Genomic DNA, 72,089 nt, shown 5'->3' with positions numbered 1-72,089 from the left:
ATTAATAGATAAAAATGTAACAAAAAATATTGATAGATAAAAAAGATAGGAGAAAAATAGAGAGAGAAAGAAGAATAAATAAATGAGAGAGAGAGAGACAAAAATAGAGAAAATATGAGATAAAGAAGACATGAGAAGAGAGAGAGAGAAAGAAAGAAAGAAAGAAAAGGGAGAAAAAGATAAAGAAAAAAAAAGAGATAGGATAGCGAAGAAAGATATAGGAGAAACAAAGTGAAAAAAAAAAAAGCGAGCAAGAAAGTAAAAATAGAGAAGAAAAAAGGTGAGAAAAGAATAAATGATAAGAAATTAACAAGAAAAAAAAAATTCATGCAAAATCTCAAAGGTTTGGTGAAATTGTTGGATGAATGAATTATATGTAAATTCTACTAAAAAGTCTCAAAAAAACCCATCCTTTAAAATAATAATCCATTGAATTTTCTATGATTTTGAATACCAACATGTTAAAAAATCTGAATTGAATACTACAAGAATTTTATGTACTCATAACAAACCCTAATTTTCTTAATTGAATATCACATTTTGATGTACTCTTAAAAAAATTCAATTGTCTTAATTGAATACCATGTGACTTGTTGGAGAAAAAGATACACTCTAGAAGGGGGATTGAATAGTGTATATTAAAAACTCGCGCTTTTGAAGTGTAGTGAAGTAGTAGAAGATTTGACAGACAAAGTACTGGAAAGTAATTAGATGAAGGAGCACAGATCTTTTATACTAGTTCGTTTCAAACATAGAGACTACGTTCATTTCTCAATCAAACCAGATTGAGTTTCACTATCTTTTTCAAGATACAAGTATTCGTTCAACAAGTCACTTCTGGCTCAAACCTAAGTAGTCTTTGACTTGCCTCTTTCAAGCAACTACCTAAGTATTCTTTCAACAAGCCTCTCCGGGCTTAACACCAGGTATTCTTTTTATTTATACTGTTGCACACCCCAAATGTTGTTTGAAGACCGATCATTTTATAGTAGCTTTAGAGAAGATGGTCGTTGAGAAATCTTCTCAGCATGCTTCATCTGTTCTTTTCTTCGAGATTAGAGAAAAAGAGAGTAAATTAGTCGTTACTGCAAGTATTTAATGCTTTGCATGAAGATGTCCATCTCTTATCTGATCTTGGCAACTACTTATCATCATTTTATTTAGATGAGGCATAAAGTAATGGCTAAATTCATAGCAGTGCGGTGTGTTCAGAGTTCTTATCTATTTTTCTGTGATTTTTGGGATCTTTCTCTTTCTTTTTAACACAAGGATTTAACTTTCCATTTTTGGCAGTTTTTAATTTCTTTGAGAAAGTTTTCCCATTCAATTTGTTAAGGAATAAAATATTCAATACTCTTAAAAGATAATTTGAATTCATAACGAGAAATAAATGTATATTAATTCAGGTTGTGTGCTTCATCTAATGTACTTTGTCTTATAGACGAAATATGATGTTCACTTCGTCTAAAATAATTTTCCTAAACAAATATTTTTTGTTATCATTAAAACATTATAGTCTCTTGAGGGATTTAAGAACATCTTTTGATTTTACAATCTCCCCCTTTTTGATGATAACAAAAAACTTTATAAAAACTTTCTCTTGTTAATCCTTTAAGAAAAGCATTTTATCAGATAGAGATCTTTTAAAGCGAAAGCATCTGAAGAGATCACATATTAAGATGTTGGAGCAATTAGTAAGAAATTTTTAGAAAGAGACGAATGTTATTCAAATGATTCAAAATCAGATCAACATAAAAAATGTACTTAGTTTGTTTCTGTTTAATGACAAACTTAAGCATATTAATCAGACTACGAGTAATCTATATGCAATGCATAAGGGACTCCCCCTGAAAACATGTATGTAGAAGAATTATGTAATAACCATATATAATTGTTCAAAACAAAAAAAAAATGTTTAGAAAGAATCAAAGTAATAAAAGCAAAGCAAATAAAACAAAGTAACAAAGTCAAAGTAATTAAACAATTCAAAGAAAATGTTGAAGTTTAAGCCCCCTATTTGTCTCTCCTTGTTATTTCTCCCCCTTGTCTCTCCTTCCTCTTTAATTCTCCCCCTTTTTGGCATCATCAAAGGGTAAGGAGTCATGCATCTGGAGATGGTCTTTATTGGTGCATCTGAAGGTGGTCCAACAACATGTTGAATTTGCATTCAAATTCCTTTTATCGGTTAAGGACCAATGTAGTACATTGAGAAGACCACGTAGAAGATGATCCCATTTGTCATTGGTTGATCCCTGATGCTGGGTGTTGAGGGAGGGACTAGCCTGATTAGATGATCTCGGAGAGAGGTGGAGAAGTCACATAATATGTGGGTTGAGGAGGAGGCAAACGAAACTTCTTCCTGTAAAGAAAAATGGTTCCCCCAGGCAGAAAAACATGAAATGTGAAATTATAATAGGAATAATAGTGATATAATCTACGCTTTATAGAGAGAGGGTTTTGTAGTGAAGGCTCTGTTCTATAGGGACAAAGGTAAGCCATGAAGCTTTTGCCTCTCGGTGGGATGTAATCTGGCTTAGTGCCCCAAGGATAGATGGAGCGAGAAGTATGATGCTTGACATAGTTTTCAAACCTCCAGTTAGCATAGTATTGAGGCATCTTATCTTTGCCCTTGTAGACTGAATGTAGAGCAGGCTTGGGGACAAAATCTGCAACATAAAATTTGGTCCAAGGCTGCAACATCTAGGGTTTGTAAGGCTCTCCAAGCATGGAAGGAGGGTTCATAGAGTTTCCTTCCATACTTAGCTCCAAAGTAGCACATGAGGTAATTAGATTCTGCATTTCCATCTATTTCTGTTGTATTATCCTCATCATTTGAGCATCCAACCCAGGAAGGTTATTCAAATTATTCTCCCTACGAGCTTCTTGAATAATACAGAAAGGGTTGATTGTAAGATTGGGATTCTCTATGATCCGCATGTGTTCATATTACTCGAAATTTAAAAATTTTAAGCACCACAAAGAATCCTAAATTGAAAGTTTCCAATCTCCTTCTTCATTTGAGGACCTTTCCTCCTTGTAGACACCTAATTTCATCCGAGGTATCCAAAACAAAACAAGAAGACTTTAAAGGCCCAATATGACACTTGAACAAACCAGAACAACATTAGAGGGCCTAGAAGCACAAAAGTGATAGACCATGGGCCAATGGCCCAATCATTAGAGCTATGGCTAGAAGCATACAAGAAAAGTTGGACATCTTGAAGACCATGGGCTTTCTAAGCCCAAGGTACTCTTCACTTGGACTACTCTATCATGAAGAGAAGGCTTAGTTCTACTTGTGTATAGTTTGTACATAGTTCTCTTGTATAGGCTTATTTTTGCCTTTGTATTTGTGAGGCAATTTATTTCATTTTATTAGTCATTGTATAATGTTTCTAGGGTAGGTTATTTGGGAACTTAGACTCCATTTAACCTAACCTTGAAGTACACTCATTTTCTATTTTTTCAGTAGTAGAAGTGGGGTGGCATTTAGCAATGCTTGAGGGTGTGACTAGTAATTGGGCCAGAATTAGGCCTAGGAAAAATTTTACATATTGGACTCATTTTGCTCCTAATTTTTCATAGATTTGATTTAGCTAGGTCTCATCATTTTTGGATGAACCTAACTAAACCAAATCAAACATTTTTTAAATAATCAAAGTGAGCAAAATGAACCTTTGGTCGCCCACATTGTCTAGTCTCGTTTCTTTGGCCGAATTGCTCTTCTCTTCTCAAAGCTTTGAGAAGCTTGTGCTACAAGCTTCTCCTTAACTAGCTTCCCAAGCAAGCTAAGTGAGAAGCTTGCTTTACAAGCTTCTTAACTAGCTTGGACGGTCAAGCCAACCAAACCATGGTTCTTAGTGAACCATGGTTAAGGTTAGCTTGCTTCCTAAGCTACCCCCGTCTATATATTTGTAATTCTAACTCTTGCTCTCACTTTTGACATATATGAGAATAAGAATTCAAAAATTATCTCTCAATTAAGAGTCCAAAACCGTGGAGAATCTCCTTCTCTTAGAAGCTTCACAAAGGAACTTCTCCTTTGTGCTTGGTTCCTCAAGTTTCTCTCCTTCAAGAGAAACCGAACCACCATTGTTGCTTCTTCAAGCTTTTTGAAGCTTGAAACTCCTTCATTCCTTCATTGCATGAAAAACCTCAAGAAAAGAAGGGACTTGGACGGTTCAACTTGAAGAAACATCAATCTCCTTCAAGTAGTTCCATCAGCCTTGGTGCTCTTGAGGTTATGTGTTCTAACTTTTCTTAGTGAATCCGTGTTGTTCCTTCCTTGTTCTATGTCAAATTTTTGTTTGCTGAATGGATCTAGTTCTTGTTTACATTTTGATGGATCCTATATGTCACATGAGAATTAATTGATTCATGTTTTGCTTGGTCCTAATTCTTTGAATCAATTTCAGTTTGGTGCTTTTAGGTTCCATTGTGCTTGTGCGTTTTTGATTTTGCTTGAGTCTTCTCCATTCCATAACATGAGTCCGTGATTGGACAACATATTATTGCATGTGTTTTTGCTTTTGAATCAATTGTTTTTTCTAGAAGTCATGTGTAGTCCTTTACTTGTTGTTGAATCCTAGACTAGCTTGTTTAACCTTTATTTTTGAGTTGTTTGAGTCAAACATGTGGAGCGGTTTTTGTTTGATAATCTGAACCTACTTATATGTGCTTTTGATTTACATATTTGAGTTCATAATTTTCTATTAGTTCTATCAAATTTCCTAGAGTTAGGTTTCCTTTATGTCACATTAAAAAGTTTGTCAAAAAATGTTTTTGTTAAAAACTTTCCTAGTAGGTTTTCCTTGAGAGTTTGTTTTGTGGCTGAAACTTATATCAATTTTTAAAACATTTAAACAGAGACAAAATAGAGGTATAAGTGTTCTAAAATCATTAGAAAAACAAAAGAAAAGAGTGCTAAAAAGTTTGACCTAAAATAGTACAAAATTGTGAAGCACTAGTAGAACATTTCACTTGAATACCTATTGTTTTGTGATAAATTTTTGGCAGCAGTTTTCTTTCATTAATTCCGAGATATATACATGTATAAAAGGCATTAAACTACTGTACAAAATAAAAATAAAAGGTGTAAAAAAAGTTACAAAAAAATTCATAAAGAAAGAGTACAAGAAAAAGCCAAGGAGTACAAATTTTGTGTGAAATTGCTCTCGGATTTTGGTTTGCTTGCCTTGTAAATTTTCTGTCCAGCCACATATTGATTGTTTGAGTCTTATTTTATTTTTTAATCTTAGCTTTTAATTTTTTAATCCACTCTAGAGCCATTGATAGGAGATTCCTTTGAGTGCTTGCTTCATTGGTGCCTTAATTGTTGTTTGTCTTTCGATGGAACTCTTTCTAGTCTTGTCTCTTTAATTCTACCACTTGGTGTATCTTTTTCCTAATTGTGCTTTTTTAGTTTTTCCTATATAACTCCAGAAAATTAAGGTGTGTTGAGTGCCTCTTTGAAGGTGTGGAAAGCCAAGTACAAGGGTAACATCTTGAAGTGTTTGTGGAAGCCTAGGAGATTGCTATTCTCTTTGGTGGAAAGCTCTTGGTGGGAGACAAACACCTAGGAATAACCAACATCAAGGTTATTCCTAAGAGAGGAGAGATACACTTGGAGAGGTTGCTGCATTTGGGAGAAGCTTGGAGAAGGACACAACAACAATTTTTTAGAAAATTTGTGAAAACTAGTAACAAATTTAGTGACGAAAATTTTGCTTTCAAAAATTTCTATTTCTAAATTCGTCTCTAAATTTGTCACTAATTTAGTGGCTAATTTTGTTTTTCTTAAAATTAGGTGCAACCACTAATTTCATTTAGTGTGAATTTGCATTTCATTTTGTGTGAATTTACATTTTATTTAGTGTAAATTTGCATTTCATTTGGTGTAAATTTGTATTTCATTTCTTGTAAATTTCATTTTCTTTCAATTTTTGTATAAGGCCTTTCTAGGAGTGTCTTGGAGTGCCTTTGGTGTATCTCCATCTCTCCTTAGTGTTTTCAACTAGGGTAACACGTTTAGAGCTTGTGAGAGTGGTCCTTGGAAGTCCTTGGTACTTTCCATGCTCTCACATAGGTTTACTTGCTTTAAACGCCTAGTTTATGTTTTCTAGTCTTTAAGTTTTCATGCAATTTCTGTTTTAAGCAATTTATGTTTTCAGAAATTTAAGTTTTCAAAAATTTATGTTTTCATGCCATTTATTTTTTCAAGCAATTTATGATTTCAAGTCTTGATTAATTGTACACAATAGGCACTTGTTTGTTATATTTTTGAAAAAGATCTTTGTGAAAATTACTTTGTGCAAGACAAAAGTACAAAGGGGTTTAGAGATTTTTACTTGAAGAGGCTTGGTTATTAAGTGGCTCTTTAGTAGCTCACCTCCCTCGATAGTTCAATTTGTACTCTTAGACCTCCAAGTGTCAAGTCTAGCACTTTAAAAATAATATTTTCTTTAAAAACTATTTTTGTGTGAAAAACCTTTTTGTCTAAAAATGTCTCAAGATTCTGACCCTAGTGAAAGTGAGAGCTCTCCAAAAAGTCTTTCTTACTTAACTAAAGAGCTCAAATCACTTAAACTATGGAGAAAGCAAGAGGTCATTCAAGAGGAAAAAGACAAAATTGAAAGAGAAGGCCAACTTGCTTATCTAGAGGAAGAATTGAGAATTCTTAGGCAAGAAGAAGAAAAACTCAAAGAAGAAATGAGAAAACAAAAGAGAAGGAGTAGGAGCTCACACTCTCAATATTCTTCTCCCAATGAGAGTCTAAACATGGGAGATCACTATCAACCTCATCCTAGGAGAATCATTAAGCCTAGAGAAGTCAAAGTTGACCTCCCACAATGTTTTGGAAAGGATGATGTGGAATCATATCTAGATTGGGAGATGAAAGTTGAGCAACTCTTTGCTTGCCACAAGGTGAATGAAGAGAGGAAAGTCCTTCTAGCTACCCTTAGCTTCCAAGGACATGCCATGTATTGGTGGATGACCTTAGAGAGAGAAAGGCACCTCCATAATGACCCTCCTATCCAATATCGGAATGATCTTAAGAGTGACATGAAGAGGAAGCATATTCCCACCTACTATGGAAGGAAGCTTATGAATAAGCTCCAACAAAGAGATATGTCTGTAGAACAGTACATGCAACAAATGGAGCTTTACATGATGAGGGCTTGTATCAGGGAAGAGGAAGCTACTACTATAGCTAGATTCTTGAGTGGTCTTAACTTAGAGATAATAGACCAAGTGGAGCTACTACCCTACAGGGACCTAAATGACTTGGTCCAACTTTGTGTAAGGGTACAACAACAGAAAATGAGAAAATCCTCTTTTAAAAGAGAAAGCTCCCACTCTTCATCCCTAAGAAAATATCACAAGAGGGAGTGAAAATCTATTGAAAGGAAGAAAACTTTTGAACCCTCCAAGGATCTAGTTAGAGAAAAAAGCAAAGAAAAAGGGAAGGACACTCCACACACTAGTTCTAGGACTAGTGATATTAAATGCTTTAAGTGTTTAGGGAGAGGCCACATTGCCTCCCAATGTCCCACAAAGAAAGTTATGATCATGAGGGGACATGAAACTTATAGTAGTAAAGAAGAGACTACTACTTCCTCTAGTGATAGTGAGGAAGAAGCAAGTGAGAATGAAGAAAATGTGGAGGTTACTTTTCCTTATGAAGGGGAGCTCTTAATGATTAGGAGACACCTCAACAACCAACCAAGTGGTACTATATCACAAAGGGAGAACATTTTTCATACAAGATGCAATGTTTCAAATAATGCATGTTCTCTCATTGTTGATAGTGGATCATGGTGCAACTATTGTAGCACTAGGTTGGTTGAGAAGTTGGGCTTAACTACTAGTCCACATCCTAAACCTTATCAACTTCATTGGCTCAATGAGGATGGTAACCTAGTAGTTGATCAACAAGTGAAGGTCAAGCTTTCCATTGGGAAGTATGAAGATGAGGTGCTATGTGATATAGTACCAATGGAAGCTTGTCATATCTTGCTAGGACGGCCATGGCAATATGATAAGAAAACCATGCACAATGACCTTACTAATGAGATATCCTTTACACATAAGGAAAATAAATTTGTGTTTCATCCTCTTTCTCCTCAACAGGTGGCTGAGGATCAAGCACAAATGAAACTCAAAAGAGAAGGTGAAAGAAAATTTCAAAAAAAAAAGAAGAAAAAAGACAAAAAAAAAGTCCATGAAAAGTACGGACAAAGAGAATTATAGAGAGAAAGGAGTCCCCTTTCTAGAAGTTGTTAATCAAGAGAAAAACATTTCAAAACAAACTCTCTTGATTAAACAACTCTCTTTTATCCTTTTATGTACAGGGACTCTAACTTGCACTGCCACATCTAGTGGACATGAAACTCTACCAAAGGGGGTAAAAATTATTTTAAAGGAATTTGATGATCTATTTCCTCCTGAGGGTCTAATGGGCCTTCTTTCTTTAAGAGAGATAGAACATCAAATTGATCTGGTGCCTGGGGCTAGCCTACCCAATAGACTAGCCTATAGGACCAACCCCCAAGAGACTAAAGAAATAGAGTCTCAAGTCCAAGATTTGTTGGAGAAGGGCTGGGTTCGAAAGAGCTTAAGTCCTTGTGTTGTATCTGTGTTGTTGGTCCCTAAAAAGGATGGGAAATGGAGAATGTGCTGCGATAGTAGGGCCATCAACAACATAACTGTAAAATATAGACATCTTATCCCTAGGCTTGATGACATGTTAGATGAGCTTCATGGAGCCATCATATTTTCTAAATTTGATCTTAAAATTGGTTACAATCAAATTAGAATTAAAGAAGGTGATGAATGGAAAACCGCTTTCAAGACTAAGTTTGGACTATATGAATGGCTAGTGATGCCCTTTGGGCTCACCAATGCCCCTAGTACATTCATGCGCCTCATGAATCATGTCCTAAGAGATTGTATAGGAAAATTTGTTGTAGTTTATTTTGATGACATTCTTATATATAGTAGGTGCCTAAGTGATCACGTAGAACACTTAAGGCAAGTTTTTAATATTCTTAGGAAAAATCATCTCTTTGGAAATCTAGAAAAATGTACCTTTTGTGTAGATAGTGTTGTTTTCTTAGGCTTTATTATTAGTAAAAAAAGGGTTCATGTGGACCCCGAGAAAATCAAGGCCATCCAAGAATGGCCCACTCCTAAGAGTGTTGGTGATATTAGGAGCTTCCATGGATTGAAAAGCTTTTATAGGAGATTTTTTCCTAATTTCTCCACACTCGCCTCCCCATTAAATGAATTGGTAAAGAAAAATGTTAAGTTTCTATGGGGAGAGAAACAAGAAAGAGCCTTCCTAGCTTTAAAGGATAAGCTCACCCATGCACCACTTCTAGCTCTTCCGGATTTTTCAAGAACTTTTGAGCTAGAATGTGATGCCTCTAAGGTTGGCATAAGGGCAGTTTTGTTACAGGATGGGCACCCAATTGCTTATTTTAGTGAAAAACTTAAAGGTGCCTCCCTTAACTATCCTACCTATGACAAAGAGCTCTATGCTTTAGTTAGGGCCCTTCAAACTTGGGAATACTACCTTATTCCTAAAGAGTTTGTCATTCATAGTGACCATGAGTCACTAAAATATTTGAGGGGTCAAGGGAAACTCAATATGAGGCATGCTAAATGGGTAGAGTTCTTGAAACAATTCCCATATGTGATCAAATACAAGAAAGGGAAAAACAATATTGTGGTTGATGCCCTTTCTAGGAGACATACTTTGCTAGTCTCCCTTGGATCTCAAATATTGGGATTTGATCACATTAAGGAGTTGTATTCCAATGGCTCTGAGTTTAATGAATCATATACCCATTGTTTAGTTAAGCCTCAAGGAGGTTTCTATGTTTCTTAGGGGTACTTGTACAAAGAAGGAAGAATATTTGTACAAAGAAGGAAGAATATGTATACCCCAAGGTTCCATTAGAAAACTCCTTGTCAAAGAAAGTCATGAGGGTGGTCTCATGGGGCACTTTGGAGTTGAAAAGACTCTAAGCTTTCTAAAAGAAAAATTCTTTTGGCCCCACATGAGAAGGGATGTTGAGAGGTTTTGCTCTAGATGTATAGCTTGCTTGCAAGCAAAGTCTAAAGTAATGCCTCATGGCTTCTACACAACTTTGCCAGTTGCTAACTCTCATTGGGTGGATATAAGTATGGACTTTATACTGGGCTTGCCCATAACCCAAAGAGGCATGGATTCTATCTTTGTGGTAGTGGAAAGATTTAGTAAAATGGCCCATTTTATACCATGCCACAAGATAGATGATGCAAGCAACATAGCAAGACTCTTCTTCAAGGAAGTGGTTAGACTTCATGGTCTACCCAAGACAATTGTGTCAGATTTCCTTAGCCATTTTTGAAAAACTCTCTGGAGTAGGCTAGGAACTAAGCTACTTTTCTCAACTACTTGTCATCCGCAAACTAATGGGCAAACAGAAGTAGTTAATAGATCCCTATCTACCATGTTAAGGGCAGTCCTTATAGGTAATCATAAGTACTTTTGAGGTTGTTTATGGTTTTAACCCTCTCACTCCTTTGGACCTAATACCCCTACCAGATTCTTCTCATTATTTTCATAAAGAAGGGGTATCTAGGGCTGATTTTGTTAAAAAGTTACATGAGAAGGTTAAAATTCATATTCAACAACAAAATGAGAGAACTGCTTTAGAAAGAAGCAAAGGTAAGAAAGACCTCATTTTTTAGGAAGGAGATTGGGTTTGGCATCATTTGAGAAAGGAAAGGTTTCCTTCTCAATGAAAGTCTAAACTGAATCCAATAGGAGATGTTCCTTTTCAGGTCCTTCAAAGAATCAATGATAATGTTTACAGGTTAGATCTGCCTAGTGATTATGGAGTAAGTAACACTTTTAATGTTAGTGATCTTATTCCTTTTGCAGGTTATGATGAGGAGGTCGAACCTACAGATTTGAGGACAAATCCTTCTCAAAAGGGAAGGGATGATAGACCATGGGCCAAGGGCCCAATCACTAGAGCTATGGCCAAGAGCATACAAGAAGAGTTGGATATCTTTAAGACTAGTGGGCTTTCTAAGCCCAAAGTACTCTTCACTTGTACTACTCTATCATGAAGAGAAGGCTTAGTTCTACTTGTGTATAGTTTGTACATAGTTCTCTTGTATAGGCTTATTTTTTCCTTTGTATTTGTGAGACAATTTATTTCATTTTCTTAGTCATTGTATAATGTTTTTAGGGTAGGTTATTTGGGAAATTAGACTTCATTTAACCTAACCTTGAAGTACACTCATTTTCTATTTTTTCAGTAGTAGAAGTGGGGTGGCATTTAGCAATGCTTGAGGGTGTGACTAGTAATTGGGTCAGAATTGGACCTAGGAAAAATTTACATATTGAACTCATTTTGCTCCTAATTTTTCATAGATTTGATTTAGCTAAGTCTCATCATTTTTGGATGAACCTAACTAAACCAAATCAAACATTTTTGAAATAATCAAAGTGAGCAAAATGAACCTTTGGACGCCCACCTTGCCTAGTCTGCTTTCTTTGGCCGAATTGCTCTTCTCTTCTCAAAGCTTTGAGAAGCTTGTGCTACAAGCTTCTCCTTAGCTTGCTTCCCAAGCAAGCTAAGTGAGAAGCTTGCTCTACAAGCTTCTTAACTAGCTTGGACGGTCAAGCCAACCAAACCATGGTTCCTAGTGAGCCATGGTTAAGGTTAGCTTGCTCCCTAAGCTACCTCCTTCTATATATTTGTAATTCTAACTTTTGCTCTCACTTTTGACATATATAAGAATTCAGAAATTATCTCTCAATCAAGAGTCCAAAACCGTGGAGAATCTCCTTCTCCTAGAATTTTCACAAAGGAACTTCTCCTTTGTGCTTGGTTCCTCAAGTTTCTCTCCTTTAAGATAAACTGAACCACCATTGTTGCTTCTTCAAGCTTTTTGAAGCTTGAAACTCCTTCATTCCTTCATTGCGTGAAGAACCTCAAGAGAAGAAGGGACTTGGACGGTTCAACTTGAAGAAACATCAATCTCCTTTAAGTAGTTCCATCAAAAAGACTGAAATAGGAGCTTAGAATGAGCCGTTTCCAAATTGGAACGAGTCGTTCCAAATCATCAAAAAAGCCTAAAAACCTAGGTTAGAACGGGCCATTCCAAAATCCAAAAATGAGTCGTTCTGACCCAGGTTGTTATGAGTAAAATAAGAATCTGGAACGGGTCATTCTGATTTTAGAACGAACCGTTCCAAATTCAAATTTTGGCCATAACAGACTAATATGGAACGACTCGTTTTGGTGACCAGAATGGTCGTTCCAGTCAAATCTGACACTTATAAGTAGTTGTCTCGTACACAATGCAAGGGGACAAAAATTGGATAAAAAATTCTTTCCTATCCTATACTAGATAGTTAAGATATTCTTTCTCTCTCTCTCTCCCTTTTGTATTTCTTGAGTATTATGAGGATACTTGTAGAGCACAAGGTTGCCAAAAAGTGCCTGGATCCCACATTTAAAAGAAAAACTCTATAAAAGCTTGCTTTGGAGGTATTTTTAGCAATTCCCCTCTATCTCTTTCATTTAAATCATTTTATATACATGACTTTGCCATATATAAGCCATAATCATGTACACATTTCATTTTCAAATGTGTGGGGTCTAAACCCTTTCTTTTTATATAAGTAATCATAGTAACATGTAAATAATTAATAAAAGGGGATTTAAATATTGAAACTATTATTCTTTATTACGCTAATTTCATCACATGGTACCGATATAAGGCATTATAGGGTGTTTAAAACATTTCCTACACGTAATTTACCCCTGAACCCAATTCTCGCTATGAGAGCCATTTTGGTAATTTTAAAATCTTTTCTTTTTTCGATGTTTGAGTAAAATATCGGTGACGACTCCTTCGAACTCTTTTCTAAAACCATTGATTAGGGATTAATTTGGTTTTCGAGCATTCCCTAACTAATGAGATTTTCAAAATGAAAGTCCAAACCATCTATGGGCTAGATCAATTTTTTTTTGGATTCTAACATTCCTTAAGATGTTTTAATGCCCTTCTGTCCTCCGAGTATATGCTTTCAATGCCAACTTGTTCAGATAGAGGAGCAGACTAATCAAAATATTTAGGTTTTCTTTCATCTACCTCCACCATTGAGAAGTTAACATTGATGGAGACTGCATTTATCACAACCTTTGTGAAAATGTCTTGTGTGGGCTTGATACGAACAAGTTCCACAAGGTTAGGAAAAAGTTGACCAGTTTGCACAAAAGCAGATGGAACATCAATATTCGTGGCCTCAACTTTAGCTTCATGGGTCGATGAGGCTTGGTCAAATGGGTGAGGCCTATTATTATAGATTAGGGCATTTATAATGTCTTGGGTGATGATAGATTACCAATTGCCATAATAGATTTCTCCTTCTTCTTTGCATCCGGAGATGGTGGCGATGATTAAAGGATTGATTATAATAGTTAGGTTCTCCATGGTTTCAGTGATGGCATTTGGTTCTTGGGACATTGATGCCCATAAATTAGCATTAGGGGCATGAAACCAGTCGCACTTCATTTCAGCGAAGGCGATCCATCCAACATTGTCTAGATAATGCTTCACCAGAAAACCTTCATCATGCATTTTCTTCACATCAATGGTCTTCCCAAGGAGGAAGAAAGATTTTGGGTATGCTTCCATGGGTACTTTCTTTTCGGATGAAGTCAGCTTTGGTGCCATTTGGGGTTCTAAAAGAGCTTTAGGGTTTCTAAAGATTTGGGAGGTTGTGGAAGATGAATAGTAGTGGGTTGAGAGAATTTGAAAAAGTAAGTATAAAACTAAAAAAAGGTAGTTTTGAAAACTTAGGATCGTAGAAGAGAGGGACTGGGCATCATAACAATCGTGGTAAGTATGTAGGCTAATGTATTACAACATGACGTGTAACTGTCACTTCATGTCTCCACATGTTACTTTTTCCTTCCTTCAAGGCATTTATGATTGATAGCATTTAATGCTCTTTAATGTATATGTTACCTTTCTCAGACTCACAATGAAATGTTAATCATAATAAATAGATTAATGAAATACAGATGAATCTATTAACATATGTAATGTAAACTATAGACGATACCATGACAGACAAAGTGATTGCTCATCAATTAAAATTAAGTTGTCAGATCCTGCATAGTCTGATTCATCTTTTGATGATCTTTTCATATGGATGTAGGCATATATTTGTAATTTCTCATTCTGATCTTCTCAAGAAGTTCCTCTGTGTGTGCCTTTACCTTTTTGCTTGATCTGATTTACCAATACCTTTTGTTTCATTCAAGAGACACAAACCCTTTCACGTGATTGAGGTTTAGGAACATAGACCTTTCTTCCATCATGTGTCGTGAGTAGCCACTATCCAGGTATTAACTTGAATCCTTCCTTTTTTCTACTAAGAAGATTTGTAATGGGAATAATTTTTTATTTTGGTACCCAAATTTTCTTAGGTCCTTTTAAGTTAGTCCCACTAGCCTTAGATTGTCCCTTTTGTCTGCTGGGAGTTTTTGCTCCCTTTTTATTAGCATAGAAGGTAGACTTGGGCTTTTTTGAAAAGGTTTTTGAGTTAGACTCGAAGTTAATACCACTTTTGTCAGATGGTAGCCTTTTATGTTTTAGAAGCATATTCAATTTAGAAGATCCATCTACAAACTTCATTAAGTCCTTCCTGAATTGAATATTTTCATTTTTCAAGACTTCTATTTCAGGAGGAACAAAACTAACAATCTTGTTTTCGAGACTTAATATTTCTTCAACATCATCTGACATTTTTCTTTTGAGTTTAAGATTTTCCTTCTCTAAAGCTTTATATTTTTCTTTAAGCTTCTTATACTCAAGAGAAATCATGTTAAAGTTGGCTAAAAGAGTCTCAAAAGACATCTCATCACTATTAGAATCAAATGAATATGAATTGGAGTTAGAGTTTACCTCTATGTCGGTTGCATCTGACTCAACGTTTACCATAAGACATATGTTAGCTAATTCTCCATTTGAACTAATGCTTTCAAGATCTTCCTAGGTGGGCATCGAACTTCTTTTGGTCTTCTTTTTGTTTGACCACTTTTTCTTGAGAGAGGGACATTTTGACTTTACGTGTTTGAGTTTGTTGCATTCATAACAAGTAACATCCTTACTCTCAAGGGGATCCAGGCTTCTTGGATCTCTTTTTCTTTATGTGGAAGGTCCTCAACCTTCCTTTCTTTTTTAACATGTTCTTGAACTTCTTGAACATGAGAGAAATTCCATCGTCTGTTGAGTCTTTAGAACATTCATCTGAACCTAATTTAAACTCAACTTTTAGCTCTTTTCCTTTTTCTCTCTTTTTGCTAGAACCACCACCCTTTAAAGCAATGGTGTCATTTTCTTTAGGGTGTTCTTTATTTTTTAGATGAATCTCATGAACTCAAATAGCTCCAAGAAGTTTGTCAAGAGTGAGAACTTTAAGATCTCGTGCTTCAGCAATGGTTGTGCCTTTTGGCTCCCAAATCTTGGGTAGGTTGTCCAGGATCTTCAAGTTGTTTTGGGCTTTTGAAAACTCAGTTCCTAGGGACTTTAACCCATTTAGAATTATTTGGAATCTTCCAAACATTTCATCAATGGTTTTGTTCTCCTTCATAGAGAACAACTCATAATGCCTCTAAAGAGTGGTAGCTCATTTGAGTTTGACATCCTCAGTGCCCTCATGAGTTACCTTGATGGCATCCCGCATTTTCTTTGTAGTAGAGCGGTTGCAGAACTTATTGTACTCAGTTCTGAATAGGGAACAAGCAAGTATATATCTTGCTTTAGTATTTTGCTGCAAGGTATTGTAATCTTCTTGAGATTACTGGCTCTCAGGCTTCATGATTGTTATATCTCCTCGCGTGATGATTTTTCAAAGTTGGTACTAGGTGGACTTGATGAACATCTCCATCCTATCCTTCTAGTAGGGGTAGTCTTCTCCATTAAAGGTTGGAGGCCTTGTGTGAGAGGCTCCTTATGGCAAATATTGTCCTTCACTACTTTCTATTCTGGATCTTTTCCTTTAACACTATTAGATGTTCAACCTCGTTAAAGGTTGAGCTCTAATACCAATTGTTGGAGAAAAAAGATACACACTAGAAGGGGGTTGAATAATATATATAAAAAACTCGCGCTTTTGAAGTGTAGTGAAGTAGTAGAAACTTTGACAAACAAAGTATTAGAAAGTAATTAGACAAAAGAACATAAATCTTTTATACTGGTTCGTCTCAAACACAAAGACTAGGTCCAGTTCTTAATCAAACCAGATTGAGTTCCACTATATTTTTCAAGATGTAAATATTCTTTCAACAAGCCACTTCTAACTCAAACCTAAGTAGTATTTGACTTGCCTCTTCAAGCAACTACCTAAGTATTCTTTCAGCAAGTCTCTCTAGGCTTAACACTAGGTATTCTTTTCAACCAAGCCACTTTAGGCCCAAACACTAAATATTCTTTCAACAAGCCTCTCTAAGCTCAACCCTTACAAATAAATTTGAAAAGAGTTACAAATATAGCTTCGTCTCTTCTAGACGTGATGCTGTGAAATTTAAGTGCAAATAGTCTACAAAGAATTATGTACATGATCTACAAAAATTGAATAGCTTCTTTGTAATATGCATATTTCTCAATAAGTATTGATCTTTTTATTTATGTTGTTGCACACCCTAGTCGTTGTTTGAAGATTGATCCTTTTATAGTAGTTTCAGAGAAGATGATTGTTGAGCAATCTTCTTAGCATGCTTCGTCTATTCTTCTCTTCGAGATCAGAGAGAGAGAGAGTAAATTAGCCGTTGCTGCAAGCATTTAATGCTTTGCATGAAAATGTCCATCTCTTATCTGATCTTGTTAGCTACTTATCATCGTTTCGTTTAGGTGAGGCAAAAAGTAGTAGCTAAATTCAGAGCAGTGCGGCGTGTTTAGAGTTCCTGTCTATTTTTTCATGATTTATGAGATCTTTCTCTTTCTTTTTGACACAAGGATTTGACTTTCCATATTTGACAATTTTTGATGTCTTCGAGAAAATTTTTCCATTCAATTTTTTAAGGAATAAAGTATTCAATACTCTTAAAAGATAATATGAATTCATAACAAGAAATAAATATAGTATTAATTTAGATTGTGTGTTTCGTTTGCTGTATTTTGTCTTACAGATGAAATATGATGTTTGTTTCGTTTGAAATAATTTTCCTAAAAAAATATTATTTGTTATCATTGAAACATTATAGTCTCTTGAGAGATTCAAGAACGTTTTTTGATTTTACATGACTATTTATATTAAAAAAAGTCTTAATTGAATGTTACAAAATTTTTTTATAATAAAAAAATCTTTTGAAACAATCCAACACACATCCCTTGGTGAAAAATAAAAAAAATAACAATTTACAAAAGAGTAATTATAAGTGTAAAACTACATATATATTATATATATATATATATATATATATATATATATTAAAAAGTGTATAAAAATATTAACTTACAACTAAAGTTAACAATGATTGATTGTTTATGAGTTATAATTTTTTTGGACCTTAAATAATTCATGGCTTATAATAAAGATTTAAGATTGCTTTTAGATTTAATAACGAGTATATAGATCAATGGTTACAAATTTAACTTAATTAATGAACTCAAATTTGTATTTTAAACATATAATTATATTAAATATTAAAAATAGAACTTTGTGGTATATAATAATTTTATTTGATTCATTGTCTCTGAAAATATTTATAAACATTGTAGTTAGATTTTTTGCTTAAATACCTTGAGAGATAAGTTATGTCTTACGAGTTTAAAGAGGTAAGGAAAAAAACCAAAAACTTTGGGAAGCCGAATTTTACGTGAAGGTGAAGCCAAGCAGAGCGATCCTTCACGTGCTTTGCCTTATCTAAAAAAAACCAAACTCTTAAGACAGAGCAATAAGTAAGTGAGAGACTGAGAGCGAAGTTTGAACAAACAAGAGGCACAAAATATTATGTGAGCCAGAAAAGCCCAACAACACACTGTCTCACTCTCACGCACCTCAAAACGACGCCGTCCCACTCTGCCAAACCAAAACCGCCTTCTCCCTCCATTCATTATCGCAGCCCAAAACCAAACCAAAAAGGCACAGCCAGAAATGATAAAAACCATAAAGCTCCTCGTATTTATTTGCATTAAATTATTCATATTCCATTCCGCATCACTTTTTCATTTCAAATTCGAAATCTGAGGAGAGAAGAAGCCAAAGTGTGATTGGAAAATAGTTATGGCGGAGCAAAAGAACCGGTGGAGCTGGGACGTCGCCGGCTTCGACCCGTGGAAGTCGTCGCCGCCGTCTTCGTCGCCCTCGCCGCCGGTTGAGCACGGCGATCGGAGACCTAGTGCGCCGTTGGTGCGGAGGTACTCCATTTCGGCCTCGTCGGTTATTCCACAACCTAAGCACTCTGTGTCCTCCAAGCTTCAGCGGTTGAAGGACAAAGTCAAGGTAATGCGTTTTCGTCGCCATTTCTAACCTTTTTATAGCTTATTTTTCTTCTTCGCAACGGCGTCGTTTTAGCTCACTTCTTTTTCGTCTGAATCCGGAAAGTGTTTCCGGTGGTTTCTTCATCGCTGGCGTTCGCAATGAGGACGTTTCAGCTCTTGTTTCCGCTGTTGCGTGTTGCGTTGTCGTTTATATGAGTGGTTTCAGCGCGTGAATTCGAGAGAAAGGGTACGTGTACGGTTGTGAACTGTGAAGTAGGCTATTGTTGGTTCGCGAGATCAGTTTGGAGGCTTTGTAGAATCTCAACCTACTATGCTGACGTTGTATCGGAAGCTGAATAGGGTTTCTTTCAGAGTTGTGTGTTATAGGATGTTCTCAGTTACATGAGAGCTTTGATTTGAATGAATGATGGTTGTGTTCTCCATGGTCCTCTTGTGAACTTTAATTAATTACTGGGAGGGTTATTCCTGTTTGTATTGTTTATAGTACTTGGTGATTCTGTGATGAAGACGACAAAATGGGGTGCTCTAGCGGTGTCAATCTTTTGAATTCTGGCTTAAGATGCTTTTGAGTAAGTTTTTTAGAATAGTATGATAAGAGCAAGGAGAATTCGGCTTAGGAAGAAATTTGGATGGAACCAGGAGTTAAGTTGGAGATTCTAAAAACGTGGTGGCACATTTTTATAATATGAATTGTTGTTGTATGAAAACATAGTACTGATTGTACCCATTTGAAAAGTAGTCCTAGATTGGTCTAATTTTGTTTGTTTCTCATATATGTTATCTAACAAGTATAAGCTAAGTGATTAGATTCATATGTTATCAAATGATTCTACTATTCTAGTATATAGAGTTGCATATTGAAAATCTCTTTCTGTCATGGATTGTGATGATAAAGGGATTTAGCTAGTTTGGTGTTATGTTCAAACTGTTAGAGATCCTACATGCACTAGTGATATGACCTAAATATTGCATATAAGTAAGGAACAACTCTCAACTTACAAGTTGGTTTTGTAGGATTGAGTTAAATTCAAAATTTCAAATCCACATTTTAAGACTACATGCTACCATTTATCAAGAGAAAATAAGATGGCTAGAAGATGTGCATGTATGGAATGGAATGTCTTCTATACTATTTAAAATTTTAAAGTACTTGCTCATTCTTATTGGCCTGTCTTCTGGATGGTTTGAGTTATTATTTTTTATGTGGTATCCTTTGCAATTGTTTTGGATCATGTTATTTTCAGTTTAGTCACATGTTAACAATCACATAAGATATTTTGCACAGCTTGCTAGAGAAGACTATTTGCAATTAAGACAAGAAGCAAGTGAACTTCAAGAATATTCAAATGCAAAACTTGATCGAGTTACAAGATATCTTGGTGTTCTTGCAGAGAAAACCCGCAAGCTAGGTAAGAAACTAATTTACCTTGACTCTTGGTGCTCATGCTGAAATGAGCTGAAGGTTTTGGAATATTGATATTTGTCCTATAAATTCTTTTGGTTGAATGAAATACATAATTTCACTGACAACATAAGACTCATACTTTAACCTCATGTTGGGTTGGGAAATGAGAGTCACGTTTTTCACAGTTACAAGGTCTGATATATGCTACCACAATAACATAGGCACTGTTAGCATTTAGTTTCTTGAACCTAAGCAAAATTTTTTCTATTATTTTTGTTTCTGGTACCCAAAAATTTTAGGGGAAAGGGAGGTTTCCCTGTTTAAACTATGGTACACTATTATTTTTTGTGTGGAGTTATTGTACTGTTGGTTCTGTCACTAAATTTTGAAATTTGTGGTCTACCTGTGAATTTCAGATCAAATTGCCCTTGAAACTGAAGCAAGAATATCTCCAGTGATCAATGAGAAAAGAAGATTATTCAACGAATTATTAACATCTAAAGGTAGTTTCTATGTGTAGGTTTTCCTATAGTACCATGCAGTTTCTTCATATCCACTCTTTTTTGGTGTCCCAAACACACTCTTTACTGAAGCTAACTGAATACATAACCTTCCTATTATTTCAGCATACTCATACATAAGCTTTTCTGAGTTGGAAACATCTTTCCAATAATTAATATTATTTGCAGGAAACATACGAGTATTCTGTCGAACAAGGCCATTATTTGAAGATGAAGGTCCTTCAGTTGTTGAATTTCCAGATGACCATACCATTCGTGTAAATACTGGTGATGAATCCTTATCTAATGCCAAGAAAGATTTTGAATTTGACCGAGTTTATGGACCTCATGTTGGTCAAGGTAAAATGGTTTTATCCTTTATACTGTCTATCCTAAGTTCAAACAGTCTTTGATATGTACTATGTTGATTATTTGTCATGTCTTTGATTTTCTGTTTGCAGCTGAGTTATTCACTGATGCTCAACCACTAGTGCAGTCAGCTTTGGATGGATATAATGTTTCCATATTTGCATATGGGCAAACTCACTCTGGGAAGACATACACTATGGTTGTTCTTTCTTTCTTTTGCTGTGTGTGACTATGTGCACAAGTCACTTCCTCTTTCAAATAGAATACAATAAAATAAAAAAGGAGTTGGAACCTGGAAGAGAGTCTCAAATTCAGTATTACTTAACAATTGAAAATGAAGTGGCTGCCCTATGGATGAACTATGTTTACACGTTCTTTTTTCTCTTAAGTCAATAATGATTGGCCTAAACAATTGTATTTTTTTTTATGTTTATTCATTACTCCCAGGAAGGATCAAGCTATGATCGAGGTTTATATGCCCGTTGTTTTGAGGAGTTGTTTGATTTAGCCAATTTGGATACAACCTCTACTTCTCAATATAAATTCTGCGTCACAGTTTGTGAGCTATATAATGAACAGGTCTCTGTTTTCACTCACATACACCCTTCCTGTTGTGTTTCTAGTGTCCATCCCAATTTTCTATTCAGTGTTCACTAAGGTTAGTAAAATTTTCTTATTTCCTTTTATGTGTTTTCAGACAAGGGATCTACTTTTGGAGTCGGGGAAAAGTGCACCTAAACTCTGCTTGGGATCACCTGAATGCTTTGTAGAATTGGTGCAGGAAAAAGTTGATAACCCTCTTGAGTTTTCTGCTGTTTTAAAGACTGCATTGCAGACTCGAGAAAATGATTTATTAAAGAATAATGTATCTCATTTGTACGGCCTAAATTCTTTGCCTACATTATATGGAGTTATGTTAAAAGTGGTTTAATTTATGTCATTTTTAGTTGCATGATAAGCTTCTTTTGATTGCGTACTTTTACCAATGTAGCTGTTGAGATCAATACACAAATGTAAGATTGCTCTGTGGGATGTAATATACCACGATATATATAATTGTGTGTTTGTGACATTTTAAGTTACATGATAGACTGCTTTTGATAGCATATATTGTTCCAATGTTGCTGTTCTGATCAATATGGAAGATTGCTTTGTGGGATTTATATATCTTGGAAGCATATCAAGTTAGAGATGACTGCACAAGAGGAGCAAATCTTAACCATTAAATTCATATGGATGGTTAAGATCAAAACTAATTAATACAATCTTGACCAACCATGTATGGTTATATGACTAAGATTTACTCTTATGCTCTCACTAGAAATGTCCACACACACACATATATAAACCCTAAACTCTTAGAATAAGTAGATCCTTCCCCTATATATATATATATATGTATATAAGGGAAGGATTTACTTATTTTAAGAGTAAATTTTAGTAGAGTTATTCCATTCAAGACCTGATGGTCTATATTGAATTTTAATGATCCAATTGTTACATTAAAAGATCTTAATAAATAGATCAAGCAAACAAATTTTTTACAAAATTTGAAAATTATTTGTTACTTTAATACATTAATTCAAATTAATGGATATTCATAAAAATATTATATATTAATTTGAATCTATATAATGAAGTATCACAAATTTCAAACTTTGCAAAAATTTGTAGACTTGATCTATCCATAAACAAATTTTAATGGTTGGATCGTTGAAATTCAATGCAAACTGTGTGTTATTAAATGAAGTATCTCTACTAAGAGTTACTCTTGGAGTAAATGGATCCTTTTTCATATATATTTGGCCATTTTCTTCTTTAATATGACCCGTAAATAACAACAGGAAGCAGAAAATATTAGGGTCTATTTGGTTTGAGAAGACATTGTCTATTTTTGCTTTTGTTTTCATAAATAATTACAAAAATGCCATGTTTTCACTTTGTTTTATGCTTTTAAAGTTTCATACTAGAAACAGTGTAAATAATTTGTTCTGTTAGCTGTAATGCTGTATCACTATGATATTCTATTATCAGAAAGAAGATTGTTCTTTCATTTTTTTTTAAGTTTATTTTTGCAGCTGTTACTGTTTTGATATTTCTGTGGGTGTGTTGCCAGATTTTGTGACTGCTGTAGGCTAATTCAGCTCTTTGGATTTCATGTCTTTCTGTGTCAGGATTGTCACGATACACATATTTTATAACAATTTGATCACTGGTGAGAACTCATATAGTAAACTCTATCTGGTTGACTTAGCTGGAAGTGAAGGTTTGATAACAGAAGACGATAGTGGTGAGCGTGTCACAGATTTGCTCCATGTTATGAAGTCACTTTCTGCGTATGTGATTTCAATGCCTTATTTTTCTCTTCATTATCAAATTTATCCATATTTACTTAATTGTTGCCAGGTGTTTGCCCATCCATGTCTTTATGTATCAATCCACTTCAAGTATTTTCTGTTGTCCTTGATTTGGTGATTTATCAGTTTTCATTACTTGTTGCAAATGTTACTAAGGTAGCCAACCATATTGTTAATTTTGTTTCTGCTTGGGGAAATAATGTTTAGATACTTAGTCTACTTGTAATAGATGTGGGTTTGCATTTCATTTATGTTTGGGTTATATACTTATATGTTAATGTTACTTAATTCCCTTATCAACAGTAAACCGGATATTACAGCTTCAATACAGCATATTATGATAGGCCCAAGAATGAAACCCAAAAGCAAACCCTACAAGTCTATTATAGGAGGAAGAATAAAAGAGTGAATTAGTAGTTAGGAATCTGTTATGAATGTATTTTAAAAAAATAAGGTGTAAAGGGTCAGTTACGGTTGCTGATTTTGGTTACTATAAATAACTCTCTAATTGGAGAGTTAAGGGGGAATTTTATGTTTTAGGCGACTGGGAGTTCCAGTGTAAAAGGAGAGGGCTCCTTTGAGTACATTGTGTACATTCGATACAGGTTTACTGATTCTAACTAATACAGAGACACTATTTTCTTCTTTTTCTGTTCTGTATTTCTTGGTGTTCCTTTCTATCAAAGAAAGGATCCTAACAAATTGGTCCGACCTACCGGATCCATTCAAGAACGAGATGGAAAATCGAGTGGGGAATTTGGAGAAGTTGACCAGCGAACAAGGAATGAAATTAGCGGAGTTGAAACGAGGCATCAGTTACATCAAAGATAACATGCCAGACATGAAACAAATTAAGGAACTAATTCTTGAGTGTATGAATAAGAAGAAAGATCCAATTTCTGAGGAAGGGGAGAATGATTCAGTCAACAATGGGAATATGTCTGAAGTGAAGGAGGGAGGAGAGTCATCGGAAGGAGAGAATGGTGGAATGCGTCATTCTTGGATGAAAAAAGTGGAATTACCCACTTTTGAAGGATGTGACCCGCTGGGATGGATAGCTAGGGCAGAAATTTTTTTTGAAGCACAACAAGTCAAACCTACAGAGAAACTGCGTCTAGCATTCATAAGTATGGAAGGGAATGCTGTTCACTAGTTCCAATTTTGGCGACAGAAGTCCAAGAATCCTTCTTGGGAAGAGTTCTCGATAGCTTTGTTAAGAAGGTTTGGTGGAAACGGTCGTAGCACGGTGTATGAAAGGCTGGCAGCACTAAGACAGACTTCGAGCGTGGAAGACTATGTGCAAGAATTCAAACTGTTGGTGGCACAAGCAGTTTCAACACCAGAGGATCAATTGCTGGGTTATTTCCTAGCAGGACTACGAAAAGATATCTCGTGCCATGGAGGTGGCATGTGATGTGGAAGAGGCAATGAAAGAAGCGCGAACATACAGGGGTTCTTTTAACTGTCAAAATGCAAGTTCGCGATACCAAACAAGAGGGGGAATTGTGTCGTGAGTGGGCATTGGAGGAGTGAGTAATTCTCAAACGTCTAATGGAATGGGTCGCTAGGCAAAAGTGTAAATTCGTGGTCAAGAAATGGAGGAACAAGGAACCTATCTTATCCTGAATATGTGAAAAGGAGAGAGGAGGGCAGGTGTTTTCGTTGTGGACTAGCATATGGACCAGGGCACCGCTGTTCGGAGAAGAATTTGCGGGTATTAATTTTGGCTGAGGAAGAACAAATTGGAGCTGAACACGAGGAGGCGATAGAGGAAGAAGGAGGAGAAGAGCTAGAAGCGGTGTGCCAATGGATGGACCTGTCCATGTGTTCAGCTGGAGGATGGACCCAACCTCAAACCATGAAACTTCAAGGAACCATTCAGGGCAAGGAAGTGCTGATCTTAATTGATAGTGGAGCCAGTCACAATTTTATTTCCAGCCAATTGGTACAGAAATTGGGATTGGAGGTGGAATCAACCGAACCATACCAAGTGAGGCTGGGAGATGGGAAAAGAAAAAAGACCCAGGGGCGTTGCAAAAACTTGAAGGTACACATGGGAAATTATGAATTATCTGAAGAATTTTTTCTGTTTGACTTAGGAGGCATGAACGTGATTTTGGGAGTGACTTGGTTGGCTACTTTGGGGGAGGTAAAAGTGAATTGGAAGACTTTGAGCATGGATTTTGTAGATCAAGGATAGAACGTTCAGATACAAGGGGATCCAAGCTTAGCTAAATTAGTTATCTCTATGAAGTCCTTGATTAAACTGTCACAAGGTGAAGTAGCAGGAATGTTAATGTTGTGGGTTGTGGAAAAAGAGGAGAGAAAGAATGAGTATCTGCCTGTGTCAATGGGAGATCAACTGCAAAAATTGTTAGAAGAATTTGGTCATATTTTTGCTAAACCGGTAGGGTTACCACCTCATAGAGAAATTGATCACAAAATTCCAATCAAGGCTGGGATCTTATAAGTGTTAGACCCTATCGATACCCTCACATACAGAAAAACGAAATTGAGAAGCAAGTGGCTGAGATGTTATCTACAGGGGTTATTAGACCGAGCAACAGTCCATATTCAAGTCCGGTGATTTTGGTAAAAAAGAAAGATGGTAGCTGGAGGTTCTGTGTGGATTACCGGGCTTTGAACAAGGCTACAATTCCGGATAAGTTTCCTATTCCCATGATTTAAGAACTTCTCGATGAGTTGAATGGGGCTGCATATTTTTCTAAGATTGATTTGAAGGTTGGCTACCACCAGATAAGAATGTACAAGGCAGATATTCCGAAAACAGCTTTTCGTACCCATCAAGGGCATTATGAGTTTTTAGTAATGCCATTTGGATTAACTAATGCCCTAGCAACTTTCCAATGTGCCATGAATGCCATAATAGGACCCCTCCTAAGGAGGTATGTATTGGTGTTCTTTGATGATATATTGGTGTATAGCAAGTCTTGGGAGGATCATTTGTAGCATCTAAAGAAGGTACTGCATATTCTGGAACAACACGGTTTTTTGGCCAATCTAAAGAAATGTGGATTTGGTAAGATGGAGTTGAGTTATTTGGGACATATAGTTTCTAAAGCAGGGGTTTCTATGGATCCTCAAAAGGTTGAAGCTATACTACAATGGCCTATTCCAAAATCTATCAAGGCGCTCATGGGATTTTTGGGCCTTACCCGATATTATTGCCGCTTCATATGCAATTATGGAAAAATAGCCAGGCCTTTAACCGACTTGCTAAAAAGGGGAAATTTTGCATGGAAGGAAGACAGTACCTTGGCGTTTAGGCTACTGCAACAGGCTGTCACTTCGGCTCCTGTTTTAGCTATGCCCGATTTTTCTCAACCCTTCTCTATTGAATGTGATGCTTCAGGAAAAGGGATAGGAGCAGTGTTGACACAAAACAAGAGGCCTATAGCATTTTTCAGCAAAGCTTCGGGGGAGGCATCCCTTACCAAATCAGTGTATGAGAAGGAGTTAATGGCTCTAGTGTTGGCCATTCAACATTGGAGACCTTATGTGCTCGGATAGAAGTTCACTGTTTTCACGGATCAAAAGAGTTTGAAACATTTATTGGAGCAAAGAATTACGACCCAAAATCAACAAAATTGGTTGGCTAAGCTGTTGGGATACGAATTTGAAATTGTGTATAAAACTGGAGCTGCAAATAGAGTGGCTGATACTGATACACTTTCAAGGCAGAATGAGGAGAAGGAATTGCAATTAGTTTTCAGGCCCTATTGGCAAGATATCACGGAGATTGATGAGGAAGTAAAGAGGGATCCTATTTTGGCTAAAATAATTGAGGATCTGAAACATGATCCGGATTCTCATCCTCAATATACCTTGGAACATGAAAGATTGTATCATCGGGGAAGATTAGTGTTGGCAGCATCTTCCAGCTAGATCCCAAGATTCTTACAAGAATTTCATTCTTCTCCCATTGGAGGACATTCGGGAGTATTCAGGACTTATCGTCGGTTGGCCCAGTCACTTTTTTGGATAGGAATGAAGGGTACAGTGACACAATTTGTGGTAGCATGTCATATATGTCAGCGCAGCAAATATCAGGCCTCAAGTCCAGCTGGTTTACTGCAGCCCTTGCCTATTCCAAATGCCATTTGGGAGGACATCAGCATGGACTTTATTGTTGGATTGCCTAAATCAAAAGGTTTTGATGCAATTTTGGTAGTTGTTGATAGATTGAGCAAGTATGGGCACTTTATATTACTTAAACATCTGTATTTGGCTTGATCGGTAGCAGAGGTGTTTATTCGAGAGGTGGTGAGACTACATAGAATTCCAACTTCAATTGTTAGCGATCGAGACCCTACATTCGTCAGTCATTTCTGGCAGGAGTTGTTCAGATTGCAAGGGACTCAATTAAAGATGAGTATAGCTTATCATCCGGAATCCGATGGCCAAACGGAGGTGCTAAACAGAACCTTAGAAACTTATCTTCGTTGCTTCAGCTCTGAACAACCTAAAATTTGGGCAGAGTTCATCCCTTGGGCAGAATATTGGTATAATACCAGTTTCCAAAGTGCTTCACGTAGCACCCCTTTCGAGATAGTATATGGTAGACCACCCCCTTCGTTAGCCAGATTTATTCCGGGGGAAGTTTTGGTAGAAGCAGTAGCTCAAGACCTGAGAGACAGGGATGAAGCTCTAAAGCAATTAAAGTATCATTTGGGGAGAGCTCAAGATCAAATGATCCACTATGCGAATGCTAGGAGAAGACCAGCTAAAATACAACCAGGGGATTGGGTTTACCTCAAGATTCGACCACACAGACAAGTTTCAATGCCAACAAGACTTCATCCTAAATTGTCAGCATGTTACTATGGTCCGTATTTGGTTTTGAAACAGATAGGTACAGTAGCCTTTCAGCTGAAGCTACTGGAGCAAGCAAGAATCCACTCAGTTTTCCATGTGTCTCAGCTTAAAAGGGCAGTGGGAAATCATACAGTAGAATCTGGGCTTCCAACAGAGCTTGAGCGAACAACCACAGGGTATCAACCAGAGCAAATTTTGGGCAGCCGTGTGATTACAAAATATGGTGATCAGAGTCAGTAGGTTTTGGTGCAATGGAAGGATAGGTCATCAGAGGAAGCTACGTGGGAAGACGCCACTACTATCAACAACCAATTTCCGGAGTTCAACCTTGAGGACAAGGTTGTTTTGGAGGGGGAGGGTATTGATAGGCCCGAGAATGAAACCCAAAGAAAAACCCTACAAGTCTATTATAGGAGGAAGAATAAAAGAGTGAATTAGTAGTTAGGAATCTGTTATGAATGTATTTCAAAAAAATAAGGTGCAAAGGGTCAGTTACAGTTGCTGATTTTGGTTACTATAAATAACTCTCTAATTGGAGAGTTAAGGAGGAATTTTATGTTTTAGGCGACTGGGAGTTCCAGTGTCAAAGGAGAGGGCTCCTTTGAGTACATTGTGTACATTCGTTACAGGTTTACTGATACTAACTAATACAGAGGCACTATTTTCTTCTTTTTCTGTTCTGTATTTCTTGGTGTTCCTTTCTATCAAAGAATCCTAACATATTAACAGTCCAGATTTAGCATAATGATGATTAGGTGAGGGTTTCCGATTAACCTTTTACTTCAAGGAAGATGATGGGACAACCATAGTGTCATACTTGAACCTGGTCTTGTACTGTGTCCTGTATTGAACCTTGCATAGATAACACTTATTGATATCTACAAAAAATGAAATGTAATTTGATTTTCCTTAACTCCTCTCATATGTTCTTGCCTTTTTCTTGTAATATATATAATTTTATGTTTTCATTCATATTGAACTTTTGTTTTGGGCAAGTTTAGTGGAACGAATGTGGTGCAGTGAAAAATTTATTGTCTAACACTTTGGATTTTTAAAATGAATATGCAGGTTGGGAGATGTTTTGTCTTCTTTAACATCTAAGAAGGATATTGTTCCTTACGAAAATTCGTTGCTAACAAAACTGCTTGCAGATTCACTTGGTATTGATTTGTTCTTCCCTCTTTTTAACTTTAAAGTTTGAACTTATGGTGGCATCTATTTGGTTCCTGTGTTGTTACTCCTATTGGAATGTTGATGTACTAGTAACAAAATTGTCTCAGCTTGTTAAGATGCTAATAAGTTTTTGCAATTTGGGTGTGGTTTTGTCATTGTTAGAAGTCTGTGGGGTTCATTTATCACGTGCTACATTGATTTGTTTCATGGTTATTATTGTCTAGGAAGCATCACTTATAATCCTAGGGAATAGTTTCCGCTAAGTGTATGTGTATCTACAGCTATATATGGATGACATACTGAACCTATGCACTATATTTTAAAATAATAAAAAGTTTTTTATTCTCTAAATTCTCTAAAAAGATTCTGTTCTCTCTCTCTCTCTCTCTCAATCTCCCTCTCTAAATTTAACAAATCAAAGTGATACCAGCCACCGCATCCTGTCTAGTCACATCTGCTGTTTCCTTACTCCATTTTCCAGCACTTTGAATCACAAATTCTGGCCATTCTCTTTCTCCCAAGTTTTCCATTTTAGTGGCTTTTCTTTTTTGTCTCTGCCATGAGTCTATGACATCACTAGTTTCTTTTCTCCTCTGCTGTGTTGGACTGTTGGCTCTTCCAGTGCACTCAGTCACATTTCAAGTCCCCATTGTCACTGTTTGCTGCTGCTGCAAAATTTTCTGGTGTCCCAGATCCAGCAAGTTAATTCCACTGCCTGGCTTATTTCAGGTCTGCTTTAATTCACCAGTTACATTGCTGGTTCCATTGCTTCCTCTATTATGGTTTTTTCCTCGTTTATAGCTGTCTTAATTGTGGAGGTCTATTCATATGACTGCAAGTCTGGCAGATCTATGTCTCTCTGGTGAGTTAGTGTGCAGTGTAGCTGTCACTGCTTGAACCTTTCTAGTGTAGTGTTGGACCTATTTTAGTTTTCCAACCAACAGTTTTGCCTTCTGACTCTCCTTGTGGCCCTTAATCTGGATACGTGATTACTTTCTTTTTGTTTAATACTTTGGTTGGACAGATCTTGTCTGGTGTCTTTTCACACTTCATGACTTTCTATTTTATATTTCTTTTGCTTAAATAATGAGTTTTTATTTGCAACAAACTTAAAGTTTAGTAAGCTAACTTAAATAAAAAGAGTTTTTATTTGCAACAAACTTAAAGTTTAGTAAGCTAACTTAAATAAAAAGAGTTTTTATTTGCAACAAACTTAGTAGTGTGTGTGGTTCATGTATCACATGCTACAATGAATTTAATGTTCATGGGTATTAGTGTTTAGGAAGTTGCATCACATATTATAATTCTAGGGAGTAGTCTCCACTATGTCTATCTAGAGTCCATATATATGGATAACATGCAGAACCTCTACTACGTTCTACAAGAATAAAAGCTTTTTCATTCTCTAAATTCTCTGCAAAATGATTCTGTTCCCTAAATCTCCCCTTTTTAATTCAACATTGATGTTAGTGTTGTATCATATCAAATACTTTAAATACTGTGCCTATTCCTATAATTCATCATTGATTTTGATGAAATTGTATTAATAATAATCCAGATTGTGTTCTCATGAAGCTGTTGTCTGATTGACTTCATTTTATTGTCTGGTTGTCTTGTTGCTAATTTGGAAATATGTGCATCTGCATTCTTCTGTTTCTATAACTGTTCTGTTTATCTATATTACATATTTATTCCAATTAGTCCCTCATATGATACCAATGCTTAAGAGGACCCTTGTCCGTGTTTCCTGATTATAATTGGGTTCTGTTGCCAAAATTTTGGACAGCTCCTTTCTGTAATTGCCCTCTTTGAAAGAGAAAACAATTATTATTTTTCTCTCCCTGACAAATAAAACAGTTTATTAAAGATATAAGGAAATTGTACTTGAGCTAATGAAAAGGTATCCTTCAATATCAGAAAGGGAGAAGATCGCTAATTATAAGGTGATAATGGGCATGGAACCTCTTTCTACTTGTAAAATTGGGAAGAGCAGTGGGCTTCTCCATGAATTTCCTAGATAATATTATTGCCCCTGTATTCTTTGCCTATTTTTTTTTGGTTGAGGGTTTGGGTGGCTTTGTTACATTGATGGCTTTTGTTCCCTGTTATTTTCTTTTTATTTGAATGAGGATTATCATCCTTTCCTTTCATATTCTGTATTGTTGTAATGAAATTCTTCTCAAAATATAAAAGAAACTCTATTTGACAACAAAAGGTTATCACACATGACACTAAATTTGTATTCTGTATTGCCCGCAAAACTAACTTTCCTGGGTCTTTCTGATTGATTTCAGGCACCTCATCTAATTTTTACAGTTAGTGTTCTTTAATGTTTGTAGGTGGGAGTTCAAAAACTTTGATGATTGTGAATGTTTGTCCAAGTATTTCAAATTTATCCGAGACATTGTCATCTCTCAATTTCTCTTCCAGAGCTCGAAATTCTATATTAAGCCTTGGAAACCGAGACACAATTAAAAAGTGGAGAGATGTTGTAAGTTCTCATTCCCATTTCTTCTTTTGATCCTGTTTACTCATAGGTGTGAATTTGTTTTGGAATATTTTTAAAATCATTATTACATACTGCATCTGATAGATTGTATGTGGATAGAATGATGTTGAGTGCAAACTAGGAGTTAATGGTTACAAATTTTCTATTTATATCATATATTTTATTTATCATTTTTTAAAGGCAAACGATGCACGAAAGGAGCTATATGAGAAAGAAAAAGAAATCCATGATCTAAAGCAAGAGGGTCTGGAACTCAAGAAAGCGCTAAAAGATGCAAATGATCAATGTGTTCTACTCTTCAATGAAGTGCAGAAGGCATGGAAAGTTTCTTCTGCATTGCAGACTGATTTAAAGGTTTGCATTTGAATCATCTTGGCATAGTTTTCCAGTTCTATGCAGTGACTGGTTATTTGGTGGCTAGACGTTTATGTTTTCAAAATATGGCATGCTTGGGTTATGTTAATTCGTTGAGCAATTCGACATTATTTTTGTGCTGCAACATGTTAGAAGAACATTTATTATTACAAGATTTATAATTTTAAATCAGTTTCTTGACTGCATAATCACAATCAAGTATTCTATCAAATTCACCATTGTGCATTTTCTGATATTATTTTGATTTAGGTTTTGCTTAGGTGGGTATTCTGTCAAATGTTTTACATACTTGTGTTAAGTTCTGTTCCTTCAAAATATAATGATAAATTTGACTGTTTTCGTTCTTCTTATCCCAACTTGAATGTATAAAGCCCGCTGACATTCATACCATGCTATCAGCACTTGGTTGATATCTTTGAATATAAAGGCATCTGCCTTTTTAATGAATTACATTATTGCTTTTATTTGTTGCAGTCGGAGCATGTTTTGCTGTCAGATAAACATAAGATAGAGAAAGAACAAAATACTCAACTTAGAAATCAAGTTGCTCAACTTTTACAGTTAGAGCAAGATCAAAAATTGCAGATACAACAAGAAGATTCAACCATCCAAAGTTTACAGGTTGGTACTATCTTATGATAGTTTAAATTACTAATTCATAAGAAACTTCTTCAATGGTTTATAAGTCCAATTTCTAAGTACTTTAACAACTACAGTTTCTTGATAAAAGTTAGAGTGATCTAACATATAACTTTTCTAAGTAGTGAATTTTAATCAGTTTTGTTTGCTGGGATGCTTAATCTAACATGTATTTATAAATTATAATTGAGCCTTAAATTATTTGCAATTGCTTCTTAACCATAAATTCTTATTACCTTTTGTTCTCTCACTTTCTTCCTGCCAAGTTTTGAACTTCATACACCCAATTCAATGCTGCCTGTGCAGTTGTTTCTATTGTATGCTACCGCAGGCTGTATATTATCGATTATCAAATTTATGTGTACTGGTGACATTTCCAGCACAAAGCTGAAGCAACAGCACTTTGTCATAATTTGGGTCCCTGCACTGTTTAATGATTTGTCTCATCATTGAGTAGCTTGAACACTATCAATGAATTTTCTGATTTAAATACAAATAGAGTATGTTAATCCTTAGTCCTAGATGTAATGATGTATGTTATCATTCTTCACACTCCAGATAATTCACGTGTATCTGCTTTTCCTCTTTGATACAGGCTAAAATTAGAACCCTTGAAACTCAACTCAATGAAGCTACTAAATCTAGGGCCACAGAGCCAGAGTCTTCTGCCCTATCCAATTCCAGAGCAACTGGAGATGGCACTGACTCTTCTGCAGTAACCAAAAAACTAGAAGAAGAACTCAAGAAACGTGATGCTCTGATTGAGGTCTGTTATTCTTGATAATTGTGTCTGATTGTTGTAGTCTTTTAATTATTAATATATGGTTAATGCTTTTTGTCTTCTTTGTAGTTTTTATATAGCAAAATTTTTCCTAAAAACCACTACTGGCCATAGCATTTTGTATATCTTATATGCAAAATGGTATACATACAGGAACATGGTTGGGGTGGACCATCATGTTTGAAAGCAACAATTAAGTATAAAACTGAAATGGGGATATAGTTAGTATGGTGCCATTGTTAATATATTTGATGAAAGGGGAAAAAAGATAAAAGCCAAACATGCAGCCAAGAAACCAGAGCTTAAAATTTTAATTTTGCATCTTCTGATGACCTTCTAGTTTGTAGAAGATATACTCAGTTAAAAGGTTGTCATGCTGTAAGTTCTGAATATTTATTATGTTGAATTCTTTAGCTGTATTGGATTTTGATATGCCTACTATTAGTACTATAATTTTATATTGTTCCTGTGTGGGGCTCAATTTCATATTTGATGGTTTGCAGAGGTTGCATGAAGAAAATGAGAAATTGTTTGATAGATTAACTCAGAAAGCATCTACAGCTGGATCACCTAAGGTAGGAGGTTTCACAACTTTGTAGATTATCTGTATATGATCACTATGAAGTGTTGTATATAAAAATAAGTATCGAGTTGAAAAAAGAAACTATATATTAATTGTGTATTTTGTACATTTTCTAATATCCCTATTTATAGAGTAAATGACTATGCTTAAATAATGAAATAACAATTATAAAGAAATGGGGAAACAAAATAATAAAAATATACGAAAACAAATATCTAGAGATATTTAAAGATATTCTAGATCTTCTAAGTATCTATGATATTTACAACACTCCCCCTTAAGATGGTAAATGAATATTAATCATGGCCAACTTGCCAATAAGATTTTGGAATCTAGCACTAGGAAGTCCCTTTATGAAGACATCTACTACTTGAACTCATGTAAGTATATGAGCTGTAACTATAAGGCCACCATCCAACTTCTCTTTGATGGAGTGTTTATCAATCTTTGTGTTTCATTCTATCATGCTGAACTGGGTTATGAACAATGTTGGTAGCCGAATTGTTATCACAAAACAACTTCATTGGACCCGTATTTAACTTTAAGGTCATCAAGAATAATTTTCATTCATAAATTATAATTCTTTACATATGCCATGTGCCATAGCTTCAACTCAGCTTCTGCACTAGATCTAGCTACTACATTTTACTTGCTTCTCCATGTTACTAGATTCCCACCAAGAAACATGCAATAACTGGAAGTGGATCTTCTATTTGTGACGAACCTTGCATCAACATCAATGTATATCTCCATGGACAATGGACCTTCTCTTTTAAATAATAATCCCATCCTTGGTCTTGCCTTTAGATATCGGAGAATCCTCTCGACTGCGTGAAAGTGTCTGTCATGGAAGTCATGCATAAATTGGCCAACCACACTAACTGCATAAGCAATATTAGGTCTAGTGTGTGATTAGGCATGCCAACTAAACCCGCATCCGTGGGTACTGTTTGACCTTGACTCAATTTTGATGAGGAAAACTCATTTTGATCGGGTATGGGTTTTCTACGACTTGAGACATTAGGTTTGGATATGTAACCCTTCACCCTCATACTCGCCCTGCATCATTTCTTTTACTTTTTTTACATATTTTTACAACAATATATATATATATATATATATAAATTAAAGTTAAGTTTTTAATTTTTATAAATATTAAAAATACAATTAATTATTTTAATAATTAAATAATTAAAATTATAACAATAATTAAGTAACTAATTTAAAATTGTTTTAATTAAAAATGTAATTTAATTCTTAAATTTTCTATTTATAATTTTTTATTTTTTGTTTATATATTATTTGTTATAATATAATTATTAACTTATACTTTAATTTATTTAAAATGTATAAGTAAATTAAAATTATAAAAAAAATGTAACGAGTCCCTATGAGTTTATTTGAACCCGACAAAACCCGATGCATATGGAGATGGATTTTAAAAATATAATCCCATCTCTATAAAACTTGAACTCGGACTCGCCCCTGCCTTTTATTGGGGTGAGGATGGGGAGAGCAAAAGTTGCCTTGACCCGAACCCACCTTGTTGCCATCCCTATGTGTGATAGATATATCAACTTCCGTACTAATCTATGGTATTGAGACTTTTATACATGTGAACTTTCTTCATTTCCAATCTTGTGATTTTGCTTAATGGGCACCCATGTGGTCTTGCACCCCATTTTTCTTGTCTCCTTCAAAAGATCAAGAACATATTTCCTTTGAAAAATAAAGATCCCTTTTTTGGAGTATGCAACCTCTATCCCGAGGAAATACTTAAATTTTCCCAACTTCTTCATTTCAAAATGAGTTGCCAATTTCTCTTTTAGAATTAGTTTCTCCACCTTATCATCCCTTGCAACAATCATATCATCTACATACATTAGGAGAAGGGAGAGTTTGTCATCAGGAGAATGTTTTACAATTAAAGTATGATCACCTTGATTCTGTTTATATCCCAAGGACTTCATGCCTTGAGTAAATCTTTCAAACCATGCTCGAGGAGATTGTCTGAGGCCATACAATGCCTTTTCCAACTTTTCAACATGATATTCAAATCCTAGGGGAATCTCCATGTAGACTGCCTCTTTCAGGTTTCCATGTAAGAAGGCATTCTTAACACGAAATAGTTGTAGATTCCAACCAAAGTGGGTGGCTAGAGAGAGAATGATTCTTACTGTATTCATTTTTGCTATGGGGGAAAATATCTCCTCATAGTCAATGCTATAGGTTTGTGTGAACCTCTTGACCGCCAATCTTGCCTTGTGTTGTTTCTATCTAATGTCCATCAGATTCACACTTAATTGTGTATATTCATCTGAACCCTACAACTTTCTTGTCTTTGGGTTTATCAACAATCTCCCAATTGAGTTTCTCTCCAATGCCTCAATCTCCTCATTCATGGCTCTAACCCAATTTCTATCTATCAAAGCTTCTTGAACTGACACATTGCATCAATGGTTGCAATAAAGCTTTGATGAATTGAGAAATAAGATACCTGACACATGATCTCTTCCCTTTCCTCAAGGCAATAGGCATATCATTTGTAACTTTCTCATCATCATTATCATCCTTAGGGACATTTATCTTTGGTTCTAACAATTCAACTTGTTGTGGGAGCAAAGTGGGTTTCTTTCACCTTTCATATTTCTTTTCAAAGAATTGATATTCTTCTTTTGCATCATTGTGATCTTGTGCTTCTTCAAGATTAGTATCTTGGACATCCTGCAAGGAAGGAAGATGTCCGATCCAAATACAAATTCAACTTCTAGAATACTCTTCCCTTGAAGTTGAGGGTTGGCAAAGAAGGGTTCAGTTTCATGAAATGTGATATCCTCTTAAACAAAAAAACGACGACTCTAAGAGTAATAACACTTGTACCCCTTTTTATTAGAGGGATAATCAATAAAGATACATTTGACGATTCTTAGGTCTAACTTGCCACGATGAAGACTGTGAGAATGAACAAATGCAACTTACCAAACACATGACATGGGAGACTTAATAGTAGGGGAGAAGAAGAGAAAAATGAAAACATGTATTTGTAGGAGAAACAGAATATAGGAGAAACAGAATTTTAGAAGTGAATATTATTGAAAAGATAAACTGCACATTGTGCGGTATGGTTACATATATAGAGAATTACAACAAAGAGAATAACAAAGCCTAAAATAGAAAAACTAACTCAATACAACTAATAAAAGTATTTATTATTTATTCTCTAATACACCCCCCACAAGCTCAAGGAGGATGAAACACAACAGATGGGTTGACCACATTGAGCTTGGAACGGAGAAACAAAAATCTTCTTGATGATAGAGCCTTTGTCAGAACGTCTGCATATTGATGTTGAGCAGGTATATGTGAAACAACCAGAGTTTTACTTAGTACCTTTTCTCGAACAAAAAAGATGTCTAGTTCCATATGTTTGGATCTTGAGTGCAGCACAGGATTGTGAGATAAAGCAACTGTACTCTGATTGTCACAGAGCACAGTAGGAGTATTTATTTTGACTTTTAATTCCTTTAGGAGAGACTGAATCCATAAAACCTCTGTAACAGCTTTAGCTAAAGCTCTGTATTCTGCTTCAGTACTTGACCTGGCAACAAGCAACTGCTTCTTGGACCACCAAGACACTAGATTAGGTAGATGCAGGCAGCTGAAGTAGATCGTCGGTCATTAGGATCAGACGCCCATCAGTAAAGGCAGTAAGATTAAAAAAGGTAGTAGAAGTGGTAGGAGTGAAAAGTATCCCATGTCCAATAGTCCCTTTAAGATACCTAATTATTCTTTTAACAGCTTTCCAGTGTTCCTCCATTGGAGCACACATAAACTGACTCACTTTATTGACACTAAAAGCAATTTCTGGCCGAGTGATTGTAGCATATTGCAAAGCACCAACAGCGGATCTGTATAAGGTTGGATCATCAAACAATGTACCTTCCTTAGCAAGCTGTTGACCTCCAACCATAGGAGTAGATATCCCTCTAGAGTCATCCATTTTAACTCTTGTAAGCAGATCAGTGATGTATTTGCCTTGAGATAGAAATAGCCTTCCTTGAGAAAGAAATTTAACCTCAATACCCAAGAAATAATCCAGGGTACCAAGATCTTTAAGAGAAAAATGCTTATGGAGCTGATCAATTATTTTTTGCAATAAGGAAGGAGAATTACCAGTAAGAATAATATCATCCACATAAACAAGCATGTAAACAATGACTGTTGAATCAGATAGGATGAACAGACTAGGATCACATTTGCTTTTACTGAATCCAAGCATGAGTAGGACAGAGGTTAATCTTTCAAACCAAGCACGAGGGGCCTGTTTCAGACCATAAAGAGCTTTTTGCAATTTGCAAACCAGATGTTTAGTCCCAGGTTTAACAAAGCCAGGAGGTTGAGACATATAAATGTCTTCCTCAAGCATTCCATTAAGAAACGCATTATTAATATCCAGTTGTCGAATAGACCAGTTATAGGAAACAGCAAGAGAAAGAACAACCCGAATGGTAACAGGCTTAACTACAGGAGAAAAAGTTTCAGAGAAATCAAGACCAGGTTGTTGATGAAACCCCTTAGCAACAAGTCTGGCCTTGTATTTATTAATTGAGCCATCAGGATTTTCTTTGACTCGAAACACCCACCTGCATCTAATAGGTTTCCTGCCCGAGGGTAAGTCAACCAGCTGCCATGTATTATTTGCATGTAAAGCTTGAATCTCAGCTTGCATAGCAGCAAGCCAGTTAGGATCAGTGAGAGCAATTTTCACTGATTTTGGTTCAGCACTAGAAAGTAGGAGTGTAGGATTTATTCTGGATTTGACAATTCCATTTTTGGATCGAGTAGTCATGCGATGAACATTGAGTGTTGTAACAGAAGAATGATGTTGAGAGACAAAAGGTGAAGACGAGAAGAAGTGATCAGTAAGAGAACCAGCAGGTGCAACAGCAGATTCAGAATTGAGGGGATTGAGTTCTAATGATTCTGAACTAGACGGACTGAGTTCTAATGATTCTGAACTGGACGAGCTAGAAGGCTGAACTGGTACAGAAGATGAGGAACAATGGGATTTAACCAGAGAGGGAGTCACAGATACCGAAGTTGCAGAGGTAGAAAAATCTGATTTAGAAACAAATAGATCATTGTAGGGAAATTTGTTTTCATTGAAAACAACATCCTTGCTCACATTAATCCTTCCAGCTTTACTTAAGCACTTATAGCCTTTATGACTAGGAGAGTATCCCAAAAATATACACTCCTCTGATCTAGGCTGAATTTTGTGTTGATTATAAGGCCTAAGTAAAGGAAAACAGGAACAGCCAAAAACTTTCAGAAATTTATAATCAGGATCCTTATGATGCAGTAGCTGATAGGGTGATTGATGGCCAATTGATGAGGATGGTAACCTATTGATAAGATAGGTAGCAGTTAGGAAGGCATGATCCCAAAACTTTAATGGCAATGAAGCATGATGGAGCATGGCTAAACCAAGCTCAACAACATGTCTGTGTCTCCTCTCAACTATGCCATTTTGATGATGCGTATGTAGACAAGTGAGTCTGTGAATAATCCCATGTTGTTGTAGAAAAGAAGTTAGAGGACGAAATTCACCACCACCATCAGTTTGAACAGACTTTAAGAGAGTTTGAAACTGTTTTTCTGCTAGCGTCTTAAAGTTCAGGAAATGAGAAAAAACATCAGATTTTCTGTGAAGAAGATAAATCCACATATAGCGAGTGCATGCATCAACACACGTTAAGAAGTACATATAACCACAACTAGATTCTAATGATGCTGGTCCCCATACATCTAGAAAGACAAGCTCAAGTGGTTTAGAGTAAACAGAAGAAGAAGGGTGGGAAGGAAGTCTATGAGATTTTGCAATACAACAAGAGTCACAAAAATCTGAAATTTTATTAACAGTAGGAATGTGAATGTTACAAATTTTTAAGGCCTTAGTTAGAGCATCATGATGCGGATGCCCTAACCGCAAGTGCCACTGTCTATAGACACTAGGAATAGTGTTTGTACAAGTTGCAGAAAGAAAAGTACAAGGTTCAGGCAAAACAGAAATTAAATTCTTCTTGTATTGGAGTACAGTTTTACTCCTTTATTGTTACTTTCGGTTATTATAGATAATTAGGTTATCTTTCTGTTATTATAGATAATCAGGTTATCTTTCGGTTATTATAGATAATTAGGTTATTATAGACCAATCTTAATTGGCTCTATAAAACCTGTCTTGTACTCTGTTTTTCAGTAGTTAATAAGTTACATTCTTTGCCTATTGCAAATCTTCTCTCATCTCTCTCTCTCACTCTCTTACTCCTTTTATCTCTCACATATAATTCCTTTATGGTATCATAGAGCTTCTTGATCCCCTTCTTCTCTTCGTTCGTTCGCGCTCGTCCAAAACCTCTCCATGGCTGAATCTGCCTCTACAATGAATTCTTCCCCACCACCACCGCCTCCTCCACCAATTCATGCCCACCCAGTCAACACCGTCCCACCCAAGAATCCTCCCTCTAACTCCCATCCGTCTCTCACCTTCTCTCACACCATCTCCGAAAAGCTTGACACCAAGAACTATCTTCTTTGGTGTCAACAGGTTGAACCCGTCATCAAAGGTCACCGTCTTCACCATTATCTTGTCAACCCCCAAATTCCTCAAAAATTTGCAACGCTTGCTGACCGAGATGCTGGTCACATCTCTGAATCCTATCTTGCCTGGGAACAGCAAGATCAATTGCTACTATCTTGGCTACAGTCCTCCATGTCTAAAGACATGCTTACACGAGTCATTGGTTGCAAGTCCTCCTTCCAGCTTTGGGACAAAATTCACACCTACTTCCACTCTCATATGAATGCCAAAGCCCGCCAATTGCGCAATGAACTTCGCAGCACCACCCTTGACAATCTGTCCATCTCTGAATATGTGCTTCGAATTCAAACCCTAGTTGATGCCCTCACAGCCATAGGCGACTCAGTTTCTCCAAAGGAACATCTTGATATAATTCTTGAAGGTCTTCCCGAAGAATACGAATCCACCGTGTCTCTAATTAGTAGCCGTTTTGACCTTCTAACCATTGATGAAGTCGAGACCTTGCTCCTTGGCCATGAATCCCGTCTTGACAAATTCAAGAAGAAAGCCGCTGCCTCCATTAATGTCACCACTGCCGTCACTGAACCTGACCCATCTGCCACAAACCCACAAGCACACCTTACTCATCAAAACAATCAGTCTGGCCCTTCTCATCGTCGAGGGGGTCGTACCAATTCTCGTGGTGGTCGTTTCTCCAATTGGGCAGGACGTGGTCGAGGCAGATTCGCTGGGTACCAATGTCAAGTCTGCCACAGGTATGGACATGTTGCCTCTGCTTGCTATTATCGTTTTGATGAAACCTATGTCCCATCCTCACCCCTTGAAGCACCCGCGTACCCCTCCAACAACCAACATACAAACCCAGGCGCATGGTACAACAATCAACCTACCTTGTCTTCTCCTTATCAGCATGGAATTCTTGGACCTAGACCTCAATTTACTCCTCAAGTCCAATTCACCTCCACCCAGCCACAACCTCAAGCCATGATTGCATCATCCTCCTCTTCCAGCAACAACAATTGGTATCCGGATTCTGGGGCATCAAATCATGTTACCAATGTTTCTCAAAATATTCATCAATTCACTCCTTTTGAAGGACCCGATCAAATCCATGTTGGCAATGGACAAGGGCTTCACATTAACTCCACAGGTGTTACCACTTTTCATTCTCCAATCAACCCTAAGTTTCAATTTGCTCTAAACAATCTTCTATTTGTACCATCCATCACAAAAAATCTAATCAGTGTTAGCCAATTCTCCAAGGACAATTCTGTATATTTTGAATTTCACCCCCACATTTGCTTGGTCAAATCACAGGACACTAATGAAGTTCTTCTCCAAGGCTCGGTTGGTTCAGATGGCCTGTACAAGTTCCCTGCACTCCTTCCTAATCCCAGTACGCAATCTGTCCAGCAACAGCAACTGGCCAGAATTTTTTCTGTCAATACTGCAGCAACAAGCCCTGTTTCCTTTGCCACTTGGCACTCTAGATTAGGACATCCCAATGTTGATGTAATGAAACATGTTTCACGGAACTACAACATTCAACTTGTGAGCAATAATAAATCAAATTTCTGCACTCCTTGTTGTCTTGGTAAATCCCACAGATTACCTTCCAATCTGTCCAGAACTATTTACAATACACCCTTTGATTTAGTATACAGCGATTTGTGGGGACCTGCTCCGGTTACGTCAACTTGTGGATATCAATACTATGTAACTTTTGTCGATGCTCACACACGCTTTACATGGATCTACCTTCTCAAGTCTAAAGCTCAAACCTTTAATGTTTTCAAACAATTTCACGCTATGGTTAAAAATCAATATCACCACCCAATCAAAGCTTTGCAAACTGATTGGGGTGGTGAGTATCGTTCCTTCACTACTTATTTGAATGAAGTTGGAATTCAACACCGTCTAATCTGTCCACACACTCACCATCAGAATGGAGTTGCTGAAAGAAAACACAGACACATTGTTGAACTTGGTCTCACGTTGATGGCTCAAGCTGAATTACCTATGCAGTTCTGGGATCACTCCTTTCTCACTGCCGTTTATCTCATCAATAGACTCCCCTCCTCATCTATTCAAAATGCTGTCCCTTATCATAAGCTCTTCCATCAACCACCAGATTATCTCTCTCTTAGAATCTTTGGTTGCTCCTGCTTCCCACATCTTCGGCCCTACAACAAACACAAACTTCAATTCCGATCCCAAGAATGCGTTTTTCTTGGTTACTCTACCTCTCACAAAGGTTACAAATGCCTTGCTGCTGATGGACGTCTCTACATCTCCAAAGATGTAGTGTTTAATGAAACTAAATTTCCCTACAAGGATCTTTTCTCCTCTTCCAAGGCTAGTGACTCCCAACTTCCTATTTCAGTTCCTCTTACTATAAATCCCACTCCCACACCCACTCATGCAACCAGACTCACCTCTCCCAATCCACCAACAACCTCACCAAGCCTAATCTCTGATTCTTACAGCCCCAACACTGCTGCCCACACCTCTCCCTCCACTTTATCCATTCCCACATCCTCCAACCTTGAACCTTCCTCATCTCCTATTATTCACCCTCACAATGTGCACCCTATGACCACAAGAGCAAAAGATGGTATAGTTAAACCACGCCTCCAACCCACCCTTTTATTAACCCAGGTTGAACCAAAAACCACCAAACAAGCCTTATCTAATCCGACCTGGTCTGCTGCCATGCAAACAGAATACAATGCTCTCCTTCACAATAACACCTGGTCTCTTGTTCCTCTTCCACCGCATCGCACTGCTATAGGCTGCAAGTGGGTTTTCCGTGTCAAAGAAAATCCTAATGGTTCGGTCCAAAAGTACAAGGCACGCCTTGTTGCCAAAGGATTTAATCAGCAATTTGGCTTTGACTATCATGAAACCTTCTCCCCTGTCATCAAACCCGTTACTGTTAGACTCATTCTCACCCTTGCTCTCACTCATCGTTGGCCTATTCAACAACTTGATGTTAACAACGCCTTCCTCAATGGAACACTTGAAGAAGAAGTTTACATGCAACAGCCACCTGGACTTGAAGCTTCTGATAAAAATCTCGTCTGTAAACTTCACAAGGCCATTTATGGGCTCAAACAGGCACCTCGTGCCTGGTTTGACAAACTCAAATCAACTCTGCTGCAATTAAACTTTTATGCCAGCAAATGTGATCCATCACTGTTCATATACTCTCAGGGCAATAATGTCATCTACATCCTGGTGTATGTTGATGACATTATAATCACTGGCAATAATTCCTCAATTCTTCATACGCTTGTATCTCAACTCCATTCAATCTTCTCCCTCAAAGATCTCGGTGATCTTGATTTCTTTCTTGGCATTGAAGTAAAGTCTCAGCCTGATGGTTCTCTCATTCTTACTCAAAGTAAGTACATTCGTGACCTATTGAATCGTACTGATATGGAAGGCTCAAAACCTATTTCTTCTCCCATGATCTCTGGAAGCAAACTATCAAAAGTAGGCTCTGAAGATTTCTTGGACGCTTCTCTCTACCGTTCAGTTGTAGGTGCATTACAATATGCTACTATTACAAGACCCGAAATTAGCTTCTCTGTAAACAAAGTCTGCCAATTCATGTCCCATCCCCTTACACATCATTGGGCAGCTGTCAAAAGAATTCTCAGGTATCTAAAGGGCACTACATCTTGGGGTCTCCGTCTACAACCTGCCTCTTCTTCTTCCTCCCTCTCGATCCATGCCTATTGTGATGCAGACTGGGCGTCTGATCCTGACGACAGACGTTCTACATCTGGCGCCTCCATCTTCCTTGGACCAAATCTCGTATCCTGGTGGTCCAAAAAGCAAACTGTAGTTGCCCGCTCTAGTACTGAAGCAGAATACAGAAGCCTTGCCCTTGCCACAACAGAAGTCACTTGGATACAAACTTTACTATCTGAACTTAAAGTCACTCATTCTACTCCAATTATCTTCTGTGACAACTTGAGCACTGTCGCTCTCGCTCACAACCCGGTTCTTCATGCACGCACCAAACATATGGAATTAGACCTTTTCTTTGTTCGCGAGAAAGTGGCTGCCAAGTGTCTTCAAGTTGTTCATGTTCCAGCTATTGATCAGTGTGCTGATGTGCTCACCAAAGCTCTCTCACCTACGCGGTTTTGTGAACTTCGGTCCAAGCTTCAAGTAGTTGAGTCTCCTCATCCTACTTGAGCTTGCAGGGGGCTATTGGAGTACAGTTTTACTCCTTTATTGTTACTTTCGGTTATTATAGATAATTAGGTTATCTTTCTGTTATTATAGATAATCAGGTTATCTTTCGGTTATTATAGATAATTAGGTTATTATAGACCAATCTTAATTGGCTCTATAAAACCTGTCTTGTACTCTGTTTTTCAGTAGTTAATAAGTTACATTCTTTGCCTATTGCAAATCTTCTCTCATCTCTCTCTCTCACTCTCTTACTCCTTTTATCTCTCACATATAATTCCTTTATCTTGTGAGCAGCTTTGACTATTTCATTCTTCATCAAGGATGGATGAAAACGGTAGAGACCATCTTCTCCAAGTTTGCCTTCAAGAAGTGTCTCGTTCAAATCCTGTGATTTGACAAAACAGGAATGAGGATTGAAAACAAAATAGACATTATTGTCTTTAGCAAACTTGGAGACACTCATTAAATTTTTGGTTAAATTGGGAACAAGCAAAAAAAGGTCTTTTAGTGACAAAAAGGTGGAGGGACAAACAGGGGACCTAAACATATTAGAACCAATTGAGGTTATGGATGTACCTTGGCCATTGGCCATGACAATATGCTCTGCCCCTGTAAACTGAGCACTTTGTAGAAGATTTTGTGGATCAGCAGTGGCATGATGAGAAGCTACTGAATCAGGAATCCAAGTTGTAGCAGTATTTAAAGTGGGAGCAGGTCGTGGAGTAGAAGAGGCAGTACTCTGATGTGCTGACTGATTGGAATACGGTGCTGGAAAGACGAAGCCAGGTGGAGAAAAACCGAGCCCAGATAAAGTGGACCCAAAAGGACCACTCATCATAGGAGTAGGCCACTGTGCCAATCCTGATGACCCAGAATAAGGAACAGGACCAGGATTGGGAAGAAAGGATGGGTTGAAGCCAAAGTTCTTAGGTCTGTAACCATTCTGAGAGCCAAAACCAGAAGTAGGATAAGAGGAAAACATTGAACCAAAAGGCATCCCATATCCAGCAAATGGCAGCCCATTGGTTCGTTGGTAACAAGTAGACGCCTCATGTCCTCGTTTGTGACAAATTTGACACTGAACAGAGGAACGATTTCTGCCACCACGTGCACCTCGGCCACGACCTCCATCACGATTCTGACCAGAAAAGCTATTGAATCCACCTTGTGAAGGAAAAGAGGATTGTTGAAAAGTGTTGGGCTGTGAATTTGGCATTTGTGGTTGCTGAAATGCTAAATTCACATTTGGAGCTCCATTTGCAACAGAAGTAGTCTGAGCTACATTAATAGTTAGAGGTTCTTGAATGATCGCCATTCTAGCCTGTTCTAGTCATGCCTCTTGAGAAAGAATCATGGTTTCAAGTTTAGTAGGAGAAAGAACATCATCACGACTAACAAAGGCAGTAATTGTGGAGATGAGTGAATCATATTCAGGTGGAAGGCCTCCAATGATACATTCAGCATGTTCTCTGGTGGACACAGGACTTCCAATGGAGGCAAGAATCTCAACAATAGTATTGATGCGAAGCAAATAGTCAGAGCAAGTCCTTGTGCCCTTCTTTATAGTGCGAAGTTCCAGACGAAGTTGTGTAGCCTTGATTTTGGTAAGAGAGTGAAAGTGTTGAAAAACCATATCCCATATCTGATATGAATGGCGGCAAGACACAACACGTGCTTGAATCGAATCTAAAAGTGTGGTTAGAAGCCAGGAGAACAAAAGTGAGTCCTTGCGATCCCATACAGTGTATTCAGGATTCACGGAATTTTCATCACGATCCTCACTGGTGAGATACTTCATCGGAATCTTTGGATTGACAACAAAACGCTCAAGATCATGAGCACGAATGACAGCAGTGACCTGTTGCTGCCAGGTCATGAAATTTTTCTCATCAAGTTTACAAGTAACAGTTTGAGAGAAGGTATTGTTGATACTAGCAGAAGCTTGAGTGGAGACTGCAGAAGCGGAAGCCATTGAAACGGATTTCAAGAATCAAAGGAAAGGATGGAGAAGACAACACCAAACACGACGACGAGAAAAACATTGCGACGAAGAAGTCAGCGGAGGCACAACACAGCGGTGTAAGAAAGCAACAACAAACACACAGCGCAGGGATGAGAGAAACAATGACGAAAACAACCGCAAACGTTTTGTCGAGAGAACGCAACAGCAAGAGGCGCAACACGGATACGCAACACACGCTCCGTCAAGAAACAGCAACGACAAAGAGGCGCAAGACGACAACAAAAGAAGCGCACAACACGAAGACGCGACACGGAGGTGCAACACAGCGGCGCAAAACGGCGGTGCAACACGGCGGCGCAACACGGCGACGTGAGAAAACAGCAACATGAAAAGCGCAAGGGAAAACCGAAGAGATCCAAGATCGCAACACAGAGACGCGACACGGAAGCGCGACACGGTGGCGCAACACGACGGCGTGAGAAAACAGCGACAAGAAGAGCGGAAGAGAAAACGCGAAGAGGTCCAAGATCGCACCGAGCTCACGATGATACCATATAGGAGAAACAGAATTTTAGAAGTGAATATTATTGAAAAGATAAACTGCACATTGTGCGGTATGGTTACATATATAGAGAATTACAACAAAGAGAATAACAAAGCCTAAAACAGAAAAACTAACTCAATACAACTAATAAAAGTATTTATTATTTATTCTCTAATAGTATTCAATTGGACTAATGCCCTTGTAAGACACGAGTGGGTAACTTGTTAATGAGATAAGTAGTTAGGACAACTTCTCCCCGGTAGACATTAGGGACAAACATTTGAAATAGTAAAGCTTTGTAACAAACACAAAAAATTCTAGATTAACATATTCAGTTCCATTGTCTAACTAAATTCTTTTGATAGACTTGCCAAATTGATTTTTGACCAAATGGAAAAAATTGACAAATATTTGAAAAACCTCGAATTTGTGCTTCATAAGGTATGTCCATGTCAGACGGGTACAATTATCAATGAAAGTTACAATCCATCTAGCCCTAGAAACATATTCAACAATAGGTCCCCATACATTTGAATGGACAAGATCAAAATGAGAAACACTTTTGTATTACTAGGCAAAAGTGAGGCTTGATGGTGCTTGGAAACTTGACAAATATCACAATTAAAGGACTCAACCGACTCTTTTGTAAACAAATGTGGAAATAGAGATTTAAGTAAACCAAATGGAGGATGTCCAAGACAGTTGGGTGCTGCCTGATCCAACAATAGAAACACGATCTCTATTAGCAGCTGTAATAAGTTGTTTGTAGGTGCTCTGGTGTATGTTGTAAAGTGTGTAGGGAATGAGGTCATGTGGTTTGTTGCTCCGGAATCAAGGACCCATATGCTTTGGGAAACATAACCAAAAATATTAAAGGAACTCTTACTCTTCATGGTCAAGACACAAGAATTGAATGACCTACTCATTGAATGAAGGAGGATGTGGAAACACTTTACTTCCTCCTTAATGAAGCTTAAACTATCCTGTTGAATAGTACCACAGGAAAAGTGCACAATGAACAGTACCACGTGAAAAGTGCATGGGTAACAATGACGCTAGAACAATGACGTGTGAACAACTTTTGTTTTTTTTATAATGTATGACAGGTAAAAGAAAGTCGCATCTCCTAGTTTGACAACTGGAAGTGCTGTTGACAATTATAGTGATGGACAATATGTCGATATCGAGTGGCGTAAAATACGCCGGTATTGAGTTGTGGAAATAGAATTCTTAAGATCGGGAGCTTTGATACTAGGTTGAAAAAAGAAACTGTATATTAATTGTGTATTTTGTACATTCTATAATATCCCTATTTATAGGGTAAATGACTATCCTTAAACAAGGAAATAATAATAATAAAGAAATAGGGAAACAAACAAATAAGGAAATAGGGAAACAAATATCCAAAGATACTTAGAGATATTCTAGATCTTCTAAATATCTATGATATTTACAACATATTGTTATCAACCTTTTTAAATTTGACAATAACTATTTTAATGTTTGTATATCAAATTGTGGTTTGTTATTAAAATAAGTTGTATATGGCCCTGCTTTAATTTTCTTCTGATGACTGGTTGTGTCACAAAGAACTAAATGTTTGATTGTGAAGAACTTTGATTCATAAACTGGCTTTGATCTTCATTGCTGCAACCAAATTTTTTTTTTCCCCTACAATTTTTTATATCAATATCATGCTTCTGTGTGATATTTTTAGCTCTCTAAAATTGGCACCTTATTATTTTCAGTTGTCCAGTCCATTATCTCGTGGATCGGATAATGTTCAGCCTCGGGAAATTGGAAGGTACAATTTATTATATTACTTGTAAATTTTGTTTTGTTATCAAGCATATGATTATTGACTATAATCTGGTTGGCTTGATACAGGAATGGCACCAGCAATAATACAAGTTCTCGTTCTATGGATGTTCTTCCATCACCTTTGGCCACTGATAAAAATGATGGCACAGTTGCTCTAGTTAAAACTGGCTCTGAAATAGTTAAGAGTACTCCTGCAGGTGAATATCTTACTGCTGCCCTGAATGACTTCGATCCAGATCAATATGAAGGGAATGCTGCCATTTCTGATGGTGCAAACAAGCTTTTGATGCTGGTATGCATGGATGATCTATTTATGATTCAGTTTATTGAAAACAACTTTATTGTAATATGTGCAGATGTGTTATATGTTATTTTCAGTTTTCTGGGGAAGAATGTCTAAATCCTGATCATACATGTGAAATTCAACATTTCAGTATGCTCTAACCTCTTTCAAGTTACTCACTGGGTAATGTGGTGACTTGGATGCATTAAAAACCTTGGGGAAATTACACTCACTTCCCAAGGGTAGAGCAGATTACGCTCAAGACACTCCTCTTGTATGGGAAATAAATTACACAAGTTTTAGTTGATTGTAACATGTCAGATATTCAAGCTTTCTGTCCCTCAATTAAAAGCTCTAATATCCAGCTTCAACCCACGCCTCTAAACATAGCGTAATACCAGAACCCAAAACCTGAGCCTCTCCGACCTATGTTCTAACATTCATAAAATTCCTAAACCTTCATCCACCCACATAAATCCCTCCATAAAATCACTTGGTATCTATTTTTTTTAAGCCTAAACCCAAATTTGAGTTGTCACGTGGCAAGGTATGAACAAAAGTATGGATTTGAGTTTTTATTTCAGCATAGAAGACACTAAAATGAGAAAACAACTCAACAGTTTTTCATTAAATATAACCAAATAACACGAGTAATCACCAAAAATAATAAATTAGATGGAACTGGATGAGGACCCTAAACATTGGAGTGAATAACCGAAATTAGCATGCAGCCTGTATATTTACTCTAGACATTAAGGATAGATGATGTTTGGAAAATGATAAGTGCTTGAACTGAGGACAAAGCTTATTGAGAGATGAATGGCCCAACCCAACTGACAATGCATCTCAAATGGAGCCTAAGCATTGGAACAAGCAACAGATCTCAACATTTACATTTGGAGAATGTAGAGACTGCCAGACTCATGAGCTTTACAAATGATTTGCTTTGTTGTAAGGTCCTTAAACAAACAATAATCGAGAAGGAATGGGATAAAACATTTCAAGACAGGTAATTTTGTTAACAGAGATTGATGGTAAGCTCAACAATGAGGATATGGAGTGACAAGACTGAAATTTGGATTGATGGTCCCAGAACCTAGGATAGAGGTGGAATTTGATTGAAAAGTGGAAAAGAGATTTTGGTTACTTGTCTTGTGATCTGTGGTCTCAGAATTGATGAAATATTTGGATGATGGAAAGATAACATATGCAATTGATTTATTGTCTCTTCAAAAGTAACAAGAACAATGGATTTGATAGACTCTTGATGCTGGGAAAATTTGAACTCATTAGCAGAGACCTAGATGGTCTTTCAAGAAGACAAGACAACATTTGTCAATTGATTTAACTATTGTTTATCTTGAAATTTATTACAAGTGTGCTTCACATGGCTTGGTTCATGACAATAGTACAATGCAACTCCCTACTGTGAATGTCAACATTGCATTGCACTTGCAAGTGTGTAGGAGTGGACATTAGAATTCTTAGAGAGAAGATACAGAGAGAATGAGATGAAATATATGATTTGTGTACAATAACTAAGTATTTATAGATGTTTACATTTAGTTAAGATGTAATTGAACTCTAACAGAAACCCAACTGAACATCCAACTGAAAATCTAACAGAAAGGAAAGAAAGATACAATATTGCAGGTCTCCTTGAAGGTGTCGCTGCCCACACTACTGGAAATTAAAAACTATATCAGTACAATCAAATATCTTACTCTAACAGAGTGGGCAGGTTAATAATAGTGAAAGGACCTGCAAACTTAATGTCTTAAGGTTTTGGATTAAATTCACTGTCAAGTTCATTTGTGTAGTTTTCTCATGGCCTGTTGATGAAGATCTCCAAGTATTTTACCTTCCTTGTATTCTCAACAAATGCTTGCACTGGCCTTGTTTCTATCCCAAAAGAAATTGTTACTTATTTGAGAAGGTTGGACCTAGCTTTGCTTGCTATAAAATTTCTCTCATGCTGATAGTCATTTTGCAAACTTCATACTTGAAATGTTCAGTTCTTAATATGGGGGATGTGTTGTAAATCCCATATCGATTAAGATATGACTTAAGTAAAACTTATGAAGCTTGGGCCGTCCTCACCTTACAAGATATTAGGCCCAAACCTACATTTTATGATTGTTCCAGAGCCTATCCTAGATCCATTGTTGGTCTATATCTCTAGTCAATGTGGAACTAAGCCACCACCCTTGAGGCTACAATTCAAGCAGCCCATAAAGAGGTCGCAACTAAGGTGGGCTTGGGGGGACTGTAATTGAGGCAACTTTCCAACATATATATAATCATGTGTGTTTATAATAACTGTCAATCCCTATATTGTGCTATAATGATTTCTACATTTACTACAAGAATATTTAGGGTGACAATTTCTCCCATTGTATAACACCTTGAAATAATCATGTACTGAAAATAAAAGAGGTTGTACATACAATTTTATCCATAACTAGTGAGGTTGATTGCTCTAGATATCAATAGAATGTCTGCCAGTTTCCATACTGACAGCATGTCAGTATTCATTTCAGGCTAAACTTTTATGAGCATTTTTCAAAATGTTGCAGGTTCTGGCGGCTGTCATCAAAGCTGGTGCCTCTAGAGAACATGCGATACTTGCTGAAATTAGGGATGCTGTTTTCTCTTTTATTAGAAAGATGGAACCAAAACGAGTAATGGACACCATGCTTGTTTCCCGTGTTAGAATTCTGTACATAAGATCTTTGCTTGCAAGATCTCCAGAGTTGCAATCAATTAAGGTAATACCAGTGGAGGCTATTGGATTTCTCTTTTTCAAAAAGAAAAAAAAAAGTTCTAATAAGGTTTTCATTGTGTATTTATGGTGTCTTATTGAGTCTAGTGGCATGCATTTTGTTGATTTTGAATGTCTTGCACATCGAATTGGAAGGTTTTGCCAGTTGAGTCCTTTCTTGAGAAGGCTAATACTGGGCGCAGTAGAAGTTCCAGCCGAGGGAGTAGTCCTGGTAGGTCTCCTGTGCTATATGTTGACGAGCAGATCCAGGGATTTAAAGTGAATCTAAAGCCAGAAAAGAAATCCAAATTTTCATCTGTGGTGTTGAAGATACGTGGCATTGATGAGGTAGCTGCTAACACCTAATAATCTGTTATATATTTTCCTTACTTCTGTATATACCAGCAAGCAGAAAAGCTCAGTTAAGGTGTGAAAAACTATTGAGGAAGGCTTCCTGTGACTTCTTTTAGATCTTTGTACGTTATAAATGCCTTTTTACCATTTCTTGGTGTCCCTGTCTTATGTTATCCACCAAATGACTGATAACTGGTTGAGGAATAAATTCTGAGCAAGTAAACATTTCTTAAACTTCCAAGTTTCCACGAAGACCATTTATTCTTTGTGTTTGTTTCTTTACAGGCACATACCTGGAATTTTTTTTTTCATTATTTGAACCTAGGTCACATCTAGATTCTTCTTTTCTATTTTTCCTTATTCTCTTTGCATTTTGAAATAAACTGCACAGGATATCTGGAGACAGCAAGTAACTGGTGGAAAGCTTAGGGAAATTACTGAGGACGCCAAAAGTTTTGCAATTGGGAACAAAGCTCTTGCTGCACTCTTTGTACATACTCCAGCGGGTGAGCTGCAGCGCCAAATTAGATCTTGGCTTGCTGAGAATTTTGAGTTTCTATCTATAACTGGAGATGATGCGTTGGGGGGGTCAACTGGTCAGTTGGAACTTCTTTCAACTGCAATTATGGATGGTTGGATGGCTGGACTTGGTGCTGCTATGCCTCTGCACACAGATGCCCTTGGCCAACTATTATTTGAATATTCAAAACGTGTCTATAGTTCTCAACTACAACACTTGAAGGTATGCCACATGGTAGTTCTGTGTAAAATGACTTGTAAATGCATACCTAAGAAGTTCTTGATAATTGGAAGAAGCCTTGTTTACTTTATGACTTTGTTGAGACTTGAGAGATGACGCTGATACAACTTATGTTTGTCACAATCAAATATAACAATACTCTATACATAATAGACCGAGTCCAGCTTCTTGTTTGGCAACTCTTATTGGATAAATTACTTTCATAGTTTTATGGTATTTAGACAATGGTCACTTTGTAGGAGGGTCTTTGGTGGATATTATCTATTAATCTAGTTTAAACTTTAATCTTCCTATTTCCTCTGTGTCTCATACTAAAATCTAGATCTGAGTCCAGTATTAGCCACAAAAAAAAAAGAATTGCTGCTTAGAATTTCACAATATTATTTCCCTGAATTCTTGCATGAATTTTGAATTCTTACATTCAGATTGCGTAATTAGCATACATTGAGAATTGAGATGCAGATCTTCATTACCTTCCATGGCAAGTTACAGTTATGTTATTTGTTTGATTAAATTATGTGCTGTGGATGTATACCTTTTTAGATCAAAAGAAATGAATGAATCCTTTTTAATTGATTTCCCTTGTATGAGAGCATCATCTGATATTATGCTCTGTAGATAATGTGTCGGGCTTATGTTTTCTGACATTTGATTATCAGGATATTGCTGGGACCTTGGCAACAGAGGAGGCTGAAGATGCAGCACAAGTAGCAAAGCTACGTTCAGCTCTAGAATCGGTTGATCATAAAAGAAGAAAGGTGCTGTTTTTTTTAACTGTCAAATCTTATGCATGTGTGCACTTGTGTTATATCAACATATATCTTGAGTAACTGCATGCTTGCATATGTTCACACTTTTGTCATTGTATTAGTTACTAGATAGTAGATAAAAGTTGCACATCAAATGTGGATATAACCCCTGATTATAATGAAACATCAATTTATATTTTTTACTTTGACACTAGAGGCTGAGCATTGATGTAATGATAAGGTTGCCTTTTGACCTGATAGTATTGGTAACAGATTCTGGTTGTATAAACAGCTCCCTCCGACCTATTCTAACACTGAGTGCATGTAGAATGACGACATGAATTAAATTGTGTGCATCTGATATTTCAGAGGACAAAACATTTCATCCCAAGGCATTTGAAATTCCTTAAAAAAATGAATTACTTCATTCAAATTCCTCATCCAAACACACTATTAAGGCACTGCAAAATTCTGGGTAGCCTGTAAGTGGACTTCTTTTGGAGAGTGCATAAAGAGACTAACCAAACTTACAGCAACAACATCTGGCCTTGTGTGAGAAAAATAGATTAATTTTCCAACCCAAATTATGATACATCTCCATATCCATCACCACACTGTCATCTGCAGTAACCAATTTAAGGTTTGAATCAAAGTCCGCACCTACAGGTCTACAAGCTGCCTTATCTGTCTCCTTGAGCAAATTTTTTTGTTAACATATGAAAATGGGTTTCTTGGACTGGGACACTTAAATTCCCAAAAAATATTTCAGCCTCCCAAGAGTTTTTATCTCAAACTCTTTGACTAAATGTGGATTGAATACTTATTTATCCTTCCAATCATCACAAGTATCAATTATGTCATCCACATATACTAACAATACAGTCACATGTTCCGAGGAGTTGGATTGGTCTCTTGGGCATTTGTCGATCTAGGAATGTTCTTTGATCTTCTTATGTAACCAAATTCTTTCCAAACCTTGTATCGTTTTCTGGTCTGGTTGGAAAATCTTCATTAGATTCAATTAGAGTTGATGCATATTTTTTAGGATGACAAGCATTTTTCTCAAGAGTAGGAAAGACAAATATTTTAGAAAAAATCTCCTTATCTTATCTAAGACTCTCCCCTTGAAGATAAGATTTTTGAGAGAAATAATTTTGTTCCTCGTGAAAGGCGACATCCTTAGACAGAGAATTTCTTAGATAGAGGTTGATAACGCTTATACCCTTTTTGAATATAGGAGTACCCAACAAAGACACACTTTAGAGCCCTAAGATCATGTTTTCCCAAGTCTTGACTTGACTATGCACATGGAAAAAAGAGACCCACTCAAAGATCTTTGGTGGAAGTTTACTAGAGGTGGACAAGTTAGGATAAAAGAAGAAAGTACATCCATACAACTCTTAAATCACAAGATTATGGAGGGTATTCGATTAATAAGATAACTTGAATGTTAAGATGATTTTGGGAAAAAACAATGTGTCCATCTACACACTGAGCTGCATCATTTTATATATCTAATTGAGTATACAAATATACAATATAGGCTGAAAAGGCTAAGAGCCTAAGACATCACATCAGACATGCAAAAGAAATAATAATAAATAGAAGAAGCTTCTGTAATAAGCTATTCTAATACTCCCCCTCAAGCTGGAGCATACAGATTGTATGCACCAAGCTTGGAACATAAAAACTGAATGCGAGGCCCCCTCAATGACTTAGTCATAACATCTGCAAGTTGTTCATTGGATGTGACAAATTTAGTAACAATTTTCTTACACAACAACTTCTCTTTAACAAAATGACAGTCAACTTCTATATGTTTAGTTCTCTCATGAAATACTAGATTGGAGGCAATGTGAAGTGCAACCTGATTATCACAATACAATTTCATTGGATGACCTTCACAAAATTTTAACTCATGAAGAAGTTGCTTAATCCATATAAGTTCACAGGTAATTATAGCCATAGCATGATATTTAGCCTCAGCACTGGATCGGGCAACAAAATTTTGCTTCTTACTCTTCCAAGATATGAGATTTCCACCTAGGAATACACAATAGCCAGTAGTGGAACATCGGTCTACAGGACAATTAGCCCAATCAACATCACAATAGCCAAAAATTGGCTGTCTCCTTTATCCTCATACAACAATCCTTGTCCTGGTGCCTTTTTGATATATCTAAGGATGCGTAAAACAACATTCCAATGATCAATATGAGGAGCCTACATGAATTGACTAGCAATCCCTACTGCAAAAGAAAGATCAGGTCTTGTGATTGTAAGATAAATGAGCTTCCCAACCAATCTTCTATACCTCTTTGGGTTTGTGAATGGTTCACCTTGATCAGCCATCAACTTTTGGTTAGGATCCATAGGACTATCAATGGGCTTGCAATCCAACATGCCAATTTCCTTCAAGATATCAATAACATAATTCCTTTGTGAAATCACAATGCCCTCCTTTGATTGACCAACCTCAATAGCCAAAAAATATTGCAAACGCCCAAGGTCTTTGGTCTAAAAATGACTAAACAAATGTTTCTTCAACTAAGAGATTGTAGTTGCATCATTCCCTATAATCACTATGTCACCAACATAAACAATCAAATAAACACCTCCCAGGCGAAGTATGACAATAGAACACTAAGTGGTTTGCTTCACTTCTTTTCAACCCAAAGTTTTGCATCACATGACTAAATTTTTCAAACTAAGCTCGAGGAGATTGTTTGAGACCATAAAGGGACATCGCAATTTGCAAATAAACTAGACTCCCCCGGAGCAACAAACCTTAGGAGGTTGCTCCATGTAAATCTCTTCCTCCAACTCCCTATGAAGAAATGCATTTTTAATATCTAATTGGTGGAGAGGCCAATGGCGAATAACTGCCATATCAAGGAAGAGACAAACTGTAGGGATTTTGGCCACAAGAGAAAAGGTATCATCATAATCGAGGCCATAAATTTGAGTATATCCCTTGGCTATCAATTTGGCTTTGAGTCGATCAACTGTACCATTAGGCCCAATTTTACTGGCATAGACCCGGGAGGAAGTGGAACTAACTCCCATGTACCACTATGTTCAAGAGCTTGCATTTCAGCAATCATGACTTGTTGTCATCTAGGATGATCAAGTGCCTCATAGACATTTTTAGGAATAGTTAAAGGAGAAATAGAGGAGACAAGAACAATATAAGGGAGATCGATGATAACTCAAAAAATTATAAATAGGATGGGATTTCCGAGTAGACCAAATATCTTTGTGAAGAGCAATGGCCATCTTGAACTACCATCACTAGGATCCGTTGTAGGGGAGTCTGATGGTGAAGGACATGAATCTGGTGATTCTTCAGGTAGTGTCGAATCAATTTGTCGATTTTGACGTTGATATGTGAGAAGAGGAGATGGAGTATCTTGAATTGGTTTATTTGTGGACAAGGTGGGTTGAATGACCTCTTGATTAGGGGCTAAAGTTTGAAGTGGTATGGACATATGGGATGAGACGAGTAGAACCTATTGGATTGTCACAGAATCATGTGTAAAGGATAGGAAAAAGGGAGTTTGTTCAAAGAAAGTAACATCAACAGACATGTAAATATTTTTAGTCTTTTGGGAGTAACACTTGTACCCTTTCTGGAGACAAGAATAGCCTAGAAAAACACACTTAATAGCTCTAGCTGAAAACTTATCCAAACTAGGGGAGACATCATGGACAAAACATGTACACCCAAAGACTCTAGGTGAGACATGAAACAAGGGTTCCTTTGGAAAGATAACCGAGTAAGGAATTTTATTCTCAAGAGAAGATGACATTCTGTTTATTAGAAAACAAGCTGTGAAAATTGCATCACCCCAATGATGTATAGGAACATTTGCATTGAGCATTAGGATGCGTGCAGTTTCTACAAGGTGTTTATTTTTCCTTTCTGCTATTCCATTTTATTGGGGTGTGTGTGGACATGTAGACTGATGTAAAATACTCTTAGGATAAAAGGAAGGTAATTCAAAGGAGAAATATTCTTCTGCATTGTCACATCTAAAAAAAATTGATTGTTTTTCCAAATTGGTTCTTAATTTCATTAAAGAAAGAAACAAAAATAGACAAGAGTTTAGAACGATCTTTCATTAAGTACACCCAAGTACATCGAGAAAATTCATCAATAAAGGTTACAAAATATCTGAAACTAAAAGATGTTACACGGCTTGGACCCCAAATGTCATAGTGAATGGTGGTAAAAATCGAGTTACATCTTTTTTCAATTTGTATGGGAAAGGATGATCTAACATGTTTGCCTAGTTGACATGACTTATAACCTAACTCTTCCAATTTTTTGAGACTAGGAACTAAGAGTTTCAACTTTGACAAACTTGGATGACCCAAACGATCATGCAAAAGCTTGGGTGACAAAATAGCAACACAAGATGCATGTGGTTACATTCCAAAATAGTAAAGACTACTAAATTCATGTCCTATGCCAATCATCATGCTCGTACCACGTTCCTAAATAACACAAGATTTAGCATTAAAGGTTATTGAACAATTTAAGAATTTAGATAATTGACTTAAAAAAATTAAATTGAAAGGACAATTAGGGACTAACAAAACAAAGTTTAAATTTAGAAAGGGAGAAAGGGAAACTTGACCAATTCCTTTGGGAGCAATTTTGGATCCATCTACTAAGATAATAAGATGGGGTGATTTAAGAGGAGACATGGAAGAAAACATAGAATCATTACCAGCTATGTGATTAGAGGCACCTAAATCAATGATCCATGGACTTTAACTTGTAGTTAATTGAGAAATACTGGTTGTAGAAATAGTAGGGGTAGAGGAAGATTGAGCTTGACTCATGGCTTTCCATTGAAGATATTCTTGATAATGATCTTTAGGGATCTTCATATCAGACTTGGACAGATTTGCTGTCTTTCCTGGAAAACCATGGAGAGAGTAACAATTCTCGAGTACCCATCCTTTTGCAATAGGAACATTGGGAACGATCACTTATACTCCCCCCCCCCCCCACCTTCCTCGGTTTCCACGACCACCTCTTCCATTGGAAGAGACCATAGTAGAAGCTTCATCAATGGCAGTAGAATTTTCGCTCTTAGCTTCAGTTGGAACTTGGAGCAGTCTAATAACTAGGTTGTCCATTGAGGGAATTTCATGACCAGTCAAGAGTTGATCACGAAATGATCTCCATATATAGCCTATTAAGTTTTTTCTTCATTCTTTCCAATGAATCATCATCAAGGAACAATCTTAGTTCTTCCACAACAGCTTGAGCTTCAACTACATGAGTAATCATATCATGAACAGTTTGTTTAAGAGAGGCTAAGTTTTGGACAGCGCCATATAGCCCTTGAATGTCATTAGCATAGATATTTTGAGCCTTCTTCCAAAAAGAGCAACAAGTTTTAAAGGCTCTAAGTGTTCCCAGTATATTGGGTTCTACAGATTGCCACAACACAGCACATAATTGAAAATCAATTTTCTGCCACTGAGCTTTACTCTCCATTGACCCCTCAATGTCTTCCTTTTCTAGGTGGTCATGGTGCCCTTGACCAGGAAACCAAAGTTCCACAAATGCAGCCCATCACAGATAGTTCTTTCCATTTAACTTTTTTGTAGTAATTGTAGGTGTCCCAACAATAGCAAGAGCAAGGCCTGATGAAGCCATGAGAGAAAAACAAAGAAACAGAGACAAGGAGAAGAAGATGAATAGTGATCACGATCCAAACAGTCACTTGGAATAGTACACTGAGGGCTAAAACAGACCCAGAAGACGTGGACAAGCACAACGGTGGTGGCACAACTGACTTCTGATGACCAGAAGGCGGCGCATGAGATACACGCGCGTGACTGAACATGAGCTTGGAGTGGTGCATGAGGATGCGTGGAGACTCTGATGCCCTAGAAACCAATAGGGTTAGGTTGCACTCAACGAGGTGCACCAAACCCTAAGGTTGCCGATGAACGACAGCAGACGACGGCGGATGATAGAGTGGGATCGGACCTGCTCTTATACCAACTTGAATGTTAAGATGGTTTTGGGAAAAAAAACAGTGTGGCCATCTACACACTGAACTGCATCATTTTATATATCTGATTGAGTATACAAATATACAATATAGGCTGAAAAGGCTAAGAGCTTAAGAAATCACATCAGACATACAAAAGAAATAATAATAAATAGAAGATGCTCTAATAAGCTATTCTAACAAGATATGTTAATGTGAGAATAGCCTCCCCCCAAAATCCCCAAAATCTTGTTGGAATGTTTTTTTTTTTGAAACAATAGTGTTTGGGTTTGGTCTAAGAGTTGTCTATTTTTTCTTTTAGCAATTCCATTATGTTGCAGTGTTTGGAAAGAATATGACGATCCCGTATTTTGCTTGATTTTGTTCCCATGCTTAGGGATGAGTATTTTGCTTTCCCGTGATAATTTCAAGTTATCAAATTTTAATTTCCAGTTTCAAGTTACAAAACTACAAAAATATTGAGTTAACCTAGAAATAACATTCTTGGTCCTAGTATCTGAAAATGTAATGTTACACCTTGAAATAAAAGCCTCCTTACTAGTATTCATCAATGTCATTTATTGTCCATAAATAAAATAATCTCTTGTAGTAGAATGTTGAAAAAATGAGATTCTATTCAAACAAAATGAATAGTTTTTCGTGGAACACAAAAATGATGACCAACTCGATGAGAAATGCATTTTATTGTGATTCTGGTCTAGAGATTTTACGAGTCTGATCTTCTGCATATTTACAATTTAGGTTAAAGGAGGTAGCCTTGGGTGGAAGGTCTATATATTATATATATGATATCCTGTGTGGTTAGTAATGGCTATTTTTGTTTATTTAGTTCGGATTGTTTGGTCTATGTTCATAGATTATGAATCCAGTCATAATAGTAATTGCATTTGTCAGTGGTAAGATCAGTTTATAAAAAGCAATTTTACCGAAGGATTTTACTGCTCTGTTATCTTAAATGAATTTGCTTAACATACACTGACATTAATTTCTTCATTTTTCATATATCAGATTCTGCAACAAATGAAAAGTGATATAGCTTTATTGACACTAGAAAATGGAGGTTCTCCTATTCAAAATCCTTCTACAGCAGCTGAAGATGCACGATTGGCATCTCTTATTTCGCTCGATAACATATTAAAGCAAATAAAGGTTCTTTTATTATTGTTCAAATCTGTTTTTGAAAGTTAGTGTATTGATTGGATGTTATTAATAATTTAAAGCATTATTTTAACAGGATACAACACGACTTTCTTCCGTGAACATCTTGACCAAAAGTAAGAAAAGAACGATGCTTGCTTCTCTTGATGAACTAACAGAACAGATGCCTTCACTTCTTGATATTGATCATCCGTGTGCTCAGAGGCACATCGCAGATGCTCGCTACATGGTTGAGGTATGCAAATTGTTACGTCTACTGTACTTCTTTCATCTGGTGTTTGAGTTGGTGACTTTACTCAAATAAATGCTGAAAAAGAACAAATTTGTTTACTCTGCCTTGTGGAACTATTGCTGACAACATACTAAGGAGTGAACACCTGAGTTTTATACCAAGGAGTGAACTGATGAAAATAATTTGGATCAATTTTCTTTGATTCCTGAATCCTTTATTCTGTTGTGATACAGTCAATTCCTGAAGAAGATGATCCCATTCAAGATATATCTCATGGTCGGAAGCCATCTACGGATCTGGGTTCCGGATCTGAAACTGATGTGGCACAGTGGAATGTACTTCAATTCAATACTGGCTCGTCCTCACCATTTATAATAAAATGTGGTGCAAACACCAATTCAGAACTGGTCATTAAAGCTGATGCACGAGTTCAGGAACCTAAAGGTGGTGAAATTGTAAGGGTTGCCCCTAGACCTTCTATTTTAGAAAATATGAGCTTGGACGAAATGAAACAAGTATTTAGTGAACTACCTGAGGCTCTAAGCTTGCTTGCTCTAGCAAGGACTGCAGATGGCACTCGGGCACGATATTCTAGATTATATAGGACCTTGGCTACGAAGGTTCCATCCCTTAAAGATTTGGTGAGTGAGCTCGAAAAAGGGGGTGTGCTCAAAGATGTGAGAACATGACCTTTGAAGAGTTACATGGTTCTTAACTTGTATGTCCTGAGATGCCTGTGCTAAACTCCTAACGCTCTTCGGGAGTTTGGTTAAGTGGTATTGCATTTCTGTCGGGCTTGCTTTATTCTTGGGGAAGCAAACTCCCTGTATGTACAATGTATTCGTCACTCTGCTTGCACGTTATTATGTTTGTATGTAGTAATTATTTTAGTATACTTTTTCCTGCAGTTTTGCTTCGGGTAGTTAATGCAAGTAGCCTAAAACGCAGTTTGCCGGTTCAGTTCAAACAGGTGCACAAGTTGCAGCATCCGATTCGATTGACGAATCCGGTTTTAAAATATAATATTCAGTGTCTAGGCCCTGCCATATTGTCAATGTAATTATTAATTAAATTCAATTTTTGGCTGTAAAAATAGGAGTATTTGTTGCGGTTCAGTTTGGATTTATTTAGTCAGTTATTTGATCTGATCATAAAGATCAATTGTAATTCAGTTTGGAGTGAATTGAGTATAATATCAAATTTAACTTAATACATAATTAAAAGTAGTTTATATTGAATTAGATTAAATGATTTCGTTTTAATGTTTTGGAACATTTGATTTGATTAATATTAAGTAAGTCTAAAAATTGATAGTGATTATATTAAAAATTAAATAAATCTAAAAATTGGCGGTGGTTATAATTTAAAATATATAAGCTAAAAATATTGGTCTAAATAAATAAATATGTTGCAATTTGATAAGACGTAATTAATTGTGAAGAAAATAAATTATATAAGTTTTCGAAGAGAGCGAAACGGTTGGAAATGCCTTTGGCATTGCTCATGTTAGCCCTGATAAGTAAATCACGTATATACTTGGCCCGAGAGAGAATCATGTAACCTAAGGAATTGTTTTACCTCATTCCCAAGAAAATAATCCAAGTCACAGTTGTTTTGGAGCAAAAACAATTTGGAAGCTTGATAAGATTTTGCACCAAAGGAGAGGAAACTGTGATGACCTATAAAGAAAGTTGATGTTAAACTTCTTGGATGATCATGTTTACAATAAACAACCTTGGGGTTTTGAACATGCATATAGAAATGTTGCAAGTTGTAAAAGACTATTTATGGCCTTGAGAAAGCTTTTCAAGATTCGTAAGAAAGACTTATTAACACTACTCAATTTTGAGTTTATTAGAAGTAAATATGATTTTTCGTTTCTTGTTCACAATCCGGAGGTGTGCCATCTAAACATCCTATCTCAAGAAGCCATTAAGAAAATATTATTCATATCAACATGCTTTATATGTCATTTATGAGTAACAACGAGTAAGAACAATATGAACTTTAACAGGTTTTGCAACCAAAGAAAAAGTTTCAAATATCATTTGCAATGGGTGGGAGATAATCAAAATGGTTTTTTAAAGATTAGTCATGAAGCTAAAAAAAAAAAAAAAGAAGTTAAGTTAACTAGAGTCTAATCTAAGACTTATCTCATTTGAAGAGTCCAATACTTGATACTCAATATGCATGTGGATTCGACTTTATTTGAGTAGGTTACTTGACACTTTTGTTAGATTTAGTGGACAGCAAAATGACCTGATTCTATTTAGACTATCACTTTTAAAGTTCAACTTAACTTTATTTGTGGATTAGCCAAACCAACTCATTGGGTTGAGCCCAAATTGACATGTCTATATGAGAGGATGAGGTAGAGGTGTTAGAACAAAGCACACATAGCATTAGGCATTATCTACTTTCAATTTTCAATGTTGACAAATAGGTAATGGTAGCTATAGAATATGCAACTTGAGTGAGTTGGTAATAAACTATTTTTTATTGGATGAAATATTCGTCTAGTAATTAGCTCATGATAAATGGAAAATGTGGATATTCTTGACCTACAATTTCTGCAAATTTGTATCAAAAATTTCTTTTTGTTTACCATGAAAACATCATTCATCTATTTGGTAGATGAGCTTATTATGTCTACCTCTTAAAGCCATGCCCTTTTCATTGTTTAGGCAAATTGCACAAAAATAATGCTCAAGAAACAAATGTTATGTCATATTGTTTTAAGTGTTAGCCCATTTTTTTTTGTATGTAGCAATGATGCTTAAAAATTCTTAATAACATGTTTAAATGTATCAATTATGTTGGGCCTTATTGGTTAGTGTTAACCAATATTTTAACTATTATTGTGTTATTATTTCCTTTAACATGATTATGTAACTTCAAACAAATTTAATTTGATATGCCATTTGCATATGCAAGAGAAAATGCTTGCTCAAGAAAATGTTTTCTTAAACAAATTGATATAACAATACCCTCACCACTTGGAAAATTAACTAAAAATTTGATTTTGAATATAGATCAAACTGGTTAGCATGTAGCCACAACTCCAAAGATCATTTTGAGAAGTTTTTATGAAGACATAATATATCTAGTTCATATTTGATTTTGATTAATTCTAAACTATTTTACACTCATAATAAGTTAATTAAAACACTATTAAATATTAACTATTTATTTTGTTCTTATAACAAATGAAGGTGAAAAGGAGACAAAAGCATGAAACTAAAAAAAATTATTCAAGAGCTTTTTATAAATATTTTGAGATGTTTATAGAAGCTCAAAAGATCAATAGCGAACCAGAATGGATTGGAGATCATGTGTGAAAAAAGTCTATTAGAACATTGGAACCCACCAACATATCACTCAAAGTGTATATAGCCACACAAAAATTGGACTTTTGAAAAGGGTGGGGGTTCATGCACACATGTGGCTCCATCAATGTGCATGAACATGCCCTTCGCATGGTCTACTTATATTTTTGTAGTTTATTTTTAACACCTAATTTTATATGTAAATTATTTATTTATATAATTTTTTCATTTGCAAATACAGGAACTTGGTTGATTTGTACATATTGATGAAGTCTTTCAACAAACACGTATATGAAAAGATATTGGATAGTTGGTTGATGAAAGATCTAGGCAATCACATGTGAGTCCTTTATATTAGATGTTCATTTTTTTAATTTTAATAATTTTACTATATTTTTACCCATTGTTTAAAATGATAATGGGAAGAATTTGAAACTAGACTTTCTCATAATGTACCCTTTTAGACCTTGTTGGGGAGGAAAGACTTAGGAGTTGATGTTAGGATGAAACTGTTGGTGGAAAATATAAGGGTCGTTGTTTTAGTGTAGGAGATCTTGCTCAAGCTTGTGAACATGAGGATGGAAGCTTTATGCCACAAATGGAGGCATTTTTAAGTCGCCCTCAAGATGCACAGGAGATTATTCAGTTGAAACAAATTTTAGCTAATGAGGAAGAGATGCGTTAGATGCACTCTTAGTTTCAGACCTTTGTCAATGTTGTACTCCCTTTCTTATGACCTACCATGCATAATGTTTTCCATAAGCAACCAAATAGTCATCCCCAAAACCAACAACAAGAACATGATGGCAACCAACAATCAATTGATGACCAATAAATTAATGACTCATAAGAACAACATTCATTGGGATATTTTGATTATTCGATTTTAACATAGTTTTGAAAATTAGACTGAATCAACCGATTGGATCCATTTGACTAAGAATTGATCCTTAATTGGTTTAGTTGTCCTAGAAAACTATTTTGTATCGAACCGATGGAAAATTGATAGAATTGGTCAAAATTGATAAAATAAACTGGTCATTTGTGTTAATTAAAAAATATTTATTTTAATTTTTAAATATTTTTAATAAGAATAATATTTAATAAAAATTATAAATTAGAAAAACTTATTGTTAATACTTGTCTTATAAATATAATCTAATCATTTATGTTTATTTGCAATTTTGAATATTTTTATTTTTATAGTTTATATTATATTAATTTGATACTTTTATTCTAGATGTAAATTTGTTACCATTAATGAACATTGTTATATTTTATTAAAACTTAAACTTAAATATTATATTATATAAATAATGTATACATTAAATACTAAGAATATATAAATAACATTTTATTTGAGCTTTTAGTGTTATAAAATTATAATATTATATTTATTTAATATTATTTGTATTGGTGATAATAATAATGATTTTTTTAATACCGATTTGATTATGATTCAACCATGGTTTAACCATTAAACCTTGAACTAGTGCTTAGATTAGTTTAGTGATTGGTCCAATTTTGAAAATATTAGATTTTAGAGAAACTCATATTATAATATATTTATCACTTATTTTAAAAATATCATACTTTGTTATGTTAAGATTTATTTTTTAATTTTAAAAGTCATGTTATGTTCGAACCAAATATTATATGAATGATTGAACTTGTTTGGATATACATTATTATGATTGGATTAATGTTCTTGTATATTATATTATATGTATTTTTATTTAATATTATTAAAAATGTCTTTTAAAAATAATTTGTATGAACCTATGGATATATCCATCTATAACAACCAACAATTTTATGCATCTAAATTTTTCACAGATATATTTATTGATAATTTCTCATAAATATATCCATCTATAAAAACCAACAATTTTATCCATTTAAATTTCCAAAGGATATATTCGCGGGAAATTTTTGATAGACATGTTTTGGGAAATTACTCATGGACATGTTTGTGGGTAATTTCTCACAGATATTTAGATGCATAAAATTATTGGTTGTTATAGACAAATATATTCATGGAAATTATCCATGGTCTAATTTGTCAGTATAGATCATGAAAATACTGATAGATTATGCCACGGTAATTACCCATAGTCCAAAATTTGTTGGTAATAGTTTTATGAGTAATTTATCGATGAAATATTGTTTGTTGATAATCTGTCAAAAAATGTCCATTACCACAAATTTTATCAATTGTTGACGAATTTTGTCTGTTTGTAATATCAATATTTTTTGTAGTGTGCCAAAAACATTTTTGTTAAAATTTTGGGATTTGTCTTTAACCTCATAATTTTTTATGGACTGTTTGAAAGAAAAAGTGCTCCAAGTTGTTTGAACAACTTCATGATAATCCACATGGTGTGTTTAGGAAGAAATAATGTTTCAAGAAGAATCCTTTCTAGACACACTATCCTCTTTTAGAATCAAGAAGATGGGACAATGATCTGAATACACCCTATAATGGATAATCACATGGGCTTTAGGGAAGGTTTGTTGCCAAGATGGATCAACCAAGGTTCTATCTAGTATTTTAGCCATACTAGTACCTTCTAGTGCTTTTTGGAACCATGTATATCAACTACCTCAAGCATATGAAAAGAAATCCATAAAAGTAAGGAATTTATTAGCCTTAAAGATATAGAAATTACCTCCTTTGATTTTTAATTGGAAAGCCACTTCATTGAAACCTCAAAGCATTGCCCACAAAAAGGATATAATAGTTAAATGCTTCAAGTGTTCCCGAACTTAGCCTTTAAGCAACGAAATATGTCGAGCATATATCGACGAACACACTCATAAAAACCATTTATCACCTATTTAAAATGTAATAAACTGTGAATGGGAGTCAATGATAGAGATATTGAAATCTAAATACCTCCCATGTATCAAATAACTTCTTTTGTTAGAACAAATGACGAATTAAGACCTTTCAAATTTTATATTCAATAATAGTAAACAACTATTTTTGAAGCATAAAAGATCATATACAAAAAGACAAAATGTTTATGTCTGATAAGATAACACATAAAGACCTTGTTTATGAAACAAATTGAATAAATGATGTGTATCATTTGCCTAAAGACGATTTCCTTAAATACATTATTTAATGTTCTTGTTTGTTCGATCATTTGTCTTTATTGTTTTCCTTAACAAATCAAACAAATTCAAGCTTTTTCTGGTTGGTGACATCTTTTGAAGTAGTACAAACTCTTCAACAGAAAAATAATAAACTTATTCTAAGGGAAAAATGTAGATTGTACAAAAATTGTTTAGGATTGACACATGAAAGAGTTCCACACCTTTTAGCAAACATAGTTGATAAGTAGCCTCTTAGATCAAATAAAAAATGACTATTTAGTAAAAACACATTTAATGCTAACATTTATCATTGGAGTTAGCCCAAGTGATCAATCCTATATTTATATCATGACTTTGATAAAGGCATTTTGGTTGTTATCTTAGTTGCTAATGCCTGTTGTTGGGAATTCGCTTCGGGTTAGTTTCTCTCCTTGTTAAATATAAATATGTTTCTAATCATGGACCCAAAACACAACAAGTATATCAGTCGTGCAAGTAATATATCAAAGATCGTATCCACAGGGACTAGATAAGGTAAAATAAGCATTTAATGACTATTATTGACTAAGGAATAGTTCCATGTTTTGATTTTTGTTAAGTAAAAAAAAAACAAATAACATAAATTATGCTAAGGATAATTTTTTCAAATAGTTGGTGTGTGGAAAAGACAAGAAGTGATAATATGGATTTGCAAGGGTTAGATTTCATCAAACCTCTCTCTCATGCAATCAATTCTCCTCTCGTTGCCACATTGTTTAGTCAACCCACAAGTATACTCAAACTTAATCCCTTAGAGAAAGAGCCTAAGAACATGAGTTGAACATCAATCCCTTGAGTATCCAACATATGAACCTGCATTAATGATTAGGGTTTGAGACTACTAATGGACCAAACTCTATTATTCCTAAATACATTTCCCACTAGGTATTTTGTTTCAAAGTTAGTTTCAAAGGCTATTTTCCAATACCCAATGGACCCTATATCAAGCAATGGAAGATCAATCCAAAGCAAGCATTAAGAATAGAAACATAATACAATAATGAATGAAACGAACATTTATCATTAATAAGATGAAGGTTATAAGAGAGTTTAGTTGATTATATATAACCCCACAAAAAATAGGTCTAGCTGCTCAATTCCATGAGGGCAAAGATAAAACAAGAGGTGGAAAAGAAGATGGAAGAACTAAAGAAAAGACTCACGCACGACACACTCCCAAGCACCGGGAATCCCTTCCACAACTCCTAGCTAGGATTGTCCCATGCGAGAATGAGGGGAAACCCTTGTGATTTTTCCCTAAAACAAGTTGGGCAACCAAGTTAGAGGACTCACGCCCGATGCCATTTAGCTTCACGCCGGGTGCTATTATGTATCAAGAGATTAATGCTTTCTGCCTCGAACTAAACCTGATGTAGGAAATCAAGATCGGCGCCAATTGCATTTCCAACTCATTAACTCTTCAATCTCAACTCTAGAAGGTCTCAATCCAAGGGATCCTCAACACCAACCTCTTCTACTTAATACCTACACAGAAAAGAGGTGTATCAAGGTACTCTTAGATGATTTTCAAGTTAGCTATATATGCATAAAAAATTGGATCAAAAGTGGACAAAGAATGTTTAAAGTTGAATGAAAGAGTTAACATTCCTCAATAATTTGTAACCAATAGTAAGTAAATATGAGCCTTATCATCTATGTTTTAATTAAGTATAACAATGTCCTTAGAATCAATTCATTCAAAGATATATCAAGGCTAGCTAATTGTGAGATTCGTTGAAAAAAGAAAGCTATTCTTAAAAGTATTTGTAGTTAAGTACTGTATGATTGATGACACCAATAATATATTTAGACTATTGTATGAGTTGATTGATGATTGTATCTCACAGATTATGGATATAGAGATATCAAGTCAAGCATACAAGCATATATATTAAAGGTAGATATTTATGTTGGATTGACCCACTATGAGAAAGTTTCATATATGTTATGCAAGTATCATAAGTATTTCTCATGGCAATCATGTGGAACTTGAATTCACTATGATTCATACATGTAGCAATTGCAGGCTTTGATGTTATCAAACATTGTCTGTAACTGGGTAATTATAAAGTTAGTTTACTGGGTTTACAATGAATCGTGTGGGGGATGTGAGTGATGTAGAGATGATTCATGCCTTTTACATAATAGGAGATGTGTCTTGAGCCTTTCGATAAAGTGAGATGTGAAATATGTGCGATTATGCAAGAATGGGCCAATATTGGATATTGGGCCCGTTTGTGTTTGAACGTCTACTTGGGTATTGAAAACATATGATTGGATTTAGCGAGAATGACATGCTTATGTTTCATGTTTAATCAAATACATATGGACGAATAGACAGGTTACCCTAAGGTAAATATGGTTAAAATTTGAAATTGAGTGACATTTCTAAATGTCAATATTTGTCTATAATATTTAATATAGTGGTATTAAATATTATTGTCAATTAGGTGACAATCTATGGTTCGCACACATAAAGTAAATGTTTAGGGAAAATCATTTAATTAAATCAATTAATTAATTCACACTTGATTTGGACAAATCAATCAATAAGATATTTTGCATATTTAATTAAATAGACAAGACTTGCTTTTGATTTGTACAAAGCTAATCCAAGATGCAGATTAGGTCAACACCAGTCTATAAATAGATAGGTTAACCTAATAATAATATGCACACATATTTCTAAGTGAGAGAATCAAAGAGAAGTCTCTGAGGATTTTGTGAGAGGCATAAAACATTAACCTTGTCCACCTATGGCTAACACCAAAACCCCACCTCTACGTTTCTCACATGGACTGAGTAAAGGCACCATCCTTTTGGTGCTTGGTGATTAAAGAGAAAGAAGGCATTCTTCCTCTAATCATATAGAGAAATCTGCAAAAGTCATAAAGAATGCTACAAAGGTAAAATCCTAAACCTTTAACGTGGTTTTAAGCAATGTGTTATCCTTGGTAAAAAGTGGTTTTGCTCATGGGTTCCTCTTTTAATTAATTTTTAAAAAAAATTACCCAAAACCCCAACATTTATGGCACTAACGAACACTTCTCAAACCAGTAAAAAGGACAAAAGCAAGTCTACAAGTGTAACTTAAGAGATTTGTAAGGGTCATCTTCAAATGCTACCTATAAATATGAAATTTAATCAATAGAGAAGAAAAATAGTAATCCTATGATATCTTAGGATCTTGCTATAGTGTTAAGTTATGTAGTTGTGAGACTACAAAAGAAATGTGGGTTGCCATTAGTGTAGCTCATGACAAAACTGAAGACATTAGGCTTAGGAGAGCTATCACTCTTTAAAGGCACCAAGTTATTCTCCATGAAGACTGTATATGAAACGTTTGGAAGATTACAAGCTATTCTAAATGGTTTGAAGGCCTTGAGGATCAAGTTTTATAATGATCATGCCTCATTAAACTTTCTCCATAAATTCCTCTAATTAACATATCATACAGTCCACATTTAGGCACATAACATGTCATATTTTAACACAATTTCCCTTAACTAAAGAATCCATCATGATCACTTTCTTTACAAACAACAAAAAACATGGAAAAATCTCATGATGATCATACAAACTTAAATTTTGTTCATTATTCTCAAATCTCAAGGACTTCACACCATCAACAATATAATTCAAATCAAAAGCAACATGAAATTCAGTAGCCTTTTGGATTAACACATGATACACATCAATTAAATCACAAGGTTTAAAGATGGTCTAATCTAAAATTTTCTTCTTCTTTGGTTGTATTGGTCCTCATGTACCTCCACTTCTTCTCCAAATTGTCTTGCCCATTGGTCCTTGATATACAATTTTGTCTAAGGCATCAAAACAAATGAAGTTCCATGGTTAAATGCACAATCAAATTCAAAAGAAGAAATAAACTCATCATTCAAATTATAAGAAAGAATTAGAGTTGTGGCTTTCTCCTTTGAGAGATCTTCTCCACTTTCACATTTAATCAAAGAATTAGAACGTGAAGCTCAACATTCTGACTTATGAAGATTTTTTTCAGTTTCCTTCATAAGAGAATCATCAAAATAAAATAAAGGGTTAGAATAATGACAAGAAAATTCATTTTTCTCTTATCTTTTGCTCTCTGTTTT

General features: G+C 35.9%; 1 protein-coding gene across 2 annotated transcripts; it reads left to right on the top strand.

Annotated features, from left to right (window-relative positions):
- Window positions 1-18,004: 18,004 nt before the first annotated feature.
- Window positions 18,005-62,761, top strand: LOC109818374 (kinesin-like protein KIN-14B). 2 transcript variants are annotated; one of them, XR_002241447.3, is made up of 24 exons: window positions 18,005-18,520; window positions 19,805-19,928; window positions 20,341-20,427; window positions 20,614-20,784; window positions 20,886-20,992; window positions 21,241-21,372; window positions 21,491-21,669; window positions 22,968-23,129; window positions 29,055-29,146; window positions 31,499-31,650; window positions 31,849-32,022; window positions 32,518-32,664; window positions 33,278-33,448; window positions 33,967-34,038; window positions 49,109-49,164; window positions 49,248-49,473; window positions 52,041-52,232; window positions 52,382-52,573; window positions 52,971-53,321; window positions 53,999-54,097; window positions 61,132-61,272; window positions 61,358-61,516; window positions 61,747-62,339; window positions 62,422-62,761. XR_002241447.3 is itself a non-coding variant. In XM_020383817.3 (23 exons), the coding sequence occupies exons 1-23, from the start codon at window positions 18,302-18,304 to the stop codon at window positions 62,200-62,202; spliced, it is 3,861 nt and encodes a 1,286-aa protein (XP_020239406.1). In that variant the 5' UTR covers window positions 18,005-18,301; the 3' UTR covers window positions 62,203-62,761. The 2 variants fall into 2 exon arrangements, 1 of the variants encoding a protein (XP_020239406.1); XM_020383817.3 differs by having other exon boundaries at window positions 61,747-62,761.
- The last annotated feature ends 9,328 nt before the right edge of the window (window positions 62,762-72,089 follow it).

This window comes from Cajanus cajan, chromosome 5 (genome assembly GCF_000230855.2).
Source record: "Cajanus cajan strain Asha chromosome 5, NIPB_CcT2T_4, whole genome shotgun sequence".
Lineage (NCBI taxonomy): Eukaryota > Viridiplantae > Streptophyta > Magnoliopsida > Fabales > Fabaceae > Cajanus > Cajanus cajan.
The sequence above is the reverse complement of the archived record's forward strand: the minus strand, read 5'-3'. Positions and strand labels throughout refer to the sequence as shown.

Coding starts and splice junctions, on each gene's coding strand:
- LOC109818374 (XM_020383817.3), top strand. CDS start 18,302: ATGGCGGAGCAAAAGAACCGGTGGAGCTGGGACGTCGCCGGCTTCGAC. Junction 19,929..20,340: donor AGAGAAAACCCGCAAGCTAG/GTAAGAAACTAA, acceptor TGTGAATTTCAG/ATCAAATTGCCCTTGAAACT. Junction 20,785..20,885: donor TGGACCTCATGTTGGTCAAG/GTAAAATGGTTT, acceptor TTCTGTTTGCAG/CTGAGTTATTCACTGATGCT.